The 72089-nt window shown below is 39.3% G+C and overlaps 1 protein-coding gene across 1 annotated transcript; it reads right to left on the bottom strand.

Moving 5' to 3' along the window:
• Positions 1-14002: 14002 nt before the first annotated feature.
• LOC116507298 (vesicular inhibitory amino acid transporter-like) lies at positions 14003-28267 on the bottom strand. The gene is given in 4 exon segments (XM_032215334.1): positions 14003-15148; positions 27982-28077; positions 28116-28150; positions 28153-28267. Coding segments are annotated over 4 exon segments (1392 nt in total).
• Positions 28268-72089: the final 43822 nt, after the last annotated feature.

Raw genomic sequence — 72089 nt, forward strand, 5'->3', positions numbered from 1 at the left:
GGATTTGTCAAAGCTCTGCTTATGAGTTATAGAAAGTGCTATTTCCCACATTTTGCTGGCTGGGGAATTCTGGGAGCTGAAATCCACACATCTTAAGTCTCTGAGGTTGAGAAACGCTGATTTATATTAATAAAATTTTGTAGCTTACCAAGAAATAACTACTTGGAAACTAATCTCTTCTGCCAAATATAATCAACAGGTATACATTTTGTGTGAATGTATTGGGATGCGTCTTAGCACATCCTAGTCAAAACCATGGATCTTAGTCATCAAACTGCACAAGTTTTCAATCCAGAAACAACATGAAGTAACTATCATGCTTAAATAAGCTAGCAACTTTAGATTGTGACAAAAATACTTTCAAGGTTTTGTCTCTGCTGTCTGAAATACAATACAAATGATTAAAACTGCAATGAATTCCCCATCATTTATTTCACATATAAGCTTCCTGGACTGTAAATCTTGAAATATTATCTTTTTTAAAAAAAATCCTTCATTTCCTTTTCAACAGGAATTTTGGAAGATTAAACTTTTTTTTTTATACAGAGATAGATTATCTTGGTATTAATACTAGTGCAGGCGAGCAGAAAAAATGATTTTCAGCAGTTGGATATGAGTTTTGAAGTTTTACAGCTAATGAATAGCAGTTTGAAAACTGAAACTTGATTTAGCATTTTCCTAGATAGCCATCAGTCTATTATTTGAAGCATAGATAATGTGCCTTATATAGCTACTACTTTCCCAATTGCACACCCCTCTTCTTCTTATTCTTCTTAGATGTCTGGAATAAAATGAATTTCAGGACGCAACAATTCAGCTTTTAGCTCATGGCGCATTTCATGATAATTAGGAGGAACATTTAATAAAAATGTTTTGGTCTCAACAAATGCGTTTCAATATTCTATGAGATCCATCTTGAAAGTTCCTTTATCAGTCACCTAGCAAAGAAATACATATAACATTGTAATTGAAGGAGAGAAAAAAGCACACTGAGTAGGAATGTTGAAAACAACCCATGGCATGAAGTTGGGGAGAGGGGACTTTGGTCAAGTTCACACACCTTAAATCTTTTCATGGGATTATTGGAGGTGTCAACCCTAAAGCTGACCTGGCTGAAGCCATCTTGGAGCTTCAGTGCTGCCACACTAGATCAAGGGATAGGAAGGGGGGATTAGATATAGCCGGGGTTGTGTAGTTAAAATAAGATACTTTCTCTTGGGAACCAAGGACATCCTCATACTTGGCCAGAGGAAGGAGTAATGTCACCAGACCAGCAGACACTGCCTTGATTGGGCCATGTGACTGATTGTTTGGGGTTGAGGGACACTTTTTCTTTTAATTAGGTGAAAACCAAGGGGCCCCTCAGAGCTGGTTTTCACCAGATATGTGCCAATATGATATTTCCAATAAAACTATTCTTTGAGGAATTCACCTGCCTCAGAGGTTTTGCTTGAAATTGATCTATTACTTGGAACCCTGACAGTAGGGCAAGTTAGAACAATTAAATCTACTGAGCTGCAATGATTCCTCATTAGTTTTCCAATATTACTTGTTCTGTATCATATGATGGAATTTCAATCAGATGTTGGTGTTTAATTTGACTAAAAGAAGCCACTGATGCTGCAATGCAAGCAGACTTGGATATTATCCTTATTTTAGCATTCTGGAATTGGCTGACATTATTTGGAGAAGGTTAAAAAAACCAACCTTTTTGCTCTGGGTTTTGGTTTTTTTATTTTTGTTGACATTTTTTCCTGGAATCAAACATTATTAATTTTCATCACTCTTCTATCCAAATTTGCATCATAATCATCATCACTGGAAAGATCTTTCTAATATTACTTGAAATACTATTAGTAGAGTCAGATCCCAGCTAATTGGCAGAGGAGGCTTGCATTGTGGTTCACCTAAGATCACAGATTGTCAGATATGTGACTAATGGTGTTAAAGCAGTTTAAATTACAAATTCAATGAGAAATTATCTGAATCTCATACGAGGTTCATACGATGTATATTTGGACCCAAGAGAGACAGGTTATCATGATGTCTCAATTAATTAATTAATTAATTTTCTATTAATTAATTAAGACATCATTTAATTAAGACATTGAATAATTAATTAATTAATTACTAGGCAATTCAAGAAATTATGAAATTATATTGGTCATCAACCTACAACTGTAAGCCCAAATGTTCTGTTGCTAAGTGAAATATTTTGCTCCATTTTACAAGCTTTCTTGCCACAGTTGTTAAGTGATTCACTGCAGTTATAAGGTGAGTAACACAGTTGTGAAAATAGCTTCACCATTGATTTTGCTTGTCAGAAGGTCACAGAAGGTGATGATATGACCCCAGGACACTGCAACCATCATAAACCAGTTGCCAAGCACCCGATTTTTGAACACCTGACCATGGGGATACTGCAACAGTTGTGTGAAAAACGGTTGTAAGTCACTTAATTTCAATGCCGGTGTAACTTTGAACAGTCACTGAATTAACTGTTGTAAGTCAAGGGCTACCTGAAATTGGGGAAGGATAAGCTCTGTATTACTCAATAGAAAAAAACCCAGTAGTTTTGTAAACATCCCACTTCACTTAAATCTTTATCAGAACCCATAACTCATTTTTCTTTCTTTGTTTTTTTCTTGTCAAGAATGAGCAGCCTCAGACTTGCTCTCTTCCCTAATATAATCTCTACCAGATCTGCTCCTCATTCATAGTTTCTTACCTGTGGCTTTCATTAATTTGTGTCACCCATTTTGGGGGAGAAAGGAGCTTGGATCTGTTTCTCTCATGACTCTATTCCTTCCTTGATCCTTTTGCTGTCCCATTTTGGTGCCTCTCTTTCTACTCCAATCTGCCCTAGTTTACAATGGCTAAGAATAAGGTCCTGCTAATTACATTTCCTTTTCTCCTTGCCTACTTATTCAGAAACAGCTGAGGAAACCAAAAAAACTTCCACAGAAAGAAATAGGACTAGGGATTAGCCATGAGGGCTCCTCTTAAATACCAATTCACTGTATATGTTCCACAGTTATGAACCTTGGTGCCAGTCCAGGTCACAGTTGCTGCTGGGATTCAGGACAGTGTGGCCGGTTTGATCTCTCACAAAGAAAAAAAGTACATTTTTTTTGTTTGAGTTTCCAGATAGAAACTGCAGCTGCCTTGAGCATCATTTTATGATGAAAGGAATATTTAAAGTACTATTGTCAGTGTTAGTTATCTTTTACATTCCCCCTCCCTATTTCAGTGTGACATATAATAAAATGGTTGTGCTTAATTCCAAGCTTTGAATAAAAGACATTTCAACAAAGCAGGCACAGCTGCAATGAATCAGGTTCATATGATATTAAAGAACTAAACTGAAAATGAAACAACGTTTACAGGATTTTTACAAATTGCAGAATATTGCTTGGCCAACCAAATAAAAATAAAGATGTACATGGAAATATTTTTGCAGCTATTTTCCTTAAAAACAATCCTATTAGTGTCAGTTTACATTTTTATATTAGCCCATATTGAGCTATTAATATTAACTAGCACATTATAGTACATTGATAATCTGCTGGTACTTAATGAGTACTTAATTCCCCGGTGAGGGTCTCTAGTGAAATTCTCTATTTTTCACACAACTATGGCAAGTCGTCTTATTGTAGTAAAGAGTACAGAAGTATGATGGCTCATGTGGTTAGGATGCACTGTAAGTATGACAATTGGCAGGGTTGTGTTTGAGGCTCAGTTGCTGCTGTGTGGTGGAGTCAGTTCCCATCATTCACTCCAGTTCCTGCCAGGGACGTGCAGTCAGGGGAGGCAGGAGAGGCAGGGCCTCACCATTGTCATCATGAAAAGAAAAACAAATGTAAAAGGAAAAAGGCTAAGGTAGTTGCTGACAGAGTCACAGTGGATGACTCTGCTTAGTGCTTAACTGCAGGGGGAGGCGAGAGAACCACGGGCCTCCTTTACTCTAGCTTTATGATCACATGAGCAGAGTTAAGCAAGGGTTAAAAGGTGAAAATTTCCTTATGCAAAGGAGGCACGTGGTTCTCTTGCCTCCTATAGAGGGCATTTTTAGAGTCTTTTTTAGAGTTCTCTGGGAGCAACTAGTTCAGTCTGACCTCAGAGCTCTTGCATTTCTCCTTTCACATTTTTTTTCTTTTCATAAGGGCAGGCAAGAGCTGAGTTGAAATCCTCTCTGAAACAGCTGGAAAAGGTGCGTATGTGGGGGGAGGGGGAAGAATTCAAAAAGTTTGATTGCATGCAGAGCCACATTGCCTTTTCAAACACACACACACACACACACACACACACACACACAGCTGGATAAAAGTATATAAGCACAGCTTCACTGATTACAAGTTTGAAAAGGCAACGTGGCTCCACCTGCAATCAAAGGCTCGGATCGGAAGGCAGCAGGGGAAGGGGTGGTATGGCAAAGGAACTGCTTTCAAGCCATTGGAAAATATATCCAATCCAACTTCTGTGTTTGTGTTTGTTTGAGAGTGAGTGAGTGAGAGAGGGATCCAACTTCTCTGTGTGCGTGTGTCTGTTTGAGAGAGGGGGGAGGGAGGGAGAGATAGAGGAAGGAGGGGGAGGGAGAATAAAAAGAATAAAGGAAAACTTATTTTGCAAGCGGGAAAAATGCTGTCACTTTAAATCGGAACTGAGCATGCCTGGCTGTGGAATTCTGGGAGTTGAAGTCCACAAGTCTAAAAACATTGCTGCCTCACCAGCCATAAAACTCACCGCACATCACTGGTTCCTGCCAACCCAGCAGTTCGAAAGTGGGTGACTCTGAGTAGATAATGGGTACCACTTCAGTGGGCAATTTAATGGGGATATGCAAGAAGTCTCCAACTGGATGTCTCCTGGGCAATGTGATGTCACTGGCTGATTCTTTCACCCTAAAAGTGATTCAGTCAGTGGTGAAATTCATTTTTTTTTTACTACCGGTTCTGTGGGAGTGGCTTGGTGGGTATAGCAAGTGAAGGATATTGTAAAATCTCCATTCCCATCCCACTCTGGGGCCAGCCAGAGGTGGTATTTGCTGGTTCTCTAAACTATTCAAAATTTCCGCTACCAGTTCTCCAAAACCTGTCAGAAACTGCTGAATTTCACCCCTGGATTCGGTGTTTCCAATACTGAAGAATAACATAGTAAAGAGTTCATGCAGTGATGCTTGCTGAACTGTTTTTATTATGTATAATATCAGAAAAAAATAAATAAGATAAAATAGATAGTATTTAATATTACACATCATAACAGCAGCGAGAATTATATTCACACAATTTTGGAAAAATGAAAAAACACCGTGAGATGAAGAGATAATTAAGAGGATACTAGACTGTGCAGAAATGACTGACATTGGAAATTAAGCAGAAAGAAGACACAGAATACTATCAATACTATCAAACATGGAATCTATTTTACCAGTGGTTGGAAAGGAGTGGAGATTAAGAATATAATCAGAATTGTTAAGCAAATTAAATACCCAGACAACATGATGTTTATTAAGCACTAAGAAATGTAATTAATTAAAAAATCAATGAAATTTGAAGGGAAAAAAAGAGTTCATGCAGTGAGATACTTTTTAAAAATCTGCATTGATGGGGATTTTTAGGATTCTGGAAATTTTGGATGGTATAGCATTGAAAGCTAAGGCAGTACTACATCAAATTGTCTGCTAACACTGTCCTATACTGCATACTAAAACATGTGGGGTGCTTTTATTTCTATTCATATGTTCATTGCCAAATCCAGAAGCTGCTCATCCACAAAAATTCTCATAACTCGCTGTACTGAAAATTGTATTTAGTTTTTTTAATGTATATTTTATTCAACACTAATCCTCGTGCTTCTTTATAACCTCTATTTCCAATGGCTATTGTACCTCATAGGCAATCTATTTTTTAGCTCACTCCAACAAAGCAATGACAATCTAAATCTGTCTAAATGTGAAAAGCAACAAAGAAGGATTTAGTTCAGAATGCAATAAGGCAGATGATGGAGTCACAATTTGAAAAAAATATCTATAAACCCCAAGTTTCCAAGTTTAATAAAATTTGTATGCCGCCCACTCCCATTGGGACTCTAAACCCCTTAGGCGGACATATTTAAATAAGATTATTTTTTATCTCCATATGGAAAGCCTTCTAAATTTGAGTTTTAGAAAAAACCTTATTTACCTGGACAAGAAGATATGGACTTTCAGTAGGTCTTATAACTTACCTTGGAATGAATGAAACATTGTAGAATAAAAAAATTTCATGTATGTATTATTGTTTTTTTCCCCTGAGTTAGAAGATAATTTGAGTCACATGTCAGTATTAGCTTCCAATATTATTTTATCAATACACTAACATTCTTGATTAGTGGTCTCTCAATCCATGCTACAGAATTATAGAATTTTCAGTAGGTTGTCACCATTTGGAAATGACACAGGGTTGGTTGTGCTTGATGGGAGCTGCTACCACAAATACCTTGTACAGTTTCGCTTCCTGGGTCAGAGGAAGAGCATATTTGAAGAGGTTCTTTATTCAACAGCATGGGAGTCACCAAACATTGTACCAGAGAGAGTGCAGCTATTTGGGAAAAGAGGAATACTAGACAAGCTGCTGAGGTATGTTTTAGGGTGGGTAGGATGTAAGAGTTGGTTAGTCGATTAGATTGGCCATGGGCCAGAGAGCTATACCAACTTCAAAGATCTATATAAGAAGAGTTGGGTGAAATTTGTCTGGGATGCCATCAATGGTCAAGAGGGCAAAGGGCACATTATCCAGGTAGAAGAAGTTAGGATGGGAGGCATTGTTTAGCTGTACCAAGATTAGGAAAATCTGCAGTTGAGTGTTGATCCCCTCCGTATCCAACAGCTCTACTAAGAAAGCTCATTCCAAGGTGCTTTGGTCTCAGACTGCTGCTTGTGAATGCAGGTCAGGGGTGGGTTCCTGCCAGTTCTAACCTCTTCTATAGAAGAGGTTTCACAAATCTACAGTGCTGTTTAGAACCGGTTCCAGCTCCCTCCCCCCACCTGCCCACAAATAATGAAGATGAAGAGTGAGAGGAGGGATTCTGGGAGTTGAAGTCCACAAGTCTTAAAACTATCAAATTTGAACACCCTGGGTTTTTTTTCCTAAAGGGTTAGGGGTGCAAGGGTCTTGTATCTTGACAGCTTTAAGACTTGCATGCTTCAAATGCCAGAATTTCTGAGCTAACATTTTGGTTGCTAAGCAAGAGCATTGTTAAGTGAGTTTCACCACATTTTACAAGTTGGCCATGCCAACCCAGTCACATGGCTGGAAAACCACTCCCACCCGGTCACATGGCTGGCAAGCCAGCCCCACAAAGCAGGCCACACCTACAGAAGAGGTTCTAAAAAATTTTGAAACACACCACTGATGCAGGTCCATGTAATAAAATCATGCTTCTTCTTTTTTTTTAGATATAACAGAGCATACCTAGCATGTATTTCAGTTTCTATGTTCTGGAGATGAGTTCAGAACATTACAAAACCATCACCTCCATGAATTATTTCAAGTGATATCTGCTTGATTCATAGAGGTGGTTGCATGTTGAAACTAGTTTATCCCATAAGAGCATATGGCTTGTGATACCAAAATAGAGGACATAGTAATCAATACTTTGTCACAGACAGATAATTTCATAGTCAGCATGTGGTTCATCAATGGTGAAGGATTAATTTAGATGGTATGCCCAGCATCTTGTATAAATGGTTGGTTTCTTGCAGACATTTGTAAATATTTCCAGTCATTTGATGGATAGTTCTACCTTGTGCCTGAGCAATGTCTGGAATTCAGAGATAATGAGTTATAATTGTCCCAAATAGCACATCTTTGTCCCCTATCCTTGGTTAATGGAGGAGCTGTCAGGATCAGTATAGAGAACACAGTCAACTGACAATAAGGAGTGAGAACAATCAGGGACCAGACACAATGGGAACTTACAGTGTGTTCTGGTTTAGACTGCGGTGATAAAGACAGTAAATGCCAACATTTTTTTAAGGATAGTAGCATTACCTAATAATCTAGTGGCCCTGGTTAAGATGATCTACAGTATATCTTATTAGGTAAGGATGGATGGAAAGAATGTCAGGATGCTATCTTTTTGTTTATAAAATCACTCATATTCATACTGATTTAGACTCCATGTGGCAAAATCCCATGCACCTTGCTTATTATCTAGTGAGTACCATTTCAACAGGGCAAGATCTATATTGTATTTGCTATATTTGCTATCCATGTGTTTCCATATCCATTTCAGAATGTTGTTTAGTTTAACAGAGTTGAACAAAGTGTTGAACAGTTAGAACGATTAATCAATGGAATGAGTTGACTCCAGAAATTGTGACAGCTCTCAGATGTGACAAGACAAAGGTAAGGAAGAGTATGAATAAAACACCTCTCACTGTATCATTAAAGCAGCTGCATCATTTGCACAGCTCACTTGGTTGTTTTAAGATCTGTTTATCACTGTCTTGGTATGTTTGTGTGTACAAAATCCCTTTCCAGATACAGTTTGGAATATCTTTTGAAGCAGGTATATAAATCTAGAAAAAGAAAAAGCTATTTTAATAATACTGAGAGGATTTGATAAATGGTTCCACAAATTATAAAGTAGCTCCATCAAATTAACTAGTGAAACAACTTGCCTCCAGAATTTGTGAATTTTCCAACACTAGACGTTTTTAAGAAGAGTTTGGACAACCATTTGTCTGAAATGGTATAGGGTTTCCTGCCTGAGCAGGGGGTTGGATTAGAAGACCCCCAAGTTCCCTTCCAACTCTATTATTCCGATTATGACCTATAATGATCTTTATCAGTGTCTGTTCATCCTGAGAATTTGGTCTGAGAAGAGATTCTGCAGATTTCTCCATTCCTGGCCATGAGAGAGTAGGAGAGCATGAAAGAGCCTTTTTGGTGGCAACATTACTTGCAGAAGTGGCTGCCCAACCAAGGGCTTGATGACTCACCCACCTAGTCCTACTGAAAAGAAATGGAAGATATTTCTATTTCACTGTGCTGATGGAACTTAGATTCTTAGTTTGATCTGCTAATGTTTTAAGGACATTTTAATTTTATTTTATTTTATCTTATTTTATTTTAGACATCCAACTTTGATTTTATCAGATAGCGAAGATGCTCTTTATGTGATTATTGTGAGCATCTTGAATAAGGGTGAAAAAAAACATTCTGTAATAAAAACACATATGCTGCTTCTGTCCATGTACATTCTATACATCTAGAAGGGGGCAAGGTGGTAGAAGGCTGTTCTGCAGAATATTATACTTTTATGTTTCTGGATAAATAAGTATTTAAAGCAAAAGCTACTGCCGAGAAGTCACTTTTGTTCATTCAAACCACAGGCACAGGTGCTGAGAAGTACAAAAGACAGTTTTTACATTTTGACATTATTGTTTGCCATTCAAGTCTGGCATTCAGATCCCTTTCCACATTTTTATTATGACTCAGTGCCAGTGTGAGTGAAAGCTAGTAAGGATAATTTAACTTTTTTTGTCTTTCAACAATTCTTTTAATTATCTAGACCAAGATAGATTTGGCATATTAAGATGCCAAGTATTCATTAAAATACTTCTGTCTAGATTGTTTCCTATCATAACAGATTATCACTAATGCAAAATATATTGTGATTCCTATTCTTTTAATAACTTAATATCTTTTAAAACTAAAGTCTATTGTACAGGATGTTAATTACGGTTCTGCTTATTGAAGCTGATTTACTTTATTCAGCTTATAATTTGCTCAGATAAAGTATTTAAAAAAATCAAGAAATGCTCTGCATACAAAAAGAAAGCAAATAAATTGCATGATTTTTTTTATGAAGCCAATGAAGCTTTTATCACAAGATAATTAAATTCTAAAAGCATGAGTCTTACCTTGTTGATACTGAAGAGAACAAAAATAAATAATGATGATAACTAAATTCCTTGTCACAAGCTTATCTTTAGCAACTCCAGAACTCTTTTCCTAGATAAACAAGGGCAGTATTAGATATTAGATATAAAGTTCAAGTTGTATACCAAGTGTGTTGAAAATACATGGTTAGGAATACAAAAGAAAGGAGGAAATTCTCAATGCTTAACCTCTTTACTTACAGCCTTTCTTCAATTTTACACATTTTTTCCACAAAAAAGAATTGCTGTCAAAATTTCTGGTTGTTGAGATATCTCCAATGTGTTGCAAGTCCCATGTTCCTCTATATAACCCTTAAGGTCAAACTCTCTTGCCTCTTTCTAGAGGGCCCTACCAATCCTTAAGACTTGGGTTTCTTCCTGTATCCTGCAGTTTGGGAGCTTTCTGCTATTAAACTGGTTAAATAAGAAGGAAAAAGTCTACACTCCCAGCCAAGGAAATAAGTACCAAGTGTCAGTTGACCTATCAGTTCTAAACAATGGATTTCTTAATGACTTGAATCAGGGAGAATATTGTGTGGTTCAATGGAGAATCAAGTAACATGGGAGGTTTGGCTTATAACAAGGTATTTTTATATCAACACCAGTGAGATGCTGGGCTTGCTTGCTTGCTTGCTTGCTTGCTTGCTTGCTTGCTTGCTTGCTTGCTTGCTTGCTTGCTTGCTTGCTCATTCATTCATTCATTCATTCATGGAATTGTGCAAGCTGGTTGAGAGTAGACCTGAGCACTTAGCACACCAATCAGCTGTTTGTGCATTCATGGTACTAATGGAGTTGGCAGAGCCAGTTGTACATTTTTCAGCATATCAATGATTTACATTAATCTAGGAGATGCAGTACTTTGTTGATTAGTTGAAATCTTATTGATAGATTACTCTTACTGACATAAATGGCTGGTGCATTTTCAACATGGGAGTTTAATGAAATAATATACAAGTAAATTGGTCAACATAGCTTGCCTGCACACAATGTTATACCATAAGTGTTTTACTCTACTTGGTTTGGGCTTATCATGATATGTAAACCTGCCTATTACAGGTTAACATTATGGCTGAAGCAATCCTCAATGTCTTGTTCAACAAAACTAGGATAAACATGATCCTAACATAAGCCGAGGTGGCACAGTGGTTAAATGCAGCACTGCAGGCTACTTCAGCTGACTGCAGTTCTGCAGTTCGGCTGTTCAAATCTCACCGGCTCAGGGTTGACTCAGCCTTCCATCCTCCCAAGGTGGGTAAAATGAGGACCCGGTTTGTTGTTGGGGGCAATATGCTGACTCTGTAAACCGCTTAGAGAGGGCTGAAAGCCCTATGAAGCGGTATATAAGTCTAACTGCTATTGCTATTGCTATAAACTTAAGTATGAACTCTGAAAATGGCTGGCTTTATACAATGGTTAAGCCAGAGTTTAAAAGACGATTTGTTGACTAAACCATAATTAGTTGATTTATATAATACATGAAAGATAAACATTAGTTTACAAACTAGACTTGCTGGATTCACACATTACACTAATTTAAAATCAACCCAATCCCACTATGACTGAATGTGCCATAATGTCTCCATTACTATTTATGTAAGATCATCCATGTTACATTTTAATAATGTTATGGACAAATGAGAAGCAGTCCTTTTAGTTTTATTTCTCATAACAGATTCATTTGTTAAGACAAAATTAATAAATCCTGAAGTATAAATAAATACAAAAAATAATATAGTTTAATGATGTTTTGCATGCTGATTTTGACAGTATGTTACTTTACTTGACAAACAAAACTGTTCAGGATATTATCATTTTTTGAAAGCCAACAGGTTTTTTTCCAGCTAGCAGAGAAACGTCTGCTTTTAGTCTGCAGTTTTATTGAAGCATTGGCTCTGTTATGCAGCAAGACAACACTATATAACAAATCATAAGAAGGGAAACCTGCAAAGACATTTGTCTTCCAGAGATGTGGTTAGGATTTCATTATAAGAGGAAAACATAGTACCATTTGGCTCTTAGTAGCTCGTCAATGTACAAATACACATAGCTTTTTTAATGGAGGGAAAATTTGCAATGGGTGTCCTTAATACTTGCTGTCTGATATTTCTCTGGTCCAATCTGCACCCTTGTGTTGCTTTTTAAAACATGAGATTGTATCATGCAGACTGAACTTGGTTTGGAGTAGTAGTAAATGAAGACAGTTACACACCATGTATCATTGCTTCTTCAGCACAAATCATTCTCTTCCCAACAAGACAACTTTTACTAGGGAAAACAAACAAATAAAAATGTCCTTTGTTAATCACTTACATCAAGTTTCACTTTATGTTCCTCATACTAGAAGTCAAGGGTCATGATAAAAACAAGCAATAGGATATTTTTTTATTTATTTGCTTATATATTATCTCCCCACCTCTGGCTAAGGTATTCCTACATTTCTCTCCTGAATTACTAGAAGCGATACAAAACTCCAAAATTTTAACTTTAAAATATAAGAGAAGCTAGCAAATCTAGACAGCATACTAAAAAGCAGAGACATCAAATCACTCTGCCAACAAAAGTGCTAATAGTCAAGGCTATGGTTTTTCCAGTTACAATGTATGGCTATGAAAGTTGGGCCATAAGAAAATCTGAGTGCCAAAAAATTGAGGCTTTTGAACTATGGTGCTGGAGAAGACTCATGCGAGTCCCTTGGACTGCAAGGTGATCAAACTGGTCAGTCCTAAAGGAGATCAACCCTGACTGCTCTTTAGAAGGCCAGATCCTGAAGATGAAACTCAAATACTTTGGCCACCTAATGAGAAGGAAGGACTCACTGGAGCCTAAAGCTGAGAAAGTTTGAGGGCAAAAGAAGAAGGGGACAACAGAGAATGAGGTAGCTGGATGGAGTCACTGAAGCAGTAGGTGTGAGCTTAAATGGACTCCAGAAGATGATAGAGGACAGGAAGGCCTGGAGGAATGTTGTCCATGGGGTTGCGATGGGTCAGACACAACTTAATAACTTCACCTTTGGCTCTTGTAAAATATTTCTGAAGAATCACATTTACTTTAAATATAATTGTCACAATCAGGAATATTTGCATGCAAATGTGGAACTCGTGGACTAGATTTGGTAGAAGCTGTCAGGATTACATGCTTTAGAGTTCATCAGTACATCATGTGCACAGGGGCTCCAGGGCTGCTGAACTGTAATTGGTAAGACAAAAGGAGAAATTGATTAAATAAAAGGATGGTCATAATAGCTGATTTAACTGAATTACAACTAAACCAAAACTAGTTTTTGTTATGTTTTTGGTACCATCTTGTTTTTGGAGTGTATCTTTCAGCAGGGTAGGCCAAAACCAAGGACACACAGATCAAAGGTTCAACTCCTTTGCCTCCATCTGTTGAACCTAATGGAACTGTTTAACCAGTGCTATCATGTTGCATTGATTTCAATGGAGCTGAAGCACAGCTACGGTCTTCAGGGGTCTCCAGCCTTGGCAACTTTAGGATTTGTGGACTTCAACTCCCAGAATTCGTCAGCCATCTTTGCTTCAACTCTGGGAGTTGAAGTCCACAAGTCTTAAAGTTGCCAAGGTTGGAGACCCCTGTTCTAGATCCAACCCCATGCAATCCTTTAAGATAGTCCTTGACTTACAACAATTCATTAAGTGACTGCTCAAAATTATAATGGCACTGAAAAAAGTTACTTACCATTTTTCAGTGACAACCTTTGTAGCTTTCCCATAATCATTGGGTTCAAAATTCAGATGCTTGGCACCTGGTTCACATTTATGACCGTTGCTGTGTCCCAAGGTCATGTGATCACCTGTTGTGCCCTTCTGACAAGCAAATTCAATGGGGAAACCAGATTCACTTAACAACAGGGTTACCAACTTATGAACTTCAGTGATTCACTTAAAAACTGTGGCAAGAAAGGTCATAAAATAGGACAAACCTTATATAACACATATCTCATTTAACAAAAGGAATTTTAGTGTTCCGTTATGGCTGTAAGTCAAGAACGACCTATGTTTTGATTTAAATTCTAATGTTCATGGTTGCAAGATATTAAAGTACTTTGCTTTCCCCATTTTATCCCAAAGCTCTCAATAAGCTTTTTATTGAGCACACAAGGCCAGCAAAGGTGCAGAAGATACCCAAGATAAACACTGATATATCTGCACATTTCTCAAAAGGCATCAGCTTTTCCCATTTCAGATTTAAATGGAAAAAAGAAGGAAGGAGGAAGGTCATAGCTGCACCAGAAACGCTGCCAGTTAGACCCATAAGAAGGACAAAGTGTGGTATGAACATGGCCATCAGGAGAGTCAATAGGAGGAGGGCAATTTTTAAAAGTATGGCAAGCCATGGCGATTTATAGTTGTCTTTGTCCCTAGGTGATACGTAAGCGTGCAATATTTGTGTGACTGTAAAAAAGGGCAATGGGTAGGACAAGAGTGCCTTGGCCAAGAGACATAAGTTCACTGAAGTCTGTAAGGAAGAAGGAAGGTTGTCCGTAATAACCTCCTTTGTTTCTTCTCCCCATGTTAGCAGTGCCGTTATTGCCAAGATTATCTTGAGTACGCAAGCCAAGAAATGGGTCCAGTTCAACATAGACCTACACTCTCCAGGATTTTGCATGCTTTCTTCAAGGGTTGGAAGGAAAATTTGCGAAGTGTAACTAAAAATGATCACACCCACTGCAATCAGAAAACTTTCAAATTCTACCGACAGGTTGAGCCTTGCCCAAGACCAATGATGCCTTTGGGTCAAACAGTAAGTGATCACTATAAATATGGTGATGAAATGGGCGAAGGAGCAGAGCAAACTGAGCCTGGATACAACTTTCAAGGTTTTGATAAACACGCAGGGCAGCAGACCTATAAATGCAATAATGGCCCAGGTTTTCTCGGTCATCGGTAAAGCCGGAAAGCTGTGGGACAGCAAGTTCCCACTGATAACCAAATACAAAATGCACGTCATGACCAGCTCCGTAATCTGGGTCACGTTGACCAGTCTGCCCCCGAGTTTTGGGAAGAACCTCCTGCAGCAAGCGTTGGCGATGTCTTCATAGGTGCCTCTCACTCGCACAAGCTGCCCATCTTCATTTTCCTCATAGAGGCAAGCGATAAGAATTTTGCTGGTGTAGCAGCAGAAGATTGCAGCAAGGATAATAAGAAACAGCCCACTGTATCCACTGTGGAGCAGAGCATATGGCAAGCCTAGAACAAATATCCCCTAGAGACAAAACACAGAGAATTACCAAACACAGATACAAAAACCCCTGAAAAAGATGTTGCTTATAAATCTCCCTTTCAGACCTGCAACTGACAATGGCTTACCTTTGGTTAATTGCACAGAACGTCTGCCACGTTAATAATGGTTGCCCGCAAAATGCATATATTCGCTATGTACAAAGTTAGAAGATACGTACACACAAACATCCAAACACAACTGCTGGCAGGAGCATAGAAAGCCTAGGAAGCTATATAGAGGTAAACAGCAGAGACAAGCTCTTATTAAATATTAAATTCTGGTTGTGATTACAGTCATAATTCTGAAAGGGTCTGAAGCAGCCATTTAATCATGGTGCATATTAATGTTCAATAGCGGTTCAATAATGATAAAATCAAAGAGCTTTAGCTGTCTTCACATGCTGTATGCAAATAGGGAAATGACACTTTTAGCAGCTATGCTAATAAATAAACATGAGGAGCTTTTCATGAATCTTTTCTAACTTTGCAATACTCTTTTTCAATGCTTCCTTGTATTTCTACATTCCCCTGGGTCGGGTCTATGCTGGGGGGTGGGGGACGGACTCCTTTTCTTTTGGCTTAGCCCCAGAAACAAGTTACCTTCCCCTCTCAGTGCTGAGCAGATAAATGATATTTCTCCTAATTATACGTACTTAAGAAAAAAATGCTGCTACAGAGATCCTGATTTTATCTTATATTCTCTTCATCTTATGCCACAATCCTTTTGGTTTAGCAACGCAATATAAATTCCTAGAGAATGGCACAGAATAGACTGTCTACAAAAAGTAGATTCCCTTGAGACAAGATTGAGTCCTGGTGATTATGTCCATTTGGTTTTCTTGGCAGCAATACAGAGTAACATCATTTCCCCAGGAATGTATTTTTTTTTAAAAAAAATTCAGCCAAGCACAATTATGCCAAAATAACCAGAAGGAGGGCAGACTTTCTATCACTTCCACTATGGCTGATCGTACCGTGAGATGTTAGCACGAGCTCTTCAGAGTGTGAGGAACATTTATTCTTCGATTATTTGTTATCACTTTTTTTAAAAAAGTAGAGACATGAGGGATTGGTCCAGGGACCCTGTGTGCCCAAGGAGCAACCTCTGCTTGTATTTTTGCTTGCAATATTCTATCCAAGAAATGAATATTAAGTCAGCTGTGTTTTTGAGAGGGTTATTACTTTATTTAGGTGTTGCCTGTTCCAAAGGCAGATTTTATATAGTTATATTATCTACCTACCATAGGGACCATGTGCAGCATTTGTTAATATGAACAGAATAGAATAGAATAGAATAACAGAGTTGGAAGGGACCTTGGAGGTCTTCTAGTCCAACCCCCTGCTCAGACAGGAAGTCTTATACCATTTCAGACAAATGGTTGTCCAATCTCTTCTTAAAAACTTCACAACTTCTGGAGGCAAGTTGTTTCACTGGTTAATTTGATAGAGCTACTTTATGCTTTTTACCAACCATGTGAGCTTTCAAATGATGCAGCTACTTTAATGATACAGTGAGAGGTATTTCATTCATATTCTTCCTTAACATTTGTATTGGCACATCTGGGAGCACTGTTTCAGTGAGAAGCTGTACAGTGTTCAGTGTTTGCTCGGCGCTTATGGCAAATTCACTTATTTGTGATTTGAGTGTTTTGCAAATGTGTAACAGTTATATGGAGCAACAGGCCACTGAATTCAACCCCCCCCCCCAAAAAAAAATGCCAGATTGTAATCTTTAACACTTCAGGGTTGTAGGTAACACTACAAATATTTAAGATTTAATATAAATTTATATAGATTTAAGACTAAGTGATGGACAATAATGGATCTTCAACCTGGTCATGTGACAATTTATCAGTCTGCCATTCCTTCGGTTACATGTCCCTAGAATTTGGGGATGGGGCAGAAGGAAAGGAAAGAAAAGGAATCACTGCTAGGAATTAAAATTAAAATACAACACTTCAGGAATAGCTCTCTGTTCCACTTCAGCAATTGGTAAAGCTTGATGTTCATCTGACCAATGTTCCAGTTTGTGGAAACAAACTATCCACTTGCCTCCCCCGCCCCCCACTTTTTTGCTAGATTTACCCTCTTTCTATTTTCCTTCCATGGGAATGGATGAAGTGTAGAAAATATTGCTTTCATTAGAACCTTATCTCTGTCCCACCCTCTCCCTTTGCTCAACAATTTTCAAAATACTTTGCTGGAACAACTGAAAATCAAGGCATGTAATGAAGGAAGAAGAAATATCTGTTCTCTGTTATCATAATATGAACTAATAAAGTTAAAATATTTTGTGATAATTGAGAGGTAAGAGGAGTACCCAGCACTTTTCTCTTCTTTAAATTTCTCTCACTTTTATTATTTGGAACAATCTTTGTGCTGAACTTAAACATCCTAAATGCAGCTGCTCTGGTTGTGGCTCTCTAAAATATTTCCCCTTTTAACCATATCAAATCCAAGCATCATGGTGGATCTTTATATCAGGATAAGAAGAATGGTTGCTAAACAGCATCAGTAAAGTAAATACTGGGAATTACACTTTAAGCAGTGTCAATGTTTTGGTTTTTTAAAATCCAGCAGGCTTAGTATGCAATATTGATATAGCATTAATTCCAGATACAGAACTAACACGAGATACACACAAAATATATTTTCTTGCCATCTTTTCCATCTTCTACCCTATGTTTTTTTTAAACCAAACATCTGTTTGATGGTGCTGTGCAATTTAATAGCCTTTTTGGCCATTGTGTTGACGTATATTGTTTTCTGCTGTCGTGTAAGTATATCTCTAACAAATTGTTTACATGCATTTAACAAATTCGGACCTAGTCCACAAATGTATTAACATTTCTCATCAATAAACTAGTTAGCAAAATACTGGGAACAAACATTCTAAGTAACAATGCATTTACTACTGCTTTTACAAATGCAGAAAGTGCAAAATTAACCCACATTAACCTTCCTGCTTTATGGAGCCATTACAGTGAAGCAATATTTTTGGGCAATCCAAACTTGTTGTGGCCAGATGCTTAAACAAGTAATTGGAACAGAAATGCATTAAAATAAGCAGGCCTTTATAAGTCATTTTAAGTGGAAAAAGTTAGTAGAAAATATTATAAGGATTATAAATGTCTCTTTAGATAGTTTATTGTATATTTTTAGAAAATTTATTATCTTTGCATATAGTGTTTGCTTATAGACATAAAGCTGGAGTCTCATTTGAAGCATCACAACTGCCTATATTTAAAAGGGAATAATGTTTTAGGAATCCAATATACTAACACTCAATTTTGGTCCCAAATCATACTATTCCATTATTAAGAAATCTTAGCTTTAAAATAGTAAGATGTAGTTGCTGCTTGATTGTACAGGATTTCTATTTGCAGTAGCAATTTGTATTAGAAATCTGACAATGAAAATTAATGATCCCTTCTTTGTTTATTTTAATGGTGAGAAAGACTTCTTTAGGTTTCTATGGCCTTCCAACTTGTGCCTAAGAACATTCTGTTAATTTTCTACTTGTTTTCTCCCTCCACAGCATCATGCATTTTGCTGGCATATTTTCTAAGAAAGCACAATATCACTGTCAAATGTTGTTTTATCTATGGGGGGAAAAGGTGCCTTGGGGAGCAGTTGCAATCTGATTGCTTTGAACTCTGGCACCTGTGCATGTTAATTCAATGCCTGCTGAATCTAAATGTAAAAAAAACCCTTATATTTTACAACTGAAATACAGAGGACTGCTTCCTTCAGTTCAATCTGAAGGACAGAAGGTAGAGCTAAAATTTTAGCTGTGCTTAAGGACCAGCCAAAATATTATTGCTTTGTCAAGTGATGGTGGTTTGGGTCCAGGCTTGCCTGCCATTAGCTTCCATATGAAGTGGGGGAGGGCAGGAATCTGCTGGCAAACCTTCTCTGTTGCAGTTCCTTTATTTGGGAATTCCTTGGCTCCAGAGATTCAAACAGCCCTTTATTTCTGGCATTTTAGAAAGTTGTTAAAGCAACACTATTACTCGGTGTTTTGAACCAGGACTGATTGCTTCTGGTGGCCACCTTGAGACTTCTATTCTATTCTTGTTTTGATTCTCTATCTTCTGTCTTTTGTACACCATCCAGCTGTTGCAGGTTGGGATGGGTTCCAAAACTGTGAACTGACTTGAGCTGGGCAAATTAGCATCTGGTTCAACAATAAAAAAAATGAGACCCAGTTTAAATACCTGGAGGAGAGGAACAGTGGCTGTAAACTAAAAAAGACAAAGGACTGAGAAGGGGGCAATATATGGAAGGAGAAGAGAGAGAGCGAGAGAATAAAATAAAGGATATGGTATCAAGATGTTATCCTGTCACATTTCTGCCTCCAACATAACACCTGATGTTTCCTTAAGGGTGGTTTTTCTCAAACACTTGAAATCCATTCAAAAATTTAAATGAGTGCTTCCGAATAGATAAAAATTGGAGTTGTTCAGTGAAGTTCTACATAGGAAGAGGAGGAGAAGGTAATGTATTGAAATTGGCTATGATGTCAGCACTTATCTTCAAATAATCCAGAACCATAGCAAAATAAAGTTCCATATTGTGTGAAGAGCTGTATTCAATAACTCTCAAATACAACCTCCTTTTCATAATGTAGCTGAGTTCATCCAGGGCTGAAGAGAGAATGGACCAAGACCAGTACGTGCAGGCTGCTCTCTTTCCAGCTTGATCCATGAACATATTGGATGTCAGCTGAATGTCTAAACAAGGCCAGCCCTGTCAGCGGTTTGGTAATTTAAAATTCAGCAGGCTTAGTGTACATTATTAATGCAGCATGAATTCCACATACAGAACTACTGACATGATAAACATACAAAAGACATCTTCTGCCATCTTAATAATAAATGTTTGATGGTGATGAGCAATTAATGTTCTGGTCCAATAATTGACATATTTTTTCCGTTTGTCATGTAAATATATCAAGTTGTTTACATATATTTAATGATGTAAGACCTAGTCCGAATATTTAGGTATATTTCTCCTAATATACACATTTTGTATATACTTTTCTATCCTATATCTGGAAATAGGAAAAAGATGTTGCAAGGAACATTTGGGAAAGAAGAATGGGATTTAAAATTTGACCCTGTACTAACTGTTAGCATCTAACTATTCATGTTTATAATGCACATATTCAGATTAAAAAGCTCAACAATGAAGATTTCTTGCATGTGTTTCTCCTGACAGATATCAGTTGTAGCATGTCTATCTATCAATAAAATCCACATACATGCTAATTTTATCTTTGGTAAAGGATATGAGCAGGATTCTGGTTAAAACTGACAGTATGATGATGCTTTGAGGCCTATTAGTTTGAACAAACATATGACAAGGTTCACCCTTTCTGCACAGCCTCATATGATTTACTTAGTTTTAGTTTAGGACATTGTGTGAACCCAGCCATTACAATTTCTGAACCATGGATTATGGCATCCTGCAATTTAAACCCAGGCAACCATGACTTTTTCAACAAGCCACAATTAAGCAATGTAACTTACTATCTGACTCTACCTGAATCTGTTGTTACATCCTCTAACCCTCACACCTTCAACTTCAACTGTCAACAATGGGCCTCACCCCATTCCTAAGAGGTCCATAAAGGGGGAGTGCGTAAGGGCACCAGCATGCCTACAGTCCCTGTCCTACTGTCCCCATTTATTTGTATTCATTTCTTTCGTTCATGTCCATGTTTATATTTATACCTGCTATCTTGTACATGTTTGACAAACTAATAAATACAAATATATGTCCTGAACCTAGCCAGTGTGTTAACTAAGGATGGCATTTGCTTAATTTTTCTCCCAAACAATGAAAGGAGTATGAATGAAACAGCCTTAGAAAGATATTTTCCTCTGAGGATCACGAAACAATGGCAAGAAACAGTATCGGTTCAGATATGTGATTGTCCCCCCCCCTCCAACCATTTATCTCCAAGGGAAAAGATTCTCCACAGCTCACTAACTCTAAGAAACAGGGTGTGATCTGTCATCATGGCTCTGTGTAATCCGTGTTTAGGGCATTCAATTTTCTGGAATAGCTCTGTTTGCTCATTTGAGCAAGGGAAGTATCATGCTTTACTTTTCCCCAAGAAAATGCACGCCATTGCCAGCTTTATGCACTTAGCGATGCATGATAGATTAAAACATAGATACATGGTGAAAGAAAGGACATTTATGTATAACTTATGCATATAGATTTCTACCCTAAAGCCATCAGACTTTTCTTGAAAACACCAGGGTTACTTTTTTTTTACTAACATCTTAGCAAAAATGGATTTTCTTGAAGAAAAGAAAAAGTTTCGGCTATGCAAAATTTTAGCCTTAGGCTGTCAATCATTGAGAACTGGTGTTTACAGCTTTTTTATTTGTTTTCCTTAAAGCATTGCTTTAGTCCCCCCCCCCCTCTTCTTTTAAGGCAGTTTATTAAAGCAATTTACTTACACAAAAGATAAAGTGGAAAGAAATGGAAGCTTTAAAAATTACAGAATCCATCTCAGGTAACAGGATTTCAGATATTTCAGTAGTGTATAGTACAGACTTTCCTCTTACCATCTTAAAAGGATTGCTGGCAGGCCCTACGTGACAAGTGAGAACCTTATCATTATGTCTTTCATGGAAAGGTGACTTGAAAAAGCATGAAATAGGTAGGTTTTTTTTATTTCCTCACACGAGCATATATAAGAAATGCAATCCACAGACCTGCTGACATAAAAGGCAAGAACCAACAGAAATGAGAGACTAAGAAAAGGATCTAGTTCATTTTATACTTGCTGAAATATATTAATTTTGACAAAAGTAAAAAGCAATCAGATCATTGGTTGGTTCAAACATTGCATTTGCACTTTATGCTTTTTACCAACAAAAACAAATTGCATTCACCTAAAAGCTGCTCAGCCAAATCAAAATAAGCCATGAAGTTGAATATATACCTATTTTCATTTGGTTTAGCCACTGAGCCAATAAAGAAGAATATTTGTAGCTCAGAATTGAAATGAGGGATCCTTGGTTTTCCCTGAGCTTGGTTGTTTTCTTGCGGATATTTCTTTGCCCAAATTAAATAACATCATCAGTGGTAGAACAGTGCTCACACTGATGATGTTATCTAGCCTGGGCAATGAAACATCTGCAAAAAAACCAACTAGTTTTGGTAATGGAACATCTGCAAGAAAACAATGAAGCTCAGAGAGCATCAAGAACCTTGAGTTTTGTAAACCAATGTCTATGGCTTAGCACGTTGTGTGAAGCCAGATGTTCATTAAATAACTCATGGTCAAGAAATTACAGTTAGTGTATCATTGCACTAATAATTTAATTTGTTGGGTTTAAACTTTACATGTTGTACTAAGGTTTTAATAAACGTTTGGCAGTAAGGACAGAAGAAGGATCAGCATTTTTACAGAATCCAGCAGTTCATACCCTTCCCTGTACAGGAAGGAAGGAAGGAGGGAGGGAGGGAGGAAGGGAGGTTGGGGACCCCTGGCTCAGAATTTAAGATTGCTGAGCTTGCAGAAAGCTCAGATTTGAGACCCAAACACTCTGTAAGAAAAGCTCCTGTTTCTGCCCCAGCTCTAGCCCATCTAGCAGTTTGAAAGTATGCAAATGTGAGCAGATAAATAGATACAATTTCAGTGGGAAGGTAACAGCATTCCATGTGCCTCAGCATATAGTCATGCTGGCCACATGACCATGGAAATGCCCTCAGACAACACTAGGCCCCCTCAGCTAAGGAATGGAGATAAGCGCTTCACCCTAGAGATGAACAGAACTGGGCAGGGGAAACCTTTATCTTTATGGATACATTGGGGATTTTGCGTTCTGCAATGTTCTTCTTGCAGCCTTTGATTGCATCCAAATCACTTTTGAGTTAAGATTTGCTTTTGCTGGTTCCTCCTGCCATCACAAATTTGGTTTTGTTATAGTCAGTTTTGGAAACTAAACCTTCTGATAGCAGACTCTTTACAGGATTTCTCTCCAACACTGATGAGTTGGAAAGAATAGAATACGAAGGGGATGAAGAAGCTAATCCTTAAATTTATCTGATGAGTATCATAGAACAATTTACAAAGTGCCTTGTATAGAATGTACCAACTGACTTTAAAAAATGAAATTTAAACCATTAGGCCTAGTTTAGCACTCATAGATCCTTCTGCTCATCGGGTTAATAAAACTGATCCAAATCTGCTAATGTAGTGAGTGTCTGCTTTTTTCCTTATTGTTTCTCACCTAGTAAACTTTGCTTATGGTATTTTCAACTGTTTCTCTTTTCTGGATGTGAAATATGCAAAATCTGCTAGAAAGTTCCTTCCCTCTTAAATAAAAACTGCACCTTATTAGTGATTAGTTGTAATTTAGTGAATTCTATTTGAAAAATTTGAGTTCTAACAAATGAGGGATATTATTTTGAGATGATACTTTTAAAAATACAGGGAGTTACACATGTCAAAATTATAGACAGGCAGATGAGAAAGAAAGAATATGGTAAAGAGATGGTAGGATACCTAATATAATGTAAAGGGCATAAGAAAATGGGATGGGGGTTGTTGCTACCATCCTTGCTTTTCCCAGCAAAATTTGGGAGCAGAAATAATCATAATAGTTGTAATAAACAGAAAGGCTGATCCAGAACAGAAAGGTTAGCATGAGTATGAATAAAAGTTCCAGATATAAGAGGCGGAGTGAGGAATCTGTGGGAATCTTGATTCATTTTAACAAGAAGGTTGAGATATTCTAAACTCATAAATAGGAGGATTATTTGATTCTCCTTAATGTGAATCATCTCCATCTTGTTAAAAATGAGCTGTTCTTCAGCAGTTACCCTCTGGAATTGAAGCAAAGTCTCATTGCTGGGCAGTTTCCAGTGGGCTTTGGAGAATTCTATTATTTTTAAAGTTGATCTTCAATCAAGTGATTAATTTGTTTTAATTTATCCTATTGCTCTGGTGTTGATTAATGCCTTAAGTAGTTTAACATTACTTTAAATGTTACAGTAAGATGCTTTGGAAACAAGTTAGGGCTAAAATCCAGGAGGCAACAATTAACATTAAAGAAATGTTGGGATCTGTAGGTATAAAGTTTGAGACTCAATACAGAATATGACGGGAATGCATTTCTATTCCTTATGGACCCTGAAGTGACTGAGCTTTTCCCATTCTTATTTCCCAAACACTCAGAGCATAGCACTTTTCTCATTTGATGGTTTTATGCTAGCTATCTTGCATGACTTCAAACAGAACTTGGAAGTACTAGCTCTTAATTGCCATGCAAAAGATTGTTGCCCTTTCCTCAGGGTAGGGCAAAACAACAGTGTTGTTCTCATTTATAACACACACTTTCCACCAGTAAAGAGCAGCCTGATTGCTTTAATCATTCTTCTAAGGTCTGCAAAGACCTTTCCCCTCCAAGTTCCAATTCATTATTATTTCATATGGGTTTTTCTATTTTTATCACCCATCTTATCATTGCTTTTAAAGGAAATAGCAGAATTCCATAAATAAAAACCAAGGAAATGCTGAATTCTATTACAATAAAAGGCAACAGAATTCAAACTAATGTTAACATGTAGGTAGATAGGTATCCCATATACACACTGTTGGGGTCCTGCAGTGGAATACAGTTTGGAATCTTACTATACTCTGGCAAGATTCTGTCTGTAGATGAATGCTAATAAAAAAACCTACTGTACTCGGAACTAACTCAACTTCTTAATTATAGATATACTCTGTGAATTGCTAGATTGGGCCATATTAGCCCACTTCCTGCCTGTCTGACGTTCTAAGCTCCATCTGTCTCTTCCCTCTGGGAAGCAATCATTGTTTCCTGGGACTCTAAACTACATCCCATCACAGTTGCACTGCTCTCCTTAAATCACAAGTTCTTCTTTATACTGCATTGGTCAGACACTCCAACTCAAATAGTACATCCAGTTTGGGCACCATCCTTTCAAAAGGATTCAGGCAAACTGGAAGAACTCCACAAAAGTAGGCTACAGCCCAGTTCCTGTAAAGAGAGAGTGAAGGAATGGGATATGTATAATCTTAAAAGACAAGGACAAGGGAAATTTATGAAAGCACTCTTCAAATATCTAAACAGATGTCATACAGAAGAAAGCCAATATATGTTGATTCCAGAATGAAGGACACAAATGGCTGGTAGAGAGTCAATAGTTCTGCGGTTGGGGGGGGGGGACACAACTTTTTGATAGTGGTATCTAGAGAAATAGTGGCTTCCATTTGTTGGATGTGTTCAAAAAGAATTAGCTATTTGACAGCTATTTGGATATAGCTGTAAAGTTGGAGATGCTTTAATTTGGATTCCTACACAGATTAAGAGTTTAAATTTGATGGTCTAAATAGTGCTTTGCAACTAAGTTTCTAAGACTCTATAAGGCTTATGTTTATTATCATTTCTCAGTTTAAGTTTTGGATAACACCAACAAAGAAAAATATTTTCAAAGATGCATCTATTAGTTCTGAGTTACTACTGACTTACTCAAACATGGTTCACAAATCTAAAATAGATCGAAAGATCCTCCCATTTAAAACCATTGTGATTAGGGTGTATTGTGATTGATACATTTGGAACTGACTTTTTTCCAGTCAGAAACAAATTGTTTTCTAAACTCAGTAGAAATTGAGACCTCTTGCCCTTCTAGAGAAATTATTCGTAGCATGATAGAATCTGAAGGCACCCTGTAGTCTTGAATTTCCACTGTCATATTTTTTCCTGAGATGTACCCAATGATGACTGAATGTAGGGCATCTCAAATAAAAACATTGAGAAATATAAACTCGCATAAACTATACAACAACAGCATCATGAAATGTTTGGATGAAATAAGAAGAGAACAGCAGGAGTAACAGAACAAAGATTTCACAATAATATAAGCATATTAGGAATCAGTTGTAAACTTATATGGTTTTTTGTGGCTCAAGGGGAATCATCAAGGAGAAAGAAATTCTCCAATCAAGTCATTTGAAAAATCTGCCTTGCTGTTGTACACAACAAATGTAGGACTAACTTATTTCAGATAGGCATTATGAAATCTCTCTAAAACAATTCTCTGAAATGTCCTTTGAATTTTAATCATTCATAATTGTATGTTTACTTACAAAGAAGTTTACTGAATCATGAGAAAGATACGTCAAGCAAAGTACATAGAATTCCAGCATATGTTCTTCTGACATTGCTATTTTAACTGATTGGCTATTTACTACTTATTGACACCATTGATTATTATTCGCATATTAGTATTTTATTACCAAAACAATGAAACACCTGATATTTAAAACTGTATTTTAATTACATCTGCTATCATATTATATTTCCAAAGCCATTGGACAAAACAAGATATCTAATATCTTCTGGCAATGTTTATGTAATTACTTTTAACTGATTTTTGCTTATCACTATATTCTGACAGATTGAAACTGTATTTCAAGCTATTTATGAAAAGCTTCTTGCATGCTATGTCAAATCTATATAAAGCAGGTTTTTAAAAATACAATTAGACATTTCTGCAAACAAAAGAATAGCACCTCCCCCCCCACCCCCCGGCATTCTTTAAACTAAATAGAATCTTAAATTGGGTGGAAGAAATAGCTTTGTGATAATACATTATTAAATGTATTATTACCAAAATATTTTTATATTTACTTTTTCATTCAAACTCTCTTATAAATACCCTAGCTAACCATATTTAAGTTCTACCCAATACTTCACTCGGTTGGAGATTGAGAGTATGAAGTGAAATGGTCCCTGCTTCTTGTTAACAGAACAGTTGCTTTACTTGCTGGATAGCAAAGTATGTACAGAAGCCCAATGGCAAAGCCACTATTTAAGGATATTTGGTTGAAAGGCTAAAAACCTTTTGTCAAAATGGAGAGTGTCACTTCTGGATGTTTGCCATGGTGAGGCAGATTGAATCACTGACCTGATGAAGACAGATCATGGTTATATGCAGAACCTAATGTTTGTCCTCTTTCAGACATCTACAATTGCTGTGGTAGTATTACATATACATACTTCTTTTGTTTCTAACACAATTAAATAAGGTAGACAACTGTGCATATTATTAAAACAGGCATGTTTTTGATGCAGTTCTTCATTCAGTGCTGCTACAATTGTTGTAGTGAAACTAGTCAAGCAAAAAAAATGGTTGTACTTCAGCCTGAATCCTATTAATGAAAACAATCCAATAATGTGGACCAACATTTGATGCATGTAGCTGTAGAGAGATCAATAAAATTTTGATTGGAATTTAGGCTCCATCCATCAAGGAATTTGCAAATCATTAACCTCCTTGGGGTGATTCTAGATATAAGTCATACTTAAGTAGACCCACCGAAATTAAGTCAGTTTTGATTAATTTATGTCAAAATGATTTCATATGGGTTTCGGCTAAATATGACTATGTTAGTTTTCTAGCTCATTATAATTGCTTATGCAGAAATATCACTATATATATATAACATAACTGAGTAAGAAAAGCAAAGATGAGATGATCCTATCCCAAAGTACTTATAAACTATTTTTAAAAAAAATTGGGGAGAAAAAATAAAGGAGTAAAGACTTGGAGGGAAAAAAAAGAGACAGGATACATTAAATCAATATAGTCTATAAAAGCCCTAGAACCACAATTTAATCAGCATTTCCTTCCTTTTTATTTTGTTTTATCTATTGTTTTGTCATTTGAATGGAAAATTGGAAATGTTCAAAAGGCAACAAAATGAAAACAGTTTAGAAAGGATGAAGAGATGAACATAATTGATTATCAAGCACCAATTACCTGAATAGCATTAGTAACATTCCAACCAGCTTCCCAAGTAGTGATCAGTGTACTTGAGCATTTTGGTGTATGCACTTGGGATTCACAGTTTGTGATCTTGCACCTGTGCATCAAGCTCCAAAAGAAAGGTCTACCCCTTCATCTTCTTCATCATGAATCCTATTCGTCCATCCTGTCGGGCAAAATTCACATTTTCTTCATCAGTAGAGAGGCAACCATTCCAACTCATCATGTTGAAAAAGAGAGATTTTGTGCTCCTAAAGTGATTTGAAAGAGATGAAAACATTTGCTTTGTTTAAGCTATCCTGGTATACCAGATGGATGTAGTAATTAGACTATTCTTGTTGAAATTAATTTTCCAGTAGTGCTATCTTATTAGAATTTCTGGAAGATGTACTGAGGTAAAGAAGATGCTACCAAATTCTTCATTAGTGGCAGTGCCAAAGGCTGCTCTAACAAGACTGTTTGCAACAATCCTCAGTGTGCCGTTTCTCAATCTGGGAGAATGAGAGAATCCTGAAAAACCAAGATATCCAATTGAATTCTTCTCAGTTATGGTCATTGAGTCAAGCAGTCAATTGTCAATCAGTCAGTTACAAGTAGCTGGCAGAAGATACGGCTAGGTATTTATGCAAGGATTCATTGCTAACAACTTATTCCTCCATAATGTAATTATAGTAATGTGCACTAACAAAAGAAAAAGACAGATACTGGAAAAAATATGTGACTGTATCCTAATAGAGCAGGTTCTCGTTCACCCTGACTTATTTATTTATTTGTTTGGCTTCAAAAACAACCACTACATTTCAATCATCTTGCACAAAAACTTGTAAAAAATAAATCACTTGATAAAAGCCAGCTTCAGAAAGTGAAATTTTAGATAGGATTTTTTTTAATCCAAATGTGAGAAATTTCCAGTTTGAACTTGGCTTAAATTTAAAATAGCTCTGAAGTGTGACTTTGCCCTGATAGATAAGGGATGGACCAAATATATATACTTTCTGTTTAAATTATGTTCTCGTTTCCCATGTCTACATAGCTGACACTGATAAGACAATGGTTTTATGTAGAAAGTAAAGATAAAATATGGGGTTCTTTAGGTTTTTTTTAAATGCTTGACTCATTTACCAGGTTTGGTAAGCTTCAAGTTGTAAGCAAGAAGTCAAAAAAGGAAAATCATGATTATAGGTTTGGGAAGATTTTAAAATATCTCAGAAGTAAAAAAAATGCCATTAACAATGGAATTCCATCACTTCTTCATCACAAGATTAAGTTAAACCACGTGCAATCAAGCAATTATGGCTTGTCCATTCTAACTATACATTGTATAGCCCATCCTTCAGTGTTTATGAAGGGTATAAAACAACTTATAATTTATTCACACAATATTTGTATATGACATTAAAGTTAAAGAAAGAAGAGGCATCTTAATACCTACTCAAATTTGACAGTCATCAAATGGGCATAGAGCTGAGATGGCACAGTAGTTAAAGTGCAGTACTGCAGGACACTTTAACTGACTGCTAGCTACAGTTTGGCAGTTCAAATCTCACCGGCTCAAGCTTGACTCAGCCTTCCATCCTCCGAGGTGGATAAAATAAGGATCCTGATTGTTGCGGGCAATATGCTGACTGTAAACCGCTTAGAGAGATCTGTAAAAGCACTATGAAGTGGTATATAAGTCTAAGTGCTATTGCTATTGCTTTGGCCTCTGTATGGTCACAATTCAATTGCTCACGAGAAAATGATGAGGGAATTTTTTTTTACATTGGCCAGGATATGTTGAGGAAAACTCTTCTTAAAAGCAACTAGGCCACATTTTTCTTATTTAGACACATTTTGTTTTCAACAGGTAATTCTTACACATCTTCTTTCTCTCAGGACCAGACCTAGATTTATAAAGAGTAATGTATCTTATGAAATCTCTGTGTGGGTGAGAAGGAGAAATATTCAGAGTTGAACTGTTATTTGCCATTCTGAATTGGGGTGATACCAACATAGTCTATATCAACATACTGTATCTATATATATAAAAGTGAAATACCACTCACGATCATCATGAAATCTCCAGAACCGTAAAGCCTACAAAGTTGGAATTTGGCATGTAGGTTCCACCTGGCTTCTAAGTGTTCGCTAAGAAAGGATTTTTCGAAATGACCATCAGATCATTAGTGTTTCTTATATTATTATTAACATGCTCTGATGCTAATGAGTTCTACTCCTCCCCTCCCCTCCTGAAAAGATCTGTGTTCCAATTGCCACTTGAGCTTGGGTGTGGCCAGTATGTGACTCATCCGGCCTGCGGGTGGGAGTTTAGACATTCTGCTCCCCACCTGAAAAATGCTCTGATGCTAAGGAGTTAGACTGAGGGAGGAAAGGGGGTAAGATAGGAGAGGCCTTTGTGGGGCTAGCCTGAAGGAGAGAAGGAGAGAGGAGAGGCCTATTGTAACTACTCATTAATTTTTAAACTATAAGAGTCGATTTATCCAGCCCGATCACATAGTTTTCATAGCGGAGCACAGGTAGTCAGCTAGTGTCAGATATTTTAACTAGGGATCCTTGGTGCTCCTGAGGTTGGTTGTTCTCTTGCAGACATTTCACTGTCCAAACTTAGGGTAACCAGACTTCCCGCATTTGGCAGGACGGGCACGCCTTCTCATAATTTTTCCCACGTCCCGGGCCATTCCCAAAAGATCCCGCTTAATTTTGGTGCCTTCTTCAACTCGCATCCCCGCCCATCTTCTGCTGCTCGCATGGGCGGGGTAGCGTAGCGAGTGAGCGGCGGATGGGCGGGGGAGCGAGCTTGCCTTTCCAGCCCCACTTCTGGACAAGCCGTGGGAAAGCCTCTGTGACAAGAGCCACCTGGGGCCGCCACTTCTTCTCCGACTCAGAGTAAGTGATGGCGGGGTGATGAGCGGGCGGATGGTGATGGGATCGCCGCCTGCTGCACTGCAGCTGACTCGCCCCGGGCCAGGCGGGCTGGGAGACTTTGGGCGTCCGGTGCGGAAGAGCGCGGAGGAAGGCAGAATGGCGCTCGACGCGACTATGCTACTTCTGCTGGAGGAGCCCCTAGATAGGGAAGGCGGGTGGCAGGGCGGAGCAAGGAGCGCAAGCGGCGGATCCCGGGCTCATATGCAGACGAGCTCTCTAGGCACAGGAGCGCTGGAAAAGTGCTCCGCTCATGCACCCACCGGGACGGAGCACGCTCACATTGCTCGCTCCAGCCCTGCCTGCCGGCATGCTAAAGTGCCAGCATGACTTGAAGTGCTGGCTTGCTTGCCTTCCAACGTCGGCCCGCGCGGAAGGCAAGCCGACCCTTCAAAGTCATGCCGGCAGTTTAGAACTCGGCCGCCATTCAGCGAAACATGTTTTGCTGAATGGCGGCCGAGGGGCATGCTAAAGTGCCGGCATGACTTTGAAGTGCTGGCTTGCTTGCCTTCCATGTCACCAGCCCTTCAAAGTCATGCCGACAGTTTAGAACTCGGCTGCCATTCAGCGAAACATGTTTTGCTGAATGGCGGACGAGGGGCACGCAAAAGTGCCGGCATGACTTTGAAGTGCTGGCTTGCTTGCCTTCCACATTGGCCCGCGTGGAAGGCAAGCCGGCACTTCAAAGTCATGCCGGCAGTTTAGCGTTCCCCTCAGCCGCCATTCAGCGAAACATGTGTCGCTGAATGGCGGCCGAGCCCTGCCGGCAGCCTTCCAGGCCAGCTGGCCATTCAGCGCTCGCACCCAGCGCTCGCGACGCCCACAGGACGGCACCAGGAAGGAGAGGAAACTGCGCGGGTCCCGCTGCTCATGGTACGGGTGAGGATTGGCCGGCTGGGAGTGGGGGTGGCTGCTCCCGAGGCCTCCAGCCTTGCAATCCTGGGCATGGAAGACGAAGGTTCGCTCTGGAGCTGCTGAAGACCGTTGCTGCACCGGGAGGCCTCCGCCCCAGGGATCCCCCACTCCACCCATTCGGATTACCCCCAAACCCAAAGGAGCCTGGGCGCAGGGGTCCAGGTCAGGGAAGACAGGGTTGGGGGCTCGGAGGAGGAAGGGGCAATTTCCCCCTCCATTCATCTGTCCCGCTGCAGAGCTCCTCTCGGGGGAGGGGGAGGCGGTGAGTGCGCTGATCCCCATTTGCAAGACCAGCCCTCCACCTTCTTGTCCCGTTGGGAAGGGGATGGGTGGGAGACAAGGGGGCAGGGCTGGCCTCGCTGCTTGCATTTCCCCTATTCCCCCCCTCCCAATATAGATGCAGAGAAAGAGCCAGGCTTCAGAAAGGAAAGGATATTTTTAATAATTTTCTTTGTCTGAATATGATTTCCCATTGAGGAAAAGGGGAGTTTAATTCCCCACCAGTAAAAAAAAATGTTTAGTTTTGAAGGGCCCTTGTGTGACATCTGCCTAGGATCCCACCTCACACATCTCCTCTTTCAGAAAGAGCTTGGTGCACCTAGGATCCCACCTCACACACCTCCTCTTTCAGAAAGAGCTTGGTGCACCTAGGATCCCACCTCACACACCTCCTCTTTCAGAAAGAGCTTGGTGCACCTAGGATCCCACCTCACACACCTCCTCTTTCAGAAAGAGCTTGGTGCACCTAGGATCCCCACCTCACACACCTCCTCTTTCAGAAAGAGCTTGGTGCACCTAGGATCCCACCTCACAATGCCTCCTCTTTCAGAAAGAGCTTGGTGCACCTAGAATCCCACCTCACACACCTCCTCTTTCAGAAAGAGCTTGGTGCACCTAGATCCCACCTCACACACCTCCTCTTTCAGAAGAGCTTGGTGCACATAGGATCCCACCTCACAACACCTCCTCTTTCAGAAAGAGCTTGGTGCACCTAGGATCCCCCACCTCACACACCTCCTCTTTCAGAAAGAGCTTGGTGCACCTAGGATCCCCACCTCACACACTCCTCTTTCAGAAAGAGCTTGGTGCACCTAGAATCCCACCTCACACACCTCCTCTTTCAGAAAGAGCTTGGTGCACCTAGATCCCCCACCTCACAAACCTCTTCTTTCATAAGAGCTTGGTGCACCTAGGATCCCCCACCTCACACACCTCCTCTTTCAGAAAGAGCTTGGTGCACCTAGGATCCCACCTCCACACACCTCCTCTTTCAGAAGAGCTTGGTGCACTAGGATCCCACCTCAACACATCTCGTTCAGAAAGAGCTTGGTGCAGCTAGATCCCACATCACACACCTCCTCTTTCAGAAAGAGCTTGGTGCACCTAGGATCCCACCTCACACACCTCCTCTTTCAGAAAGAGCTTGGTGCACCTAGGATCCCCCACCCTCACACACCTCCTCTTTCAGAAGAGCTTGGTGGCACCTAGGATCCCTCACCTCACACACCTCCTCTTTCAGAAAGAGCTTGGTGCACCTAGGATCCTCACCTCACACACCTCCTCCCAGCTAGGGAGATGGTGGGATCTCCTGCTTTCTGAGCTTGGTGCAGCAAGGATCCCACTATCCTACTATTTTATTTTTCTTTATGTACACTGAGAGCATATTTACCAAAGACAAATTCCTTGTGTTTCCAATCACACTTGGCTAATAAACTATTCTATTCTACTTTACTTTACTCTACTCTATTCATTTCTATTTCAATTCTAACAAGGAGTTTAGCTTCTCTCTCTTGAAAATGTAAGCTAGCATAAGACATTATAATGCAAGCTAGCCTTAACTTTCAAACAGTTCATTTAGTGACCAAAGTTACAATGGCAATGAAAAAAGTGACTGATTACCATTTTTCACACTTAGCGACCATTTTCAGACTTAGCGACCGTTGCAGTATCCACATGGTCACGTGATCAAAATTTGATGTTTGGCAACAGATTTGTATTTATGATGGTTTCAGTGTTCTGGGGTCATGTAATTGCCTTTTGTGACCTTTTGACAAAATATAAAAATTTTAATCAAGCCCCCTCCCCCCCCCCCGGTCAATGGTGTCCCTCTTACCAATCTGAAAATCTGGTCACCTTATCCAAACTACTGTATATACTCGAGTATAAGCCTAGTTTTTCAGCCCACTTTTTGGGCTGAAAAAAGCCGCCTCGGCTTATACTCGAGTCAGTGAAAAATTTGCCCGAAAATGGAGGAGAAAAAGGGGCGGGGCCATGCCGCTGGGTGACACTCGTGAATGGCCCAGTGCCCCTGTGAGTTCCCCTCCCTCTGTGTCAGTTTGCCGTGCAGCGCGCACCGCACCATCCCCCCTCCTCACGTCTAATGTAATGCAGGGCTGTCCTTACGATTCCCCTTCCTCCCCCTCCTGCCGCTCTGCAACGATGTCCCACCTCCTCCTTGTTATGGCAAGCAGCCACATAGCGATGTCCCACCTCCTCTGGTACAGTGATCCAATGATAGGAATCACTGTGCCGTGTGTCATAGGAGGCGGGACATCGCTCCCCCGCGGCTGCACGGGACATTATCATCACAGCGGGACATCAGCATCATGAGGTGATGTGAAGTATTTCATTGAATACACCGCTAGTTTAACTGTTGTTCTTTGAAATAAATATTCAAAAACATTATTGGTATCTATTTTTTATTTTGAAATTACCGGTAGCTGCTGCCAGTTCCCCCCTAGGCTTATACTCGAGTCAATAACTTTTCCAGTTTTTTGTGGTAAAATTAGGTGCCTCGGCTTATATTCGGGTCGGCCTATACTCGAGTATATACGGTAAGTAACATATTCAGTACTGTAAAGTGGGGTTTGCTTTCATTTTATATTCTACTACCTTGCCCTGTCAGTGTTGGTGATTTTTTTAAAGCATTTTGCTGTTTCAACCGTTTATTTAAAAAAAAAACAGCACTATAATCCACTGCAAGTTGCTGACAAAGAATGTCATTTTAATATGTAATCAATCAAACATAAAAAGAACAACTGTGAAACTTTTGTTTCTGTGACAGTTTAGTTTTTCAGCCTAGTGGTCTTAAATAATTTTAAATATATATTTCAATTCAATTTTTAAAAAATAGCTGCTAATGTCATATCTCTCTTGATTATACCCATCACATAGTAAGAGATTCAGCCAAGTGTTTTTCTTCCTGCCATATAAAACTACTGTATAATCCTTTATTAAGAATAAAAATGATGAAACAGTGTGTTGCTAGAGGGTTTTTTTTTTTTTTTGCTATTTAAAACAGAAGAAAGCTAGGAGACATTTAACCTCAATTAGATTACTTGTCATAGCATTCATGGGTAGGAAATACATAGCAATTAGGAGGAGGTGGAGACATCCTGGCAGCTACAAACTTTGCTGTTTTTCTCTCCTTGCAATCTGAAGAAAATCTTCTGGTTAATCTAAAGGCTTTCTAGTGCTTTTAGCAGATCATTGTTTGAGTTTAGGACTTTTAAAATGTTTTCATATTTCATAAACTTTGTATTGTTCTTTTACTGTTCTTATTGAACGCTGATCTCACATGAGCAAATACTCAAAGAATAGCAAAATAGAATAACAGAATAACAAAGTTGGCAGGGACCTTGGAGATTTTCTAGTCCAACCCCTGCTCAGGCAGGAAACCCAATACCATTTCAGGCAAATGGTTATCCAATCTCTTCTTTAAAACTCTAGTGTTGGAGCATTTCACTGATTAATTGTTCTAACTGACAAGAAATTTCTCTTTAGTTCTAGGTTGCTTCTCTATTGTTTCCATCTATTGCTGCTTCTTCTACTTTCTGGTCCTTTAGAGAATAGGTAGACCTTCTCTTCTTTGAAGAGTTTGGGAGACGTTGCTTTCAAAATGTTTTTATTTTAGGTCTAAAGGAGGAGCCATGTAGTACCATGTGGTGTTTATTTTAGGAAAATTTCAAAATATTCACTGTATCTTAGAAAACTCCTCTGTTGAATATTAGAAACTATCCTATTTCTACTGAGTTGAGACATTACATGAATTTCAGATGTAGAACATGAATATTTAAATTAAACCACCTTCCTGTCTGTTATAATGAATCTGTTGACTATTTATATGCCAGTTTAATGATGACAGTATTGGCATGTTTTACTCTATTTTTCACTTAGTCCTTTTCTGCTTGTCTTAATGAAACTGAAGACCTGTAAGTTGATTTGATATTTGTCCCATGCTTAATATGTCTCTTTACAATAATATATGTTAATAGGCCACCCCTAGGAAAAAAATAATATGGGAATGATTCTGGCTAGCTTAATGTTCCTTTAGGTTGGGTCCTTATGATTCCAAGTCTCTGGCTGTTCACACATCCATGTTTATTTAACTATGGTTTGCTAAATACATCATAATATCTGATTTCACCTCCAAGGTCCCTTCCTACTCCATTATTCTGTTAATATCAACAAGCCACATTATGGTTCATGGCAAGGCATGAATGGAGACTCTGTATGTGATGCCTGGGCCATGATTCTTCCTTGGTTTGCATCTGTGTATTTGTTGGGGAAAACAACATTTGTTCTATCACAACTTTATCCATGTTTGAGTTTGGACAACATGATATCATAATGTGTTTTACAGGAGGGGTGTCAAACTCGATTTCCATTGAGGGCTGCATCAGAGATGTGTTTGACCCTTGGGGGGTTGGGGTGTCCATGTGGGGGTTGTCAGCTCGACGTCACCGCAACGACCTCCTGTAGCCCTCTGCCAGTGAAAACAGAGCCTGGGCAAGCTGTGTTTTCACTGGCAGAGACACCATAGGCTGGTCCTTTGCTGTTTCCATGGTCTAAGCACCCCATGGGCTGCATCCAGCCTGTAGGCCCTTGATTTTGACACCCTGGTTACATGATGGTGTGAAAACAAGGTTATAGATTAGGTGACAAACAAATATTGCAGCACAAATGTGAATGTCCGAATTCGATGCTGATGCAGCATCCACTAATCAGGTGATAAAAAATTTGGGGTGCTTGGTAACAGGAATATATTTACAACAGTTGCAGGGCCCGGGGTCATGTGAATGCCATTTATGACCTTACCAGATAGCTTCCGGCAAGCAAATCAATGGGGGAAAATCGATTTGCTTAATGGTCACATTAAGCACATTAACAACGTAATGATTTGCTTAACAACTGCAACAAAACAAGGTTCTAAAATTGGGCATGATTCACTTAACAACACAAATGTTGGTCCCAATTGTTGTCGTAAGTCGAGGATATTTATATTTCTATATTTTTGCAAACTTTAAGGCTTCTCTGTATCTACTTGATACATATATACTCTTGTGGTAGCGATGTTGTTTTGACTATAAAAATGACCCTCACAATCTGATGTTGAAACATGAAATATCCTGACAAAATAGCTTATTCATACAAAGCGTCAAAAAAAGTATAATCACTTGAATTTGCTTTTAAATTTTTTCCCCTTCATAATCAAATAAATGGCCAAACATTCTGATCAGCCTACACAAATTGTTTTGAGGGGGGAAATGACAGTGTAAATGAAAATCATATGTAAGAATATCTAGGAACACATAAGAAAGAAAGAAAAGTAAGAGTTAATCACAATATCTTTTGTCAGCAGGATATGAGAATCTTTATTAGATTAATTAGATTAATGTATTAATCAGTTCTAAAGGAAGAAAAAAAGAAGGAAACAAACAAGTGAGATTCTTGTGCTTTAGGAATTTGTGTCATCACACCTACGCAGATGAACAGATTTGAAGAATAAATATTTATTATTTCAGCCAAGTTCTGTCTTTCTCAGAATAACTGCTTGATGAACTCTGTATTCCTTCATTACCTCGGTATCATCTTATTTTTCCTTCATCAGCTTTTTCCTAAACGTCAGTTTTGAACTTTCAGAGCAAGGGAGTGTGTCCAATTTCCAAGGGGCTGGCAACCTTGGCATAACTTGAGGTGCTTCAAAATTTCACAAAATAACCCTGTTTTCTGGTCAGTCCTTATTAAAAACTATGAAAACTAGCAAACACTGGAACCACAATCATTTGACATTCTTGCTGATAGGAAGTTTATAGCAAATAGGCATTCAACCTTGGTATTCACTGAGAATTATTATTATTAAAAGAACCTTTTACTCCAAGAAAACAAGGATTGTTCCTTTCTTTAAGCCAATAATTCAAATATTAATTATTTAATATTACTTTTTTTAATCCTTCTGTATACTATTGTTTATCTCCTATAAAATCCACATTATCCATTTTCTGATATCCTTTAGAATTTTCTCCAACTAGTATGTTCTTGAAGTGATTATAACACAGCCTAAGAATTATAAACTCAGACAAAAGCAAATTTATTGTAACATTTGGGATTATTGAAAGTGAGCCTTATAGAGGTGAATGGGCCTTAGGTGGATATACTTATCTATCTCTTTCTCTCTCTCTATCATCTATCTATCTATCTATCTATCTATCTATCTATCTATCTATCTATCTATCTATCTATCTATCTATCTATCTATCTATCTAATAGATATAATAATCTATAATATAGATTATAACTAAAAACATTGTGTCTTGCTGTGTTATCATTTTGGAAATATTTCCTTTTATGAACATAGAACAGAATGACCAAGGGTGGGGTAAAAAGCATTAGGAGCAGGAACAACTTCTGTTGGTTTCTCCATTGAGTTTCCATATCTGACAGGAACATTGGAAATGGAACCTAATCTAACCTAACCTGGCCTAGCCCAGCCCTGCCCAGTCCAGCCCAGCCCAGCCCAGCCCAGCCCAGCCCAGCCCAGCCCAGCCACCCAACCCAACCCACCCAACCCAACCCAACCCAACCAAACCAAACCAAACCAAACCAAACCAAACCAAACCAAACCAACCAAACCAAACCAAACCTAACCTTCCCAGCAGGAAGAAAATTAGCTGTTGCGTGTTAGGGAGGAAGTGAGGGATTGCAAGACTGGCTGAGAAATTGTCACGGAATGTTGAAAATGAAGATCACATGCTGCAGAAGCAGCCAAGCAATGCAGCAGGCATCCATTAGCACTGAAGCAACCATAACTTTTCTAATTTCATTCTCTCTGGAGTTATGGTGTCCCAGATTTTGTGACCCCATAATGTTCTATAAATTAGTCCACTTGAGGAACTTTGGTTAAAAAATGGTTTCCCTACAATGCACCATTTTGTTCAGTTAAAGGCTCCTTTTTCCTAACAGAAAAGTACACAGGGATCTTGATACTCTGTAAATATTGAAAATTCTGTAAAAAGCAAACTATTCATGTTCACTGTTCAGTTTCTGTGTTTATATCCCTACATTCTCCCAAAGACTTTAATTTTCTCCAGTCTAAATTCCTTCCATAGGTGTAGACTTTAATTCTAGCATTCCCCAGCAAACATGACAATTGCATAGTTCTTTGAAATTTACACATCCAGAGGTGATCCATCTTGAAGAAGAGTTTGGCTAGTGTTGCCCCAGTAATGGGTTCTGGATCCCGTTGCAAACGGTGAGCTGCAATGGGGCCAGGAGTCCACCACATGCACGCACACAGCATGTGCACAGTGCTCATATGAGTACTTATCATCTGCGATGCTCCAGCTGCTTGGTGGAGCATGTGCAGGTGCCGTACGCTCCATGCGCGAAAGCCCCAAATGGCTCAAATGCAGATAAGGAGGGTGGGCGAGCAGTTGGGCCCTCCTGAGCACCATACCGGAATGGTACCTGGTGCTCCCAGCTGGCATTGGTACGCCCCTTCCAGGACATACCGGTCGTATCCCACCACTGTTTTGCCGAATTATACCTCTTTCAATAAAAGTTTTTAAATTTGAACATTAGTCTAGTTCTTGAGTTCAGCATCTCTGTCTGATTATTCCCACTTTCCTTTAAAGTCTTCACACCAGAGGTGGGTTCCTACTGGTTCAGATCAATTTGGCAGAGTAGGTAGCAACTTGGCCTGCCATGCTCCCGAACCAGTGGCAGCACCATCTTGATTTTCAGTTCTGCACATGCGCAGAACAACCTTCATTGCAATTTTTCCCCTTTTATAACGTGCGCATGCACAGACCTTTTTAGGTGCAAATGCAAACACATGTGTAGCGCATGTTTGGTGTGTGCATGAGCGAAGTGAGTTCGCACATGCAAAAGATTTTGTGCGCCGAACCAGCAGTAATGCTGGCAGGAAACCACCCTTGCTTCACAATACCTTAAATGCCATCTACATTTCACACACATACCCTTTTTTTAAAAAAATAGAATTAGAATTAATTTTACATTAGAACATGTAAAATTGCAATCTAATTTTCTAAGCCTCAAGTTACATATCACACCCTTGCTCTGGGCCCTGCACTGGCTTTCTGTCAGCTTCTCGGTATAGTTCAAAGTGCTGTTTTTTTCTATAGTTCCCTGCCTACTAGGCATCAAGGTGTTGGTGGAACGGCCACTTCCAAACCAAGTCCACCTGCCTGACCTGTGCATCTCAGAAAGAAGTTCTGCAGATGCTCCCATATCCACAAAATGTGGGAGACAAAGGTAGTTCTCTTTACTAACCTGCCTACTCTATGAAAATCATCCCTTTCCAGAAGCTTTGAAAACTGAGTAGACAGCTGGTGAGTGACAGAATGCCCAAATTGTCTGATTTGACTTGCGTTTATAGTATGACTTCACTGACTTTCTTTTAGTCCCATCATGGAAGTTATGATTTCTAAATGTTTTTTATTTTGTTATTGCTGTTAATTACTCTATACTAAGAAGAGTCTGGTTTATTGTAGTGTGTGTAAATTGTATGGATGGATAAATGGATGGATGGATGAATGGATGGATAAAATCCTTAATAGGTTTTTTAAAATCCCTAGAGTGGAAAACAAGGCAACACAACAATTTTTCTAAGCACTTAAGGGCAAATTACTCTAGTTGCTTAGTTAGTGAGAAGGAACTAGCCATTCAATTGACTCTCAAACCTGAAGATCAGATTGACCCATACTCTTTTGATATGGCCTTAACTTTTATTGTTGATATCATTCCTGTTGAGTTAAGAGAGATCAGAGCATCAGTCATGCTATCTGGTTAAGCAGAGGAAAAATAGTAGATCCAGAGGAACATGCTGCAGAGCGCCAGTTGGAAGTGGTCAAGGACTGATAATGACTTAGACTTTCATAGTGGAAATCTGAATCCCCATTGTAGGAAGAATCGTTGTGTCATCTGGTGCATAGCCAACTATAGATATAATCATTGTGCCCATTAAATCAGCCACGTCCTTTTTTACAGTATGAATGCAAGCAGCAGGTTATTCTCCAAGTAATTTTGGAATAAATTATAATTGTTATTTTTAAATTCCCAAATATTTAACTTCTGGTTGTATTTTTCCTCAGGAGAGGCATGATGTGAAAAATAGGTGAAATTGGCATGTCCACTATTAAATCAAGTGTACTCTTTTGTTATAGAGGGATGAAGCAACAAAGACATATCCCTTTCAGGGCAGAGTGAACTGGTAAATTGTCGTGATTTCCACGCAATAGAATTTCTCCTACATACTGCAGTTTTTCTGAATCACCAAGGGAAAGGGTGGCCATAGAATGCTCATATTATTAGGAAGCTGGAAAATGTATGGCAAAATGAATTATTACTGCAAAACACTGCTCATTGTGCAAATGGTTAATATGTAAGATTAAGGGATTGTATTCTGGTGAATTTATGGTCTCACAGTCCATTTTTATCCTTTTCTGTGAAAAGTACAATATTGTTAAATGTCTCTGGTATGTTGGCACTATAGCATAACATACCATTTATATTATAAATAATCTGCATATATTTTAATCATTTCTTTTCTTTAAGTTCATTTTTCACTAAACTTTCAAAAACATTATTTATAATACAAGTTTTCATCAAAGTTGTAGCCTGGAGGGAAATTTAATTTTTTTTCCCTTTAAGCATGCTTCATCATGACCCCAACTAGACTATTCTTGTTAAATAAATCTATTTAAATCAATATTAAATCAAATCGGGTTCAGATTAAATTGTTAAAAAAACTGTGGCCACAAACTTTGGCCACCATTTTTTAAAAAAAATTGCTATGAGTAGGATATTTTAAAATAATTTGCTGCTGTGCTTACAAGTTCATGCAAATACATGTTAGGCTGAGCTCAGCTAAAGAAGAAATAAATCTACTTTTTCCCATAGACTAATAAGAATTGTGTTTATGCTGGCATATGTGTTGGTTTAGGTCTAATGAGTTGTATGAACTCAGTTACTATGGTTGATAAACTACTACTTGTAGTTTGGTATGCCATGTAAATCCAGAGAATGCAGCTTATTTGATAAATCATTGTTAAAACTAAGTGTTAGACAATATATGAACTCTCTGATTCCCTTTAAATTCTCTCTACCCTCACAAAATCAGAAAGCTTTTATGTTAACAGCATAATCTAGGTTTCAGTGTAAGGCTCTCCCAGTCTCTTAACTGAGCTCAAGTCAGCTTTACATTTCTTTAAGGATTAACAATGGCCCATAAAGATCAGAAGACTTAAATCTTTATTGGGAATTTTATATAGGATTGACATTTTCAAACAAGGGCCCTGTATCTGACTCATTGAACCAAATGAAAACTGCTTATCATGAGCCTAGGAATACTCAATATTTTCACATGAATTATAAGACACGGAAGCTTGCTTTCTGCAGGTATATATGCCAGTGATTTAATATGGAAAAGAAATAAAGGAAGTCAGGTCTTTGTTGTGATAAATGTATTTTAAAACCTTGTGCTTTTATGAAAAGCTCTGAAGCATCTTTCTCATAATTTTAATTTTCATTCTTTCCAGAAGACATGATTTCCACATTATAATTAATTTCTTCTGGGGTTATTTTCCCTCTGGCATTTACTATAGGTCTTCTGACATTGTAATTTTTAAAAAAATCTTTTATGAAGACTTTAAATGTACATGGCACTTTACAAGTACATAAGAGAAATGTCCCTGCCCTGAAGAGTTTAAAGTCTCATTTCAGCAGACAACAATTAATGGGATGACGATTTAATTCACAATGGTGGGAGGATAGGAAAGTTGTCAACAAAGAGATCAGTACTTGAAGGTTTCTAGAGAGAAGAGGATTTTAAGTGGGGGACATAAATGTGGAGGATAGCTTTTGTCAGAATTGAAGGAAGCTGTTCAAGTCCTGAGGGACAGCATGAAAGACCTGAATATCAAGTGGCAAAGACAAAAGGGACAGTTTAAAAAAAAAAAAGAAACGTCGTCACCCTAAGACTTGTAAAGGAGAAATGAGAACTGGCACAAGTGTAGGAATCTGAGAGAAGTTTTGATAAAACATTTATAGCTATTAACTGTTAGGTAATATATGAAATGTTACATCTGAAATATTATACCTAAATGGCTATGATGATGATGATGTGGAGGAGGAGGATCAGTGGTGGGTTGCAGGCGGTATGCCCCGGTACGCGCGTACCAGAGCAAGCCCGGAGCACTGGATACTGTTCCGGTACAGTGCTCCGGAGGGCCATCCACCTGCCAGAGCTCCTTACTGGAGTTTAAAGGTTTTTGCACTTCCGTGCAGGCACATGGTGCGTACAGCGCCTGTGCGATGCTCAGCGGAGCGTTGCATAGGTGCTTGAACACATGTGCACGCTGCACGCCTGTGTGCATGTGCTGCACGCATCCATGAGGACACTGCTGGCCCCATTCCAACCGTACCATTTGGAACGGGTTTTGCAACCCACCACTGAGAAGGATCCACTAATATAAAACATATTGAAATTGACTGTTTTACCAACATCACATTTACTTTGTGATAAGATGCAACTATCTGGGTTCACACAGTGCACTAAGCTATAGTCTAGCACTTGTTTCAGAGGTGGGTTCCTACCAGTTTGGCCTGGTTCAGCCGAACCGGTAGTAAGTTGGCAACCTGGGTCGCTGGAACGGCAGTGACCCAGGCCTGCCACACCCCTGAACCATTCTCCTACAGCACCACTATCTTGATTTTCAGCTCTGCGCATGTGCAGAACAACTTTCTTTGCAGAAATGTAATTCCCCCCACTCCATTTTTTAACATTTTGCGCATGCACAGATCTTTTTATGGGCAAATGTGCATGTACACAGAAATTTTTGTGCACCGAACTGGCAGTAATGCCGGCAGCAACCCACCCCTGACTAGTTTACAAACCACAAGCCAAACCAAATATGTACTTTTATTGAATAGCATAATATTGAAAGCTTTAAATATTTCATCTTTATGAGATAAACTTAGGAAGCCAAAGCCAAAAGCTGAGATGTGTTCCACATATTTGCATATATGCATCACATATGTTATTTGTTATTTCTGAAAGTTGTATGTAAAAACATGCTGAATATGCACAATCAAGATAGATTCATGGCTTTCCATATAAGGAAATGTATATACACATGAGCTACTTCTCATGCATATGAATATGAAATACAGTACATGACTCTCACAAATTAGAAGAGCAGACTCATCAAAGCATTTCAAGTTTCAAAAAAATTAGCTAGCCTGATGTCCAGGTCATCTTAAAAATATGTCTGTTGCGTAATCATTAATCAGTGAAGATGAATGATTGAATATAGCATTCTTGTCTATTAAGTTACATCTAGAGCATATCTGGGGGAGGGAAGGGGCATGACTGAATTTCATTGTATGCCTTTCGGATGCTTCTTTAAGAACAGCTTCTCTTTCGGTGAGCATGGCAACAGTCAACGGAGGACAATATTCAGACTGGTCCATGTGTTTCAAATAAGTAATGAATTATTTCATGGATGATCCTGTACTGAGCATATAGTCTGGTCATGTGACCAAGATACTAAAAGGTGATGACAGCTCTGGATATCTGTAGCTTAAAATCAGCATTCTGGCAGCCCCAGAGTGAACATATCTTGTGTTAGTGAATGTGCTTACTTTGCAGATTAACTTTAGACTGCAGTATGAAACATAGAAGCCATAGAAGATCATTTTATTTGGACTGATGAAATGGAACAGCAGCTTAAATATCTACCTATGTAAGCTATTAAAATTAGATGGTCTACCACCAAGGAGAGGGAGAGAAGTTTGGTACATGCTACATCATAACGTAGTTTGGAGTGGGTTTAGCAGTTTGCATGAATGATGCCATGAATTGCAAATGATAGCTTATGGCTTAGTGCAGTGTTGGCAAACCTTTTGGGCACTGAGTACCGAAACATGAGTGTGTGCATGGGCAGGGGATCAGCAGAATCTGGAAGAGCACTTCCCCGGCGTGCAGGTGCGGGAGCAATGGAAACTGGAACAGCAGTTCCATGACATGCATGTGTGTGCTGGGAAGCTGAGCTTCTTGTTTCTGGTGTGCATATGCACACCGGTCACCTGGTCTTCCAGTTTCTGTTGTGCATGTGTGCATGAAGACCAGTTGGCCGGTGCACATGCACATGCCAGAAACCAGAAGAGCAATGGGAGATGGCTGGCATACCCAGAGAGATGGCTCTGCATGCATGTGCCACAGGTTCGCCGTCATGGGCTTAGTATATTGGGCAAATGCAATTAGTTGTATATTTTCAATAAACTATAATTACATTGATATTGACTTTATGTAGAAAGTGAATCTAGTTGAGTCAGGAAAATTGTGTTTTACAAAAGCAAATTATCCATAAACTGTACATTAATAAGTGTTTGTTGCTGTAATTACTGGTAATGTTAGGTACTTTTTACCTACTTCTTTCTCTGTTAGCTCAACTACAAAAGGAACAAACAAAGGGTTGCTAATTGTTTGTGATTAGCTCTAGCCTAAGCAATCTACTACAGGATTAAAATCTAAGACTGCCACCATGTGGGTCAAGGCAAAACAAAAAACAAGTTTTATGAGTTATGCAATGATTCAGAAAGCTTTGTTCAGATCATATAGCTAATTAAATCTGAGGCTGGAAACAAACAGAATTTACATGGAGGAATAGCTGGTGACTGACCAGCTGAACAATGGAGCTGAAAAATAGGGAATAGTTTTGCCCTAGTGGAAATGGTTACGGTTAACTGCTCAGCTTTAGATAATATCAAACCACTTTAATGATTTAATAATGCTTTAAACAACAGCTACTAAAACTAATGAACATAAACATGGGACATACTGCTGTATACTGTTAAGACAATTTGGTGATTCTGTGAAATATGCCAATGCATAAATCTGTGTAAATAGGAAATCTACAACTAAGATGAATAATAATGCTATTAATATTGCAAATTGAATATGATGTGGCAAAGCATTAACTGTTCAAAGTTACTAAACTTGCATTAATTAAAAATATTTTATTACCATAATCCACACAATACAATACTTTTATTTATTTACCTATCTATGTCTTCCTATGATTGTTTTATTTGCCAAGGTTTCCATTCCTAGAATCATTCAGTTGGGAGATCTACTTCGTAGAAGGAGAGGACGGGGGATGAGGAGGACGTGGACAGGGAGCCTGCCCCCCCCCAGCTGACGTCGGCCCCCTCAGCCACTTCAGACTTTCAGACTCTTGCATTTTTCTGGACTCTGCAGGGGAGAAGAGTTAGAGTGAGGAACTCCCCCTCTCTCAAACTGTTACCAATTCCACCCACTTCAAAATTGCGCTAACCGCCTTTGCAGGTTAAGAATTGTGTTTGACCTTGTGTGCTGAGTGCATGTATGTATGAATGTGAGAGAGAATGTTCCCACTTTTTAATTTGATTAATTTTTATACCATTGTTTTGTATTTTAATAATTATTGTGGGGTGTGTGTTCTGTTCCCCCCTTCACGGGTCGTTAACAAACGCAGGCAGGCAACTTAAAAGGAAGTCTTTCTTTATCAGTTTTCAGTTCAAACTGGCTTCGAGCCCAAAAATAACATAAATACAAGTCTCCAACAAGAATGCAAAACAAAAGACTCTTACAAGCACTTCACTTCTTCCACAGTCTCCACGGATCATGAAACGCCAAAGCACTTATCCAAGTGTAACAGGCATAAATCACGATTAATCATCAAGCAATGTTGTACCAAACAAGGAACACACGAAGGAACGACGTTGACTCCAGCAACTGGGGCGTGGCAGCATCCGTCCTTTTATCTCCAAACTTCCTCCCACAAGCCCCAGCTGCATACTGAATCGTGTATCCTGAAAAAACTCACAGCAGAACTGCTGAGTCATAACACGATCCCCCACTGCAGGGCCCTTTCCCTGGGGTCTGATGGTCAGGATGACATGTCCCCAAGATGACCCGCACCCATTTCCCTTGGTGCCTTTTTCATGAATCCCAAACCTCTGGAGGCATAGCCCCTTTGAATCGGAACTCTTTTGGTATCCGGTGGCCACCATGTTTCCTTCCGCCCTTCCTGGCATCGACACCCCGTCCAGGGTCATCCACCCTCCACAAGGCCAACCCACCAACCCCCCTACCATCAGAGGTTGATGGCAGCTCTACCGACTGTGGCCGAGCCTTCATTCCCTGTCTAGGGTCCTCCACCCTCTGCAAGGCTGACCCACCAACCCCCTTTCCGTCGGGGGTTGACGGCAGCTCTACCGACTTCGGCCGAGCCTTAACACCCTGTCTAGGGTCCTCCACCTTCTGCAAGGCTGACTGCAAGGCTGAGCCACCAACCCTCTTTCCGTCAGAGGTCTACCTCCACCCAGTTGTTGCCCCACAGCTCTACCGACTTCGGCCGAGCCTTAACACCCTGTCCAGGGTCCTCCACCTTCTGCAAGGCCGACCCACCAACCCCCTTTCTGTCGGAGGTTGACGGCAGCTCTACCGACTCCTGCCGAGCCACCACACAATCCCCTCCCGCAGAGCCCTTCCCCCGGTTTCAATGATCGGGGTGCACCCCAGAAGGGTTGGTGACGGCCTCCCTGGAGCATGGTCTAAGACCCTTGTACCCCTCAGGGACCCTAAAGACAAAGTCCAGTGCTGCGGGGACCGGCTGGAATCTCGGCGGAGTTCTCTTTGTAGACCTGGCCCAATGACACTGAGCACATGACTCCACGCACCTCTATACGTCATTTTTTAGATGGGGCCACCAAAATTGATGGGAGGCCAGGCGCAACATCTGAACAAACCCCCAATGTTTTGATGCAGACGCATAATGAATCTGCACGAGCACCCGTCGACAGATGTGCCCTGCGGGAACATAGAGCCAGCCCCGACACTTCAACAGATTCCCTTCCATGGGGACACTGGCCTCACTTCCCCCTTTTGTCGCTCCACCCAGTCGTTACCCCACTGCGCATCCCGTACCAGAGACTGCATGCTCCCAGAATGACAAACGGAAGCGCAGGTTGCAACGGGTAGAACAGTCCGAGGTGGAATCGAGTTCGCAGGGTCGGAGTTCTTTACTTTACTCGGCAGGGCATCCGCCCTGGGACTCCACACCCCCCGAACGCACGCTATCTTGTGTGAATGGGGTAACACAGCCGCACCAACATGCTGGTTGTTTGACTTGATCATGCGTTGCTGAGGGATGGCTGCAGTCTGCGCAACCTTCTTGTTCTTCTTGGGACAGCTCCCTGCCAAATGTCCAAGATCCCCACAGTAAAAACACAATCCCTCCGCACGTCTTCTGTCCATCTCTGTCCGTGACACCCGAGGTCGGACAGCACCCAACTCCATGGGCTCCTCCCAGTCCACTGCAGTCTCTTGCTGAACTGGCATGCTGGTGGTTTCCTGGAATACCCGGCGAGGCCTTCGTCTCTGCAGCCGGGCGTCTATCCGGAGACACAGGTGGACCAACGCGTCCAACGTCGGTGGCCTGTCCACCCTCGCCAGTTCATCCTGCAAGGCCTCAGACAATCCATCTTGGAATGTGTCCATTAGAGCTGGTTCATTCTATGTGGAATCCTGGCTACGTAGCCTGAATTCAGACACATATTCCTGCAATGACCCAGTCCCCTGCTGCAGTGATTTCAAACTTCTGGCAGCTATTTCCCGTTTGATCGGATCTTCAAACATCCGTTTGAAATGCTGGCAGAAGCCCTGGAAGTCATCCAACAAAGGGCTCTGCTGCACTAACAGGGGAGTGGCCCAACGGGCAGCTGTGCCTGAGAGCAAAGTGATAATGAATCCCACCTTCATCTGATCAGTGGGAAAGTCCTCCGCTCTCAGGCTCAGGAACAGCTGGCATTGTCCCAGAAATGCGGCGAACATAGCTAGACTCCCATCATATTTATCTGGCATGGCTACTGGGCACTTCCTCCTTGGCTGGGGTGTCTTACAGCTCTCTGCAATTGTTGAATTTGGTCCGACAACATTGTTATTTGCTGCGCCATTAATCTATTCTCCGCCATGAGCTGCTCCATAGTTACTGAGATTAAGGCTTGTCAGGCTGGAGTCAATCTGTTCTGTCCCCCCCCCCCCCCTTCATGGCTCGTTAACAAATGCAGGCAGGCAACTTAAAAGGAAGTCTTTCTTTATCAGTTTTCAGTTCAAACTGGCTTCAAGCCCCAAAATAGCATAAATACAAGTCTCCGACAGGAATGCAAAACAAAAGACTCTTACAAGCACTTCACTTCCTCCACAGTCTCCATGGATCAGGTTTACATGAAACACCAAAGCACTTATCCAAGTGTAACAGGCATAAATCACGATTAAACATCAAGCAATGTTGTACCAAACAAGGAACACACGAAGGAACGACATTGACTCCAGCGACTGGGGCGTGGCAGCATCTGTCCTTTTATCTCCAAACTTCCTCCCACAATCCCCAGCTGCATACTGAATTGTGTATCCCGAAAAAACTCACAGCAGAACTGCTGAGTCACAACAGGTGTGTATGAGGAGAGTGTCTGCTTGTTGTGTATGGTAGGACCAGGTGTGCGACCTGGAAGCCCCTCCACTGAGTGCAGATGCAGAAGTGGATGGGGGCCCAGATTTGCCCCCCATCCTGAGATGAATGATGTGCGTGGCCTGTCAGGAAGAATGGGGGCCATGGGAGAGGGGTGGGGGTCTACAGGGATGGGGGAGGATTGGAGCATCCTGGTTACGACCGGGAGGAGCAGATATGATGGGAGCTGTAGGGTGGGCCATTACTGGGGAAGAAGAACTCGCTACGCCACAGCGATTTCTTGTTCCGGCCCTGCGGGCTCAACTCAAGGGCCTGGTGGCAGGGGAGATCAAGGCCATGGTCTCAGGTTGCTGTTGCTAAATGCCAGGTCTGTAGTAAACAAAGCTCTCCTCGTCTGGGACTTAATATTAGACAGGGAGGCAGACCTGGCATGTATAACTGAAACCTGGCTGGGCCAAGAGGGAGGAGTCCTCCTCTCAGAAATGTGCCCAGATGGGTTCCAGGTGCTTCACCAACCGTGACATCAAAGAAGGGGTGGGGGAGTTGCAGTTATTATCCAAAGGTCATTAGCTCCTTGCAGGATCCCTGCCCCAGAGATTGTGGGGTGTGAGTCTCTGCTCCTGAAGTTGGACCTAGGGGTTCAATTGGCTTGTTTCTGATATACCTACCTCCCAGCTGCATCACAACAGCCCTGCCTGTGCTCCTAGAGGCGGTAGCCGAGCTGGCAGTGGAGTTCCCCAGGCTAATGGTACTGGGGGACTTTAACTTGCCATCCCTAGGTGAACACTCTGATGGGGCGCAGGAATTCATGGCTCCCATGACAACCATGGACTTGACCCAAGTAGTTCAGGGTCCGACTCATAGAGCGGGACACACACTCAACCTTGTATTTCTCTCGAGGCAGTGGACACGTGATCTTGAATTAAGGGGAATAGAGATCTCACCCTTGTCATGGTCAGATCACTTCCTGCTGATTCCTGCTTTGGGATGCTACTCCCCCATTGCAGGGAGGTGGAGCCGATTAAGTGGTTCTGCCTCAGGTGCCTGATGGACCTGGAAGGATTTCAGAAGGAGCTTGGAGGGATACCTGACTCCCTTGCCCACAATCCGACAGAGCCTGGAATGTTGCGGCGGCTGAGGCACTAGATCGGATTGCGCCTTTGCGGCCTCTCTGCGGCAGTGGATCCAGGAAGGCATCTTGGTTTACCGAGGAACTCCAGGAGATAAAGCACCAAAAGAGACGCCTAGAGCGACGCTGGAGGGCTAGTAACTCCAAATCTGACCAAACACTATTAAGAGCCTTTATTAGGACTTATTTAGTGGCAATACGGGCGGCAAAATGTGCACATTTTTCCACTCTTATTGCATCTGCGGAATCTCACCCAGCCACCCTGTTTAGGGTGACCCACTCCCTCCTGAAAGGTGAGGAAGCAGGGGAACCCCTGCAGGGAAGAGCTGAGGAGTTTGTTCAGTCGGATAAAATCACTCAGATTCGGGCAGACCTGGACTCTACTTGGGCAGTACCAGCTGAGATGCCGAGAGAGAGTCTTAGTCAGATTTGCTGGAATGAGTTCGAGTTTGTCACCCCTGAAGAAGTGGACAAGGCGATGGGAGCGATGAGTGCCTCCACCTGCTTACTGGACCCGTGCCCGGCTGGTCTCAACCAGCAGAGAGGTAATACGAGGCTGGCTTCAGATGATTACGAATGCATCTTTACAGTAGGGGTCTTTCCCGCAACCATTAAAGGAAGCGGTGGTAAGGCCCCTCCTCAAGAAGCCTTCTCTGGACCCAGCTATTCTTAAGAACTATCGTCTTGTCTCCAATCTTCCTTTTTTGGGAAAGGTTATTGAGAAGGTGGTGACGCTTCAACTCCGACGGACCTTGAATGAAGCAGATTATCTAGACTCCTTTCAGTCTGGTTTCAGGGCTGGGTACAGCACAGAAACCACTTTGGTCACACTGACCGATGATCTCTCGTGGGCCGGGATAGTGGACATTCCTATATCCTAGTGCTTCTTGACCTCTCAGCGGCCTTCGATACCATCGACCATGGTATCCTTCTGCGACAGTTGGAGGAGGTGGGAGTGAGAGGCACTGTTTTACAGTGGTTCTCCTCTTACCTCTCTGACAGGTCGCAGTCGGTGTTGGTCGGGGGACACAGGTCGACCCCTAGGCCCCTTAAATGTGGTGTGTCGCAGGACTCGGTCTTGTCCCCCCTCCTATTTAACATCTACATGAAGCCGCTGGGCGAGATCATTTGGCAGCACGGGGTTAAGTATCATCAGTATGCTGATGATACACAATTGTACCTCTCTGCCCCTTGCCAGCTCAGTGTAGTGGCGGATGTGATGTGCCGATGCCTGGAAGCTGTCAGGATCTTGATGGGGGTGAACAAACTCATACTCAATCCCGACAAGACTGAGTGGCTGTGGATGTTGCCCCCGAAGGACAGTCCAGACAGTCCATCCTTGATCCTGGGGGTGAAAACTTACACCCCTCAGAGAGGACCCGCAATCTGGGAGTCCTCCTGGATTCACAGCTGACACTGGAACACCATTTGTCGGCTGTGACCAGGGGGGCCTTTTCCCAAGTTCACCTGGTGCATCAATTGTGGCCCTACTTGGATCGGGAGGCACTCCAAACGGTCACTCATGCCCTAGTCACCTCAAGTCTGGATTACTGCAACGTGCTCTACATGGGGCTACCCTTGAAAAGTGTTCCGAGACTGCAACTAGTCCAGAATGCAGCCGCGCAAGCGATATTGGGTTTACCTAGGTACACCCACGTTACACCTATCCTCCACGAGCTGCACTGGCTACCTATTGGTCTCCGGACGCAATTCAAGGTGTTGGTTATCACCTTTAAAGTCCTACATGACTTAGGGCCAGCATACCTGTGAGACCGCCTACTGCCACATTCCTCCCAACGGCCGGTGAGATTCCACAGGGTGGGCCTCCTTCAGATGCCGTCAGCCAGACAATGTCGGCTGGCGACTCCCCAGAGGAGAGCCTTCTCTGTGGCTGCTCCAACCCTTTGGAATGAGCTACCCCCAGAAATCTGGACCTTACCCACTCTCATGGCCTTCAGAAAAGCTGTTAAAACCTGGCTATTCTGGCAGGTCCAGCCCTGATCATAATGAATGTATATGTGTTGATTTTAACCTGTTTTTTATTTTTTATTTTCATTTTTTATTATTCCTTCCCTTCGTTGTAAGCTGCCCAGAGTCCTCTGGGATTAGGCAACCTATATATCGTACTAATAAAATAAATAAATAAATAAAAATAAGGTCACTGTTTTCTCAACCTCAGCAAATTTAAGATGAGAGGACCATCTCCCAGAAAACCCCACTCAGCATGCTGACTGGGGAATTCTGGGAATTGAAGTCTTCCTATCTTAATATTGTTGAGGTTGAGAAACAGCGATTTAGACTATTAGGTCCCAATCCCAGTGCAGAATCCAGATGAATCCATCAAAGCCAAATGGCTGCTTAGCTTCTGCTCCAATGTATAGATATTGTCAGGTATTTATCCTTTTGCCTTGCCGGATAATAGGGCAGGGCAATTTGATCAGGAGTAGATCAAACCTGTTTACCTCCCATCAGACCATCATAGGTAAAGATAAAGGCTCTCCTCGCATATGCGTGCTAGTCGTTGCCGACTCTAGGGGGTGGTGCTCATCTCCATTTCAAAGTCAAAGAGCCAGCTCTGTCTGAAGACATCTTTGTGGTCCTGTGGCCTGCATGAGTAAATGCAAAAGATTCACGGAACGTTATTACCTTTCCACCAAAGTGGTCCCTATTTTTCTACTTGAATTTTTACATACTTTCGAACTGCTAGGTTGGCAGAAGCTGGGACAAGTAATGGGAGCCCACTCCGTTACATGGCAGTACGGATTCGAACTGCTGAATTGCTGACCTTTCTGACAAGCTCATAGCCACTAAGCTGCTGCTTCCCTTGATAGGCCAACATAAGGTAGGCTTTTTTATTTACTTGAATGCCCATAAAATAAACTGAATGAACATTTCACATCTCTGTTACTATATATGCTGTTTATCAGTGAAGGAAAGAGACTGTACACTTAGTACTCAACTTACAACCATTTGTTTAGTGACTATTTGAACCTACAACCCACTAGAAAAAGTAAGATACAATCGTTTTTTTCACACTAATCCTCGCCATGGTCACATGGTCCAAATTGACACCTTTGCAACTGGCATGTATTTATGACAGTTGCAATGTCCTAGGGACATGTGATCCTCTTTTGAAACCTTTGAGGTGAAGTCAATGGGGAAGCCAGATTCACTTAACAGCAATTTTACTAACTTAACGGCTGCAGTGATTCACTTAACAACTGCGGCAAGGAAGGTCATAAAATGTGGGAAATCTTCCTTAATCTCCCTTGTTTAGCAATGGAAATTTTGACACAGAGTTGTTGTGATCGTAAATTGAAACTACCTGTGTGATACTATAAAGACATGATGGTGAACCTATGTGGCACATGTGCCACAGATGTCACTCAGAGCCCTCTCTTCAGGCACATGAACTGTCACCCCAGCTCAGCTCCACCATGCAGGGTCTCCCATCAGCCAGCTGATTTTCAGGTCTCTGCCGTGCATACGCAGGGGGCGGGGTGCATGTGGGACATGTGTCTGCATGCATTGGAGATTGGATGCACATGCATGGGAGGAGGGGGAGCATGGGGGGCAGGGGGAGCACAGGGAGTCATGCGCCACAACAAAAAGGTTAGACATCACTGCTATAAGGAGTGATCTATTATACTCATTTATATCCTTTTTTTCTTTTGTTTTTACAAATACACTATATTGCCAAAAGTATTCACTCACAACTGAGTCTGATTATGTGGATGGGTGAGCGAATACTTTTGGCAATATAGTGTACCTCTAGGAGACGAACATAATATATATTCATATAAAAATGTTGACAACATATTTATTTTAAAGTTGGTGGGACTCTGAGAATGTATAAAACGAAGTAACTCCAAAGATCAGCTGGCTTTCCTTCTCCCCAGGTAAATAGTACAAATAAATACTGCATCACACAGATGCAGTTGTAAGGAATTTGTAAAGATTGAAATCTTCTACGCTGCCTTGCATGGTATGAGATGATGGTGTTCTGTGAAAATTCTAAGGGGAGGAAAGTCTACCTAGGATTAATTAAAGCTTTTATTCAAAAGGTTGAAACTGCAAGTGTTTCTTGTTCCAAGGGGCACAGTAAGTTAACTATCTCTGACTGAGATAGAAAGCCTTGATTTTTTCAAGAGGTCACAAGAACTTTTCAGCACCTGCTGAAAGCTATTGGGCCTTATTAAAGAAATCTTGCAAGGCTATGTCTGAGAACAATCCATAATTCAAGAAAAAAATGTAGCCCAGTTTATAAGCATTATAACGCTGGAGCAGTCTTGTATGAAAATAAAAAATGGAAATAGCTTTGGAGTTGGGACTTTTTTTTAATTATCAGAGTATCTTGCTACAACAGTAATAAAAGCAAATCATCTCTGTGCTGCTTTATGCAAATAATTGCTTAGAAACAAATGCAGATCAGAGTTTGTCCTTCATTGCCCCGGGATGACAAGTTCTACTGCAGATATAATCCATCAGAAAGCATTACCTACAGAGATACAATAACAAATAGTGTTCACTACACCTTTCTAGCAAACTGCTGCATATAGTGTAGGATGAAGTATACATTAAAACTAGACATGCTACGTCAGCTCCCTAGAGTTTTAATACAAAAAAAAAAGAACAACTTACACAGTTATCCCTTATTTGGTGAAAACATAAGCATCAATATACTTCCGTCATAAAGGAAAAGATGAACTAACCAAAATGCAGAAAGTGCAGTGAAACATATATTTTTGTTAGAATATAAAGCCTATTCCATTACTGTAGCGTTGATGTTTGATGTATGAGTTAACTATTATACATTAAAATGCACCAGTACAAGTATGCAAATCACTTGAAAGACTGGCACTGTTTAGACGTAAAAAGTCAGGGTCCCAAATTTGGAGACAATCAATACAGAAATATAAATGTTGATTCTCTGAGTGAACTGCATAAATCTTGGAAAAGAAATAGATCTCTCTCCCTCCCTCCCTCCCTCCCTCCCTCTTTCTCTCTCTCATATTCTCTCTCTCTCTCTCTCTCTGTCTCTCTCTCTCTCTCTCTCTCTCTCTCTCTCTCTCTCTCTCACACACACACACACACACACACACACTCACTTTATTTTTGGAATTACCAAAAGATGCTGACAAGTTGCATATAGCTTCTATGGGAGCTTTCAAAAGTCATTTGAATAAGCCAAAGCCTCCCAGTCATTCTCTTTCCTTTCCTGATGGCCATTTTCTGGGTCTTTAAGGTAGGGATGTGCAACTTCTGTCAGATCAAAAGCCACATCAGATTTTATGAATTATGTCAAAAGCTGTATGTTAGACATGCCTCCTTCAAAATTCAAAAAAGGAAACCCCCTAACTCCATTGTTTTAGAAAAAAGATACTTTCCTGAATATAAAGTGAAAGCAACGAAAATAAAGCAAGATCTGAGGCTAAAGGCGTGAAATGTTACATATCAAAAGTTCACCCAAATTACTCTCCCCAAAAACCCCAAGTTGAATGTCCAATCCCCAGCCCCCCAGGGTGTCATGTAGGGTGCATCCTCAGGTGGCTTCATTCATCTGGTACGCAGAGACAGTTGACTTTGACCAGATCTAAACAAGACCATTCAGCATGCGCAGAAGATGGTGAGAACAGAACTCCCTCTTCATCCCAAGACATCTCCTCTACCACGATTCCCCTCCCAAATACCAAAACCCACTCCCTCCCCGTTACTATGGCAGCCAATAGCAAGCAAGCGGTATAGAGGCTGACACTGCATTTGAAAAGTAGGCAGGGTTACAATCTATTTCAGGAAGGGGCTCAGAAGTGAACTCTGGATACCTTCAGCTTCTGCAAGACTTGTCCCTTAACCTCCTATCCAAAACATGCAAAATGGAAAGCAAAAGGGAAGGGAAGTGGACAGGCACATAGAGCCCAATAAATGATATTTGTAGTTCAGGGTTGAAATGAGCACCAAGCATCAGAGAGCATCAAGGACCCTTCATAGAACACTTCTTTTTTATACTCCTACTTTAGACTTTATTTTATTTGTTTGTTTTGTCAAGCATGTATAAGATAATAGATATAAGTACATACAAGATTATGAATAGATTATGATACGAATAAATGGGGTTGTTAGGCAGGGATGGTAGGCACGATGGTGCACTTATGCATGCCCCTTACAGACCTCTTAGGAATTGGGTGAGGTCACCAGTAGACAGTCTAAGGTTAAAGTTGTGGGGGTTTGGGGAAGAAACCAAAGAATTAAGCAACACGTTCCAGGCATCGACCACTCTGTTGCTAAAATCGTATTTTCTGCAATCGAGTTTGGTATGATTTACCTTAACTTTGGATCTATTGTGTTCTCGTGTATTGTTGTGATTGAAGCTGAAGTAGTCATTGACAGGTAGAACATTGTAGTAGATTGGGTCATCCAGGTTAAAACTCTAACACTTCATTGATAACAGCGCTTGCAATCAGTATGGTATCTCAAGGATAAGTTCCTTTATTATTTGACATATCCACGTGCTGATTAACCTTTTCAATTTTATTTATTAGTTAGCAGATTTTTATCCTGTCTTTATTACCTTATAAGTAATTCAAGGCCGAAAACATACACAAAAATCCTTCTTCCTCTTATTTTCCCCACAATAACCCTGGGAGAGGTAGTTTGAGAGTGACTGGCCCAAACTCACTCAGCCAGTTTTTCATGCCTTAGACAAGACTAGAACTCACACTCTCCTGGTTTCTAGACCAGCACCTTAACCACTACATGATACCGACTCATTTTTCGGGTGGGTGGGGAGCAATTTTTAGTTCAGTTTAGCATTGCATAATCTCATAATTAAGAGATGCAGTGTCTCAGTGGTTAAGACACTGAGCTTGTTGATTAGAAAGGTTGGCACTTTGGTGGTTTGAATCCCTAGTCCCACATAATGGAGTGAGCTTTTGTTACTTGTCCCAGCTTCTGCCAACCTAGCAGTTTGAAAGCTCATAAAAATGCAAATATAAAAATAGGGACCATTTTGGTGGGAGGGTAACAGTGCTCCATGCGCCTTCGGTGTTTAGTCATGCCGGCCACATGACCACAGAGAAGTCTTCGGACAGCACTGGCTCTTCAGGTTAGAAACAGAGATGAGCACTGCCCCCTAGAGCTGGAAATGACTAGCACACATGTGCGGGGAAATCTTTACCTTTATCTTTGCAGTCCTGGATCATTTTTCTGGGCAAAGAAGTGTAACAAATTACACAATGAAATTCACTCTCCTGAAAAAGCCTTTCCAAAGAGAACTTGAATGTTTACACATCTGAGTTTGCAGCCATCTCAGGACACACACACACACACACACACACACACACACAGACACACACACACACAAATTCACTGAACCCTATAGGCTGGGGCCTCTACCATGGTACTCCCCAAATATCCACTTATTAGGCATCATCATTAAATACTTGACAAGGAAAGATGTAGTTTCATAAAGAATGGGGATCTTTTCTGATAATGTATTAATGAGCCTGGAGAACTAGCTAGTGGCAAAAACTGTGTCATGTTGTGGAAAAGTTAAAACAAAGAAAAGCTCTGTAATAAAAATTCTTCCTTCTGGCTTTTTATCATATAGCTTCTCATCTCTTCCTTGTCTGAAATTCAAGCTCATCTCAAAGTCTGGAGGTTGTTGAGGTAGATTTTTCTCTGTATGTTCTCTAGATTTAATTTCCCCAGCATTGCTATAAAGACAGCAGGAAAGAGCTCCTAATTAGGTGGTGGACAGCTTCTTCTGACAACTGTTTCCTGGCTTATTTGCTATTTTTGCCTTGTTCTGCTCTTTCTGAACATTTCCTGACTTGCATTACAAGCAGTCCTTATTTAATGACCACTTGTTCTGTTAACTGTTTGAAATTTCAGCATTTAAATTTGAACTTGGGTGTTCCTCAAAATTCTGGCTATCCCAGTATGATAAGCTCCCACTTAAAGTAGCAGAATCCTGTGGTCTTATGAGTATGATTTGCAGCATTCTCTGGCAGCATTCCAATGGCTCAATGCATTCCACTGGTGTCGTGATGGCACTGTGGTTAGAATGCAGTATATGCATGATAATTCAGATCACTGTCAGGAGTTCAGGCCTCACCAGTTCAAGGTTGACTCAGCCTTCCATACTTGGTAAAGGTTGGTAAAATGAGAACGTTGTTAGAGGCAAAATGCTGACTCTGTAAACCACTTAGAGATGGCGGTAAAGCATTGTGAAGAAGTACATATATCTAAATGCTATTGCTATTTTGCTCAGGGAAGGCTGTTGTGGGAACAAATATGAAGTAGGAACATTAAGTACATGTTGCTTGGAGTTATACAAAAAATAAAAATGGGATATAAATCTACAAGTTTGAATTATTTGTGTCAACATCTTTTAAAACATAGCAGTATAGTTCTTATTTTGGAGATGAAATGTTTAATTACACTGGAAAAACCAAATTGACCATTAAGTATATTTTCTGTCCTCTGATATAGTTGAAATGTCATTTGCTAAAAAAAACTAAAAGGAAATAATGCACCAGTGTGTTGTTACTTAGAGCTTAAAAAGAAATTGTGAAGCAGATTGATATTAGCTTTCAATAAATAATGGAGTAATGAAAATACTGCACATACCAACTTGTGCTTTTAGCACTAGATGTTTCATTTTATTATTCAGAAGAGAATGCAAATGTCTTTAGTTAATTAAGGAAGATAAATTAATTCTGAGTATTAATTATACACCACCTATGTTACCTATATTACAGTCCCTGTACACAACAATGGTTTTTCGCTTCAGGCATATCAATTACTAGCAACGTCTCTCCAAACCAGATATAACATACTTTGTAAATTATAAATTGCTCTCACTTTCTTAAAAGTGTTTTATTCTAAATCAGCCCTGCACATACCTACCTATCTACCTATACATACATACATACATACATACATACATACATACATACATACATACATACATACATATCTAGTATCTCACAGTTGTGTTTGGAAGATGGTTCAGTTCCTAGCAAAGGGAACAAACACAAAGCCAACTATCTGTATAAACATAAGGCTAAAAAGAAGAGAGTTGTGGAAGTTGTAAACAAGAACAGCTGGAGTACAAACTATTTTGCCATACAGTTTGATACTAAGACAATGAGCCTATTGTTCATTAGAACACAGTGCAGGACTTAAAGCATCAAGCTATCAAGAACCATTCGAAGTAAATACAAGACCTGGAGATTTATGCACATTAAACATTTATTTTTTTAGGAGCATATTCTAATTTGTTCTGATCCCTGTCAGGCAATGAATGACCTTTCTCTTGTGGCAAGCAACTGTAGGTTGTTCACTTTCTGGTACATCTTAAATAATGTTAAAGATCCACTTCAGGTTTTTGCAAAAGTTGTCCTAGCTGATTATTTCTCTTAGCTGGATTGGCCGTTATTTTTATTTGTTCTATTTTCTGTAAGCATGATGCTCTGGCGTGAAATATATGTGATATAAAGTCTATACATTGTAATCATGGGGAGAATAGGAGATGGCTGGAAAGATTAAAGGCAATGTTTGTGTATGAAGTTAGAATTGTGTTTTATTTATTTATTAACTAAAAGATTGTTAAGCAAGCTCCCCGTTGGGAGAGCGAGTGCGTTCAGAGAAGCGTTGTGAGAGTGGTGTTGGAGAACACACAAACTAGCATATAAAGACACTGCTGTTTAAATAGGCAGTTTAAAGAAACAAGTATAGCATTGTTACATGATTTATATATTGCCAACCCAACTGTTAGATTATATTCCTAACAAAGATGCTTCTAGGTCTCTTATGAGACAAAACAGCCTATTCTCAGTAGCTTTCAACCTTCATAGAACATCTAGCAATACCCAATGAATTTCCCATTAGCAATGTAATGCATAATAAAAGCTAAATAATTGAACTATAACTAAATGCAGATGTTATAATCAATTGTGCACTCTAATAATTTCCATCAAACAAAGCCATAAACTCTTGTGACCAATTTTATATTTCTAATATAATAACTATAGCAGACATTACAAAGTACAGACCAGTTGAATATGGTCCTCTGATCAAATTTAACAATGCAGATAAAACTGCTGTCAGGTTAATAGCTTTGTCAGGAGCAGAGAATACAAAAAACTATAAAACTATGGCTGGTACTGAGACAAATGGACAGATAAAGAGTGTTTTTTTTCTACTCTTGTAATAAGATTTAATGATGATTGTCAAAGGGGTTAGATACATTCACTATGGATAAGTTTATTAGCTAGCGATTAGATGAATACAGACAGAATGCCCCTGTATTTAATGTATTCAGTAAACAAAAGTGCTATTGAGTACTATTGTTATCATTTGGTGGACATTCCAGAAACATCTGGCTATTGAAAATATCATACAACTTAGCAACACTTGAATATGACCAATGAGGGCAATTGCTATTTAAGATATAGTATATAAAACCATAAAATTAAATTATTAAGCATGATAAAGCAAAATGATTAGATTAGATTAGAATAGAATAGAATAGAATAGAACAGAACAGAACAGAACAGAATGACAGAGTTGGAAGGGACCTTGGAGGTGGCCTAGTCCAACCTCCTGTTTAGGCAGGAAACTCTATACCACTTCAGACAAATGGTCATCTAAGCTCTTCTAAAAACTTCCAGTATTGGAGCATTCACAACTTCTGGAGGCAAGTTGTTTAACTGATTAATTGTTCTGTCAGAAAATTTTCCTTAGTTCTAGGTTGCTTCTTTCCTTGATTAGTTTCCACCCATTGTGTCAGCCTCTGCTTCGCTGCTGCTTTTTGGTTGCCATTGAAATGGGGAGGGGGCATAGTATTTGGGAGGGGAATCATTATGTACTGGAGGATTGTTATTAGGTGCTGTCCTGACTATCTATCTGCGCATGTGGAAGAAGGGAGTTTCCTGCCAAGGCCAACTGTCCAGCATTCCACCCTGATGATGGTTTTTGAAGAAATCTCCCACCTGACGGTTGGGTGAATCATTATTGGACTATGAAATGGGGTGCCAAGGGGAAGGGATTGAATTATATATGATATCTATTGCTTTCGCGCCAATTTACTCAGACTCAGCTTTGCTTTGCTACTCATCGTTTGTAATTAGTAAAAGTACACTTAATTCTAAGCATGGAGTTGAGTGGTTTCTTTCCTGATTATTAAATGAAGGAGCACCTGACACATTGCTTCTTGTTCTACCCTCAGGTGCTTTGGACAATAGTTTGACTCCCTCTTCTTTGTGGAAACCCCTGAGATATTGGAACATAGCTATCATGTCTCCCCCAGTCCTTCTTTTCATAAGACTAGACATACCCAGTTCCTGCAACCATTCATATGTTTTAGCCTCCAGACCCCTAATCATCTTTGTTGCTCTTCTCTGCACTCTTTCTAGAGGCTCATCATCTTTTTTACATCATGGCAACCAAAATTGGATGCAGAATCCCACATGTGGTCTTACCAAGGCATTATAAAGTGGTATTAACACTCCACATGATCTTGATTTTATCCCTCTGTTTATGTAGCCTAGAACTGTGTTGGCTTTTTCAGCAACTGCAGCATACTGCTGGCTCATATTTAAGTTATTGTACACTAGGACTCCAAGATCTCTCTCACAGTCACAACTATTGAGCAAGGTACCACATATACTGAACCTATGCACTTTGTTTTTCTTGTCTAAATGTAGAACCTTACTTTTTTCACCACTAAATTTCATTTTTTTAAGATCGCGCCCAATGTTCAAGTCTGTGTCTTAAGCCTATCTTCCAGAGTGTTAGCTTGGTGTCATCTGCAAATTTAATGAGTTCCCATCTATCCCCTCATCCAAATCATTGATGAAGTTGTTGAAGAGTACTGGGCCTAAAACAGTAGCCTGCGGTACCCCACTGCATACTTCCCTCCATGTAGATGCAGTTTCATTGAGGACTGCATGTTGAGTGTGGTTGGTCAGCCAGTTACAAATGGTGGTGATGCTGTCTATTCCACATTTTTCTATTTTATCAAATAGTAGGTTATAGTCTAATAGAACCAAAGAAGGTGCACCTTCTGAAGAAAAGGAGAGTATACCTAGCATGCCCCCCTCAGATGTGTCTTTATGAAGGTGAAAAATCTGGAAAAAACAGGATTTAACTCTGAGGAACTGACAAAACATTCTGCCAGGGGTTTCTTTAATCATGTCAGAAGCATCTGCAAATTATAGGCATATAACAATCAACACTGATAGAACAGGATAGGGCATAGAATTATAGCATGTGTAAAAAGTATGTAGAATAAATATTAAAGCTGAATGACATTTGCTCAGTCAGGCCACATCCACAGCATTTTCTCTTACCAGCATGAGGTCTTCCTCCATACATATTGAAGGACATTGCATGTGTAAGATGGATTGTTCTTCACATTCACACACAGTATCTTCTATAGGGAATGCCCATTTTCTTAGGTTATCCTTTGAACTCCCTATCCAAGCACACAATCTGTTTAACACAGTCTGCCATGATTGATTCTGCAATTCTAGAAGTAGACAGCAATCTCTATACCTGAGCTGTACCGCTCCAAAAACCAGAAAGGTAGGAAAATTCCAAGTACTTTGCAGAACACTTTAAGAATAGTGGTATGCCATGTTTTATCGAAGTAGGTTGTTGGAAAGGTGTAGTTAAAAAATGTGCATGCTATCCATCAATATATGCCTCAGCTTCCACATTAATTGTACGTGCAGTCTCATGTTTCAGAAGACTGAATAAATACATTTTTAATAGGGCACTTTTTAGGCTGCATATTAATTTACTTAAGCTGCAGTAATTTTTTTATTAAGAGACTGGATAGATGCGATCTCACATGTAACAATTTTTCATTCTAAATCCTTTTCCCACATTTGCTATTAAGACAGAATGAATGTTTTCTAGGCAGGTGTTATCAATCTAGAATAACCTTGTAATACACTTAGTGATGGCCATTGTTCACAGAACATTAAAAACCTTCTATAACCAACTATGCTAGCTTTAACCTCGTACAAATGGCATCTTCTTACATAGAGACATCCATAGATTTGCTAAATAATTCTTTTGAATAGGTTTTCAGAAGCTCTGATGAGTTTTGATTTCTACAAAACTGATATCAGAGGTAAGAAAAACATTTAAGATTTCACACAGTTGTCACATTGAATAAAGCCAACAAGCAGACCGTGAAGCCTAATTATTTCTAAATGGAAGTGATAAAATGCAAAACAAATTTGAATGTAAAGCTTGCTTCATTGTGCAGTCGTTGAATCCCCCCATAGTTTGGAGATCTTGGACTACAGTTGTGATTTCATGCTCAATTGTCATCAGATTCTAGAATTAGTTGATGTGGGTTGTTGGCGTCTGATTACATTGCAGAGATTGTGGGCAGACATAGTTCACTATTCCATCTTTGCATACAAATTATGTAGATTACCAATTGTCCCAGAGACACCTATTATAATTATTCTTTACAGAAGCATTTAAAAATGCAGATCTGAGGAGTACTATGAAGAGCTTTATTGTTTTGTTGACAATAAAAACCTATATTTTAATAATGCAACAGCCCCTATTTATCTACCAGTACTCTGCTGTTAATGTTATAAATAAATACCATCAAATTGCTACCATAATCTTCACTTTACACATGAATAATCCATTTCTTAGACGTGATCCAGTCAGCCTAAAACCCTATTTTATTTATTTCAATAGCCATCCCTGATATTTCGCTGGATGTTACAAACTGCTTTTGCAAAATCCTAATCTGTTTCTCTGTTATCCAGAGCAATGTTCTTTCATGCTTTCAGTACTTTTGATTCTGACTCTTTTCCAAAATTTACACGTAGTCCTGTAGTCAATGGAAATGCTCTCTTATGATTGACTATATCATCACTAATGTATACAATATGCAATTCATATGGTTTTGGGCTTTTTTGTTGCTTGAACAGGTTGCCATACCATGCCTGCTCTCTAGAATACTTTGTCTATGGAGATATGGCTGGTCCTGACCAGTGGTGGGTTTCAAAATTTTTTAGAACCTCTTCTGTAGGTGTGGCCTGCTTTGTGGGAGTGGCTTGCCAGCCATGTGACTGGGTGGGTGTGGCCAACTTGTAAAATGTGGTGAAAATCACTTAACAATGCTCTTGCTTAGCAACTAAAATGTTGGCTCAGGAACTCTGGCATTGAAGTGTGCAAGTCTTAAAGCTTTCAAGTTACAATCCCCTGGCACCACTAATCCTTTAGAAAAAAAACCCAGGGGTGTTCAAAGTTGACAGCTTTAAGACTTGTGGACTTCAACTCCCAGAATTCCTCCTCTTGCTCTTCATCTTGATGATGTGCAGACGGGCAGATGGGTGGGAGCTGGAACCGGTCCTAAATGGCACTGTGGATTTGTAGAACCTCTTCTATAGAAGAGGTTAGAACTGGCAGGAACCCACCCCTGGTCCTGACTCTCCTAGAATTCTGAAGAACTTTTAAACATGGCTACATTCTCAAGTGTCATGATTAGGAAATTAAGAGGCCTATTTTTGTAGTGCTTGCTGTTGCCCTCAGTGGCTATTCTGTCTATTGTTATCAGCTGTCACAAAGGTGCTTTTTCAGAAGGGAACTGGACTTTCTTGTTTTTTCCTTTTGAAGACATTTTGCTTCTCATCCAAGAAGCTTTTTTCAGCTCTGACAGGGATAGTGGGGAATTGAAGGATTTAAATTCCTTGCAGACAGTTGGTAATCTGCATCCTTTTAGAGGGTTGTTGAAGCACTTGGAGATTCTCATCCCTCTAAATAACCCTCTAAAAGGATGCAGATTACCAGTTGTCTACAAGGAATTTAAATCCTTCCATTCCACACTACCCTGTCATAGCTGAAGAAGCTTCTTGGATGAGAAGCAAAATGTCTTCAGAAGAAAAAAAAAAACAAGAACGTCCAATTGCCTCCTGAAAAAGCATCTTTGAGACAACCATGACCTGGATGACTGAGAATCTCTATAGACTGTTATCAGCTCTTTTTTGTTATTGTTGTTGATCTATTTCTATTGAGCTTTAATTTTGCTAGCCGTCCAAAGTTGCCATTGTAAGATGGGAAAATACACAAAAAACCAAACCTACTTTGCAGAATATTCCCATTATCTTTTCCTTAGAATATTATTTTGTTTGTATGTGGGTGGGTGGGGGATTATTTTCTATCTCAATTGTTTTTTTTTTCACATTCCCTTGAGAATATAGCAAAATGTCATGGGTGGTCTTGATTTTAAGTGTCTATGCCTTAAAAGTCAGTTGGTGATTTACAAGATTTATAGGCTGCACAACAAATCTGGGTGGCTTACAAATAAAAGAAAAAAAATATCCATGCCTCTGGATAAATAGATTTCCTATAACAGAAATAAAGGTTGTGTAGGCACTGTTCTCCAACATCTGGGAGAACAGCCAAGTTTTTAAAAGATTTATGGAACATCAGCTATGTGGGAGCCACACACATCTCTAGATTGACCGCTAATGAATTATTTCCATATGTCAAAAGCTAGGTTATAAATATGATTTAACTTTGACTTTTTAAATATTATTTTTACTGTTCACATTAGACAATCATTGATTTAAACTTAAGGATAGGAAGTAGTATGTACAAAACCTCATCACTGCACAAATTGACAAAAATTAGTTTGTACTAAACTGAGAGTCACTATTACTTCTAAAGGACCATGTTAAGTAAATATGATGTACTCTGTATAATAGCAGCATTACTAATATAATTTTCCAAATAATATACCCTTTGTATAGTAGTCAATCAGAACAGGATACTCCTTACTTTAAATTTCAGATATATCCATTGTTATTTTCTGCCAAGGGACCTAATGGATTTTTCATGTTTTTCACCAGTTTCTTGACATTTTTATTTATTTAAGTTTGATGTATTCTTCATGCTTAAGCTATGAACTCTATTTGAGCACAAATACCTGATAGTAAATTGTATCTCTAGCCTTTCTCTTACATGCTTCTGTTCCTAAGTGATACTCATGAACTTTGTCCTTAATTTCCATGGCACTACTGTCTAATTACTCTTTAAAACTGAGTGCTCAAAAGCATTTTATTCTTCTGTAAAATTCCTGTGAGGTTCATCTGTTCATTAAAGTACATCCTTTCATCAAAGATCATTTGTAGCATTCTTGTTCTTTTTCTGAAGTCAGCTTTTCAAAATAAAATCATTCAAGGGTTATGAAATACCACCCTCCAACACAGCCTTAAAAGTCTCTCAATTTACAGTCTTAGAAATCTACCAATATTACATAATCAAATACTTTGCTAATTCAATTTTGCTAGTGAGAACTGACATTTTGTCAACAGCCTAGCTCTATGAATAATTTGTAACTGGTATTTCTGCAAATTTAACGACCATATTTAAATCCTAGGAGTCTCACTATACATTGACTTTTTAAAATGACTTCAAAGGTCTTAGGATCATTTGTCTCTATTTGCACTACTGTTCCATAATGAACGGATGAGATTTTGTAGAAACAGATACAGTTGGTAAAATTTCCTTCACAGTTTCTGAATACTTCTGTTGTATTGTTGCCATGGTTTTAGAAGCATATGCTATTGGTAAATTATTCTGAAAACTATTGCTCCAAAATCTGTAGCACTAGCATTAACAGAACTAGTAACTATTTTATTAATATAATATCTCAAAATTGGTATTTTAGTTTACAGATTCTTAAACCCTGCAAATGCTTTCTTATGTGTATTTAACCATTAGAAACACAACACTCTGCAACAAGAGTGATTAAGAAGCTGAAATAACTGTGATCAGTCATGTTATTGACAGCTTATGTGCCATCAAGTCACTTTTGAGTTCTAGTGACCTCATAGATAGATTTTCTCTAAGACAATTTATCCCTAACCTGTAGATGATCTGTTTAATCTACCCAAATTAGTAATCACCCCTAAAATATCTGTAAATCACTTAAATAAATTAGGCATTCCAAGAATAACTTCAAATTCAATTTTATCAAGATTTATCCCATCTGTATAAGAATATCACCAAGAAATTTATTTCTGTCAATTCAAGCTTCATTTTGCTATTTTTAACTTCATTCTCTCTCTGCATCTACTGTAGTCTACATTTATTTTACTCTTTCATACTCTCTTGTTTATTTTAGTCAGTATACAGTATGTTCAGTATACAGATACCTGCAAATATTCAATGTCTGCAAATATTGTTGTCCTCATGTTTTTTTCCACTATTGCTTTAACATCAAGTCAGTATTTTTCAAATTGTGCGAATAGAGCATCATCAGAATACTTCTTTTTTTTTTTTTGCAGTATTCTTTTCAGAATTATCTTCCCAGTTTGATGCAAAAGTATCCTGAATTAAAAGCAACATGTTAGTTCCAGAGCCCCGTATGGAACTTGAATATTTTTAAGACCCTGTGTTTGCCTTTTAAAAGAGGAACAATCTTTCTTCTGACAGTCTGAAGTGATGCTCACACTGCAAAAGAAATGGTATAAAAGGAAAGTAAAAGGAAACAACCTTTGATTGTTTATCTCAAAATACGTTGCTTGGGGAAAGACACTCCTTGAAACTTGTCATTGTTCTGTAAGCAGTTTGAAGAAAGCTGTTTTCAGGCAAACAAATGCTTATCCTTGACTTTTTCTTTGCCTTGGTGACTTAGAGTAGCTTTCTTCATATTACACTGCAGACTAGCATTTGGTAGAGCAACCGTGAAAATCTTGGAAAAGATATTCAAGTGGCGTGATGTATCTGGGCCTACAAAAATCAGAGTTGTGAAAGTTGTGGTATTCCCAGTGACACTCTATAGAAGTGCAAGTTGAACTTTGAAGAAGCAGGATACGAAGAGTAATGAGGGTTTTGAATTTTAGCCTTGGAGAAGATTCCTCAGAATACCATGGGCAGCCAGGAAGAAAAAATAATGGATCATTGGACAAATCAACCCAGAGTTCTCACTTGAGGCACAAATGCCAAGGCTCAAATTAACCTATTTCAGACACATTTTGAAGTTTCAAATGGATCTCCTCCTTCACCTATATGCAGATGAAGAATGGATAGTATGCGCTACTACAAAATGTTACTGAGGACATCATTTAGAGGTCCTTAAAGAAAACACCAGACCGTTATAACATGTATAAACGTCATGGTACTGAGGATGTTAATCCAATTTTCAATCTAAATTTGACCCCCTCCAATCCACCCCAAACTACAATAAAACTGATATTAAAAATAAGGATTCTTCTAGAAATGTTCTTTTTCAATAACATCCAAAAATGCTTAACTGTGTAATACTGATAATACAACTAAATTCTACCATAATTAAAACCACATGCTTCGCGGAATATCATAAGTTCCAAAGCATTGCTCTCTAGTTGTGAGCAAATTGGTACATACTCAATGCCATTAAAAAACAAAACAAAAAAAACAAACAGAAATTAATATGTAACAAGGACAATTGGAAGTTTTGAAGATTAATTTCCCCATGTTTCTGATTTGAGTTTCAATACTACTTGGTGTTTTACAGTGTCAAATATTTACATCTTCCTTAGAAATAGTATGTGTGTGGAATATTTCCCCCAAATATTGAACAGAATCTGCTCAACAAACGAACTCTCACTTTTTATGTATTCCTTTGTAAATCTTACCATCGATTGGCCATATAATAGCTTCACTCCAATTTTAGATTGAATAGTTTCATTCCAATTGTATAGAAAATGTACCATATTGTAGTTCAACCTCTGCCAAATTAAGTACCTTTAAACTTACAAAGACGCTCCCTAAATATGTTATGAATACAATAACAACTGTTGTTCAGTCCTAGCCACAGTATATCAGATCTTTCCTTGGCAAGCAAGAAAAGGTACTCTAAGAATATATTTCCCAGGACATCAAGGCTCAAAATCATTGTAGCAAAGCAATGAAGCTTTTACAATGGCTTCATTGCTTGGCTACAATGAATCTGATCCAGCAACGGCTATCTATCAGATGCAGGGTTATTTATATTATAATCGCTATTCCAAACCACTTACTATTTATAAGTATAAAATATAAGATAGATTTTTTTCTTCTTCTTTCTTTACTTTCTTGGTTTGTATTTTGAATTTATTTTAAGATTGCTTCTTTGCAATTTTTTAAGTTTAAAGATTGTTTTGTTAATTGTGAATCATATTATTTATACCTTTTTGAGAAGAGCTTAGTACTTCTCTCCTTTACCTTATGGAAGGTTCTTCCACTGATTCTCTACTTGTATTTGTCTATTCAAACTATGCCATTTCTTCCCTTCAAAGAAATCTATTTGATCAGGAAGCAAAAAAAATGAGGAAAGAGAACTCTTCATCCTTTCCAGGTTCTGAGAAATGGAGGGAAGTAGATAATCTCCATTACAGATGCAGATGAGATAGAGACAAAGAAATAATATTCACTACAGATATATGTTCATTCATACTCACACCCATTGTGGAAAAATCAGTCCTATGGAAGCATGCTTGGATAGGTCAGACCTCTCCTGGGAAGTCTACCCTCTCTAAGCCCCAAATGTTTGAAGAATTATGGGGCTAAAGGTCTGGTAGGTTGATTAGGCTTAGACTTGTGTAAGTATTGCTAATGGAACTAAAAAAGAAAGATGCAGAAATATTATCAGCTGATTTTTGGAATCTGTTTTTCAGTCTATATATCTTGAAATCCTCTAATTTCTCTGATAAAACAAACTAAATATTTTAAAGCCAAATTAAATATGAAAGGAAATAAAGGACATCTTTAGGAGGTTCCATGCTGCATTTGAATATGTGGGAAAATGATCCTACTTGTAATATTTTAAGTAGAATAGCTAAATAATAGACTCTTAATCCATGAAATATAGTTAAAAAGAACTCTTTTTTGTAGCATATTACAAATCTGTATCTTGTCAAAAGCGTTTTTCATCCCTAACAAAACCACTGTAGCAGTTTCAAGGTTCTCAGCTTCTATTGTTAACATACAAACAAGGAATTTCATACTGTTAAAAACTTGACATTCTTTCATGAAACTACGTAGATTGTGTATGACACACTATTGAGGGTGTCATAGTCTGCAACATTTTGAACCCATATTTAAAAATGATAGTGGATGATAACCAGAGGTGGGTTGCTACCAGTTCTCACCAGTTCAGGGGAACCGGTAGTGGAATGTTGGCCTGGGCCACAGAACCAGCAGCGACCCAGACTGGCCACGGCTCCAAACTGGTTCCCCGGTCGCTGCTGTATGGTGTTTTTTTTTTTTGGCATTTTTTAATGTTCTGCGCATGCACACACTGAACTGGCAGTAACACTGGCAGCAACCCACCCTTGATGAGAAACTCACATTATTCATAGTCGACTTACCAGGCTTCAAAATAAAGTTCATCAAAAAGGCTTGATAGTTCTAATACAAGGACTTCATTTTCAAAAGACTAAGTATAGATCTCTAAAATATAAAAGCCTTCTTTATATTTTATAATACATTATATTATCTTTTAGTAGAAACCTACCTAATTTAGCTTTTTATAAAATTAATTATACTTCCTCCAATATTAAAAGTATGACCTAATCTTTACAATGATCTTGAGATGCACACACACACCCAAAAATCTATTGTTTTTAAAAAATATTGTGGATGATATATGACAATGGTGGCAAGGTTCTTATCTGGCCAAAGATGGAAAGATGAATATATACCTACAATGGAAGAATGGATTTAGAAACTAATGGAGCTAGCTGAGGTTACAAAATTGACTGTTTTGTTTAGACACAATATACCAACTATTTTTCATGAGATCTGGATGCCATTGTTAGATTTCTTACTGAATAGAAAAGAATCAACTTTTGATTTTGGGAGTTGAAGATTAGATCACATTGGTTTTGAATAGAGAAATATTGTAGGTTTTCAAATATAATGTTATTTACATTTAATAACTTACTTTTTTACATCAAATTAAGATAACATTTTATGAATACCACTTTTAGTTTGACTATAATGTTGATTATTATTATTTTAAGATACACTATATTATCAAAAGTGTATTTTATACATCAGTGTTACTTGTTTAAAATTAAAGAGATGTGGCTGAATTGTTAACATCTCTGTAGTAAAAGAAAATTGGATGTCTTTTGTTTTATTTGTTTTGCTGTATATTTTTGATTTTTAACTTATTTTATCATTCCTTTTCCTTTTCCCTTTATGTTAGTCTGTATTTTCCATATTTGATGTTGAAATATAATAAATATATTAAAAACTAACCTAAATTTATATAGAACCTCTAAATGTAAACTATTAAGAGAAATAGAATAGTTGAA

This window comes from Thamnophis elegans, chromosome 4 (genome assembly GCF_009769535.1).
Source record: "Thamnophis elegans isolate rThaEle1 chromosome 4, rThaEle1.pri, whole genome shotgun sequence".
NCBI lineage: Eukaryota > Metazoa > Chordata > Lepidosauria > Squamata > Colubridae > Thamnophis > Thamnophis elegans.